This window comes from Balaenoptera ricei, chromosome 13 (assembly GCF_028023285.1).
Source record: "Balaenoptera ricei isolate mBalRic1 chromosome 13, mBalRic1.hap2, whole genome shotgun sequence".
Taxonomy (NCBI): domain Eukaryota; kingdom Metazoa; phylum Chordata; class Mammalia; order Artiodactyla; family Balaenopteridae; genus Balaenoptera; species Balaenoptera ricei.
Genome location: NC_082651.1, coordinates 36,996,042 through 37,068,130, shown reverse-complemented (window position 1 = coordinate 37,068,130; position 72,089 = coordinate 36,996,042). Strand labels below are relative to the sequence as shown.

The 72,089-nt window shown below is 43.4% G+C and overlaps 1 long non-coding RNA gene and 1 pseudogene across 2 annotated transcripts; one reads left to right on the top strand and one right to left on the bottom strand.

Annotated features, from left to right (window-relative positions):
• Nucleotides 1-24,056: 24,056 nt before the first annotated feature.
• Nucleotides 24,057-33,347, bottom strand: LOC132376927 (uncharacterized). 2 transcript variants are annotated; one of them, XR_009506472.1, is made up of 5 exons: nucleotides 32,576-33,347; nucleotides 32,335-32,395; nucleotides 26,194-26,367; nucleotides 25,990-26,036; nucleotides 24,057-25,280 (listed from the first exon to the last, which is right to left on the bottom strand). It is a non-coding gene; the product is annotated as an uncharacterized LOC132376927 (long non-coding RNA). The 2 variants fall into 2 exon arrangements; XR_009506471.1 differs by lacking the exon at nucleotides 26,194-26,367.
• Nucleotides 28,852-29,581, top strand: LOC132376926 (RING finger protein 11-like; annotated as a pseudogene).
• Nucleotides 33,348-72,089: the final 38,742 nt, after the last annotated feature.

Here is a 72,089-nt window from a genome sequence, read left to right as displayed (position 1 = left end):
GGGACAACATTAAACGCACCAACATTCGAATTATAGGGGTCCCAGAAGAAGAAGAGAAAAAGAAAGGGACTGAGAAAATATTTGAAGAGATTATAGTTGAAAACTTCCCTAATATGGGAAAGGAAATAGTTAACCAAGTCCTGGAAGCACAGAGAGTCCCATACAGGATAAACCCAAGGAGAAACACGCCAAGACACATATTAATCAAACTGTCAAAAATTAAATATAAGGAAAACATATTAAAAGCAGCAAGGGAAAAACAACAAATAACACACAAGGGAATCCCCATAAGGTTAACATCTGATCTTTCAGCAGAAACTCTGCAAGCCAGAAGGGAGTGGCAGGATATACTTAAAGTGATGAAGGAGAAAAACCTACAACCAAGATTACTCTACCCAGCAGGGATCTCATTCAGATGTGATGGAGAAATGAAAACCTTTACAGACAAGCAAAAGCTGAGAGAGTTCAGCACCACCAAACCAGCTTTACAACAAATGCTAAAGGAACTTCTCTAGGCAAGAAACACAAGAGAAGGAAAACACCTACAATAACAAACCCAAAACAGTTACGAAAATGGGACTAGGAACATACATATCGATAATTACCTTGAATGTAAATGGATTAAATGCTCCCACCAAAAGACACAGGCTGGCTGAATGGATACAAAAACAAGACCCATATATATGCTGTCTACAAGAGACCCACTTCAGACCTAGAGACACATACAGACTGAAAGTGAGGGGATGGAAAAAGATATTCCATGCAAATGGAAATCAAAAGAAAGCTGGAGTAGCAATTCTCATATCAGACAAAATAGACTTTAAAATAAAGACTATTACAAGAGACAAAGAAGGACACTATATAATGATCAAGGGATCGATCCAAGAGGAAGGTATAACAATTGTAAATATTTATGCACCCAACATAGGAGCACCTCAATACAGAAGGCAAATACTAACAGCCATAAAAGGGGAAATCGACAGCAACACAATCATAGTAGGGGACTTTAACACCCCACTTTCACCAATGGACAGATCATCCAAAATGAAAATAAATAAGGAAACACAAGCTTTAAATGATACATTAAACAAGATGGACTTAATTGATATTTATAGGACATTCCACCCAAAAACAACAGAATACACATTTTTCTCAAGTGCTCATGGAACATTCTCCAGGATAGATCATATCTTGGGTCACAAATCAAGCCTTGGTAAATTTAAGAAAATTGAAATCGTATCAAGTATCTTTTCCGACCACAACGCTATGAGACTAGATATCAATTACAGGAAAAGATCTGTAAATAATACAAACACATGGAGGCTACACAATACACTACTTAATAACGAAGTGATCACTGAAGAAATCAAAGGGGAAATCAAAAAATACCTAGAAACAAATGACAATGGAGATACGACGACCCAAAACCTATGGGACGCAGCAAAAGCAGTGCTAAGAGGGAAGTTTATAGCAATACAAGCCTACCTCAAGAAACAGGAAACATCTCGAATAAACAACCTAACCTTGCACCTAAAGCAATTAGAGAAAGAAGAACAAAAAAACCCCAAAGCCAGCAGAAGGAAAGAAATCATAAAGATTAGGTCAGAAATAAATGAAAAAGAAATGAAGGAAACAATAGCAAAAATCAATGAAACTAAAAGCTGGTTCTTTGAGAAGATAAACAAAATTGATAAACCATTAGCCAGACTCATCAAGAGAAAAAGGGAGAAGACTCAAATCAATAGAATTAGAAATGAAAAAGGAGAAGTAACCACTGACACTGCAGAGATACAAACGATCATGAGAGATTACTACAAGCAACTCTATGCCAATAAAATGGACAACCTGGAAGAAATGGACAGATTCTTAGAAATGCACAAACTGCCGAGACTGAACCAGGAAGAAATAGAAAATATGAACAGACCAATCACAAGCACTGAAATTGAAACTGTGATTAAAAACCTTCCAACAAACAAAAACCCAGGACCAGATGGCTTCACAGGCGAATTCTATCAAACATTTAGAGAAGAGCTAACACCTATCCTTCTCAAACTCTTCCAAAATATTGCAGAGGGAGGAACACTCCCCAACTCATTCTACGAGGCCACCATCACCCTGATACCAAAACCAGACAAAGATGTCACAAAGAAAGAAAACTACAGGCCAATATCACTGATGAACATAGATGCAAAAATCCTCAACAAAATACTAGCAAACAGAATCCAACAGCACATTAAAAGGATCATACACCATGATCAAGTGGGGTTTATCCCAGGAATGCAAGGATTCTTCAACATACGCAAATCAATCAATGTGATACACCATATTAACAAACTGAAGGAGAAAAACCATATGATCATCTCAATAGATGCAGAGAAAGCTTTCGACAAAATTCAACACCCATTTATGATAAAAGCCCTGCAGAAAGTAGGCATAGAGGGAACCTTCCTCAACATAATAAAGGCCATATATGACAAACCCACAGCCAACATTGTCCTCAATGGTGAAAAACTGAAACCATTTCCACTAAGATCAGGAACAAGACAAGGTTGCCCACTCTCACCACTATTATTCAACATAGTTTTGGAAGTGTTAGCCACAGCAATCAGAGAAGACAAAGAAATAAAAGGAATCCAAATCAGAAAAGAAGAAGTAAAGCTGTCACTATTTGCAGATGACATGATACTATACATAGAGAATCCTAAAGATGCTACCAGAAAACTCCTAGAGCTAATCAATGAATTTGGTAAAGTAGCAGGATACAAAATTAATGCACAGAAATCTCTTGCATTTCTATACACTAATGACGAAAAATCTGAAAGTGAAATTAAGAAAACACTCCCGTTTACCATTGCAGCAAAAAGAATAAAATATCTAGGAATAAACCTACCTAAGGAGACAAAAGACCTGTATGCAGAAAATTATAAGACACTGATGAAAGAAATTAAAGATGATACAAATAGATGGAGAGATATACCATGTTCCTGGATTGGAAGAATCAACATTGTGAAAATGACTCTACTACCCAAAGAAATCTACAGATTCAATGCAATCCCTATCAAACTACCACTGGCATTTTTCACAGAACTAGAACCAAAAATTTCACAATTTCTATGGAGACACAAAAGACCCCGAATAGCCAAAGCAATCTTGAGAACGAAAAATGGAGCTGGAGGAATCGGGCTCCCTGACTTCAGACTATATTACAAAGCTACAGTAATCAAGACAGTTTGGTACTGGCACAAAAACAGAAATATAGATCAATGGAACAGGATAGAAAGCCCAGAGATAAACCCACACACATATGGTCACCTTATCTTTGATAAAGGAGGCAAGCATATACAGTGGAGAAAAGACAGCCTCTTCAATAAGTGGTGCTGGGAAAATTGGACAGGTACATGTAAAAGTATGAAATTAGAACACTCCCTGACACCATGCACAAAAATAAACTCAAAATGGATTAAAGACCTAAGTGTAAGGGCAGACACTATCAAACTCTTAGAGGAAAACATAGGCAGAACACTCTATGACATACATCACAGCAAGATTCTTTTTGACCCAGCTCCCAGAGAAATGGAAATAAGAACACAAATAAACAAATGGGACCTAATGAAACTTAAAAGCTTTTGCACAGCAAAGGAAACCATAAACAAGACCAAAAGACAACCCTCAGAATGGGAGAAAATATTTGCAAATGAAGCAACTGACAAAGGATTAATCTCCAAGATTTATAAGCAGCTCATGCAGCTCAATAACAAAAAAACAAACAACCCAATCCAAAAATGGGCAGAAGACCTAAATAGACATTTCTCCAAAGAAGATATACAGATGGCCTACAGACACATGAAAGAATGCTCAACATCATTAATCATTAGAGAAATGCAAATCAAAACTACAATGAGATATCATCTCACACCGGTCAGAATGGCCATCATCAAAAAATCTAGAAACAATAAATGCTGGAGAGGGTGTGGAGGAAAGGGAACACTCTTGCACTGTTGGTGGGAATGTAAATTGATACAGCCACTACGGAGAACAGTATGGAGGTTCCTTAAAAAACTACAAATAGAACTACCATACGACCCAGCAATCCCACTCCTGGGCATATACCCTGAGAAAACCATAGGTCAAAAAGAGTCATGTACCAAAATGTTCATTGCAGCTCTATTTACAATAGCCAGGACATGGAAGCAACCTAAATGTCCATCGACAGATGAATGGATAAAGAAGATGTGGCACATATATACAATGGAATATTACTCAGCCATAAAAAGAAATGAAATGGAGATATTTGTAATGAGGTGGATGGAGTTAGAGTCTGTCATACAGAGTGAAGTAAGTCAGAAAGAGAAAAACAAATACAGTATGCTAACACATATATACGGAATCTAAGGAAAAAAAAAAAAAAGGCCATGAAGAACCTAGTGGCAAGACGGGAATAAAGACACAGACCTACTAGAGAATGGACTTGAGGATATGGGGAGGGGGTGGGGTGAGATGTGACAGGGTAAGAGAGTGTCATGGACATATATACACTACCAAATGTAAAATAGATAACTAGTGGGAAGCAGCCGCATAGCACAGGGAGATCAGCTCGGTGCTTTGTGACCACCTAGAGGGGTGGGATGGGGAGGGTGGGAGGGAGGGAGATGCAAGAGGGAAGAGAAATGGGAACATATTGTATATGTATAACTGATTCACTTTGTTATAAAGCAGAAGCTAACACACCATTGTAAGGCAATTATACTTCAATAAAGATGTTTAAAAAAAAAAAAGTATCCCTGAGTATTTCATTCTTTTTGATAGCAGTGTAACTAGTATTGGTTTCTTAAGTTCATTTTGGGAATTTTCCTTGTGGTACAGGAATATTACTGGTTTTTGTATGTATTTTGGTTCCTGCAACTTTGCTGAACTTGCTTATAAGTTTGAGTAATTTGTGTTTGTGTGTTCCTTAGTGTTTTCTATATAAAATATTGTGTCATTTGCAAAGAGAGATAGTTTTCCTTCTTCTTTCTGATATCATGTCATTTATCTCTTTTTCTTGCCTAGTTGCCCTTGCTAGAACCTCCAGTACTGTGTTGAATAGAAGTGTTAAGAATGAGTATCCTTGTCTTGTTCCTGATTTTAAGGAGAAATCTTTCTGGTCATTAAGCATGATGTTAGCTGTGAGTTTTTTTTATAAATGCCGTTTATCAGGTTGAGGAACTTCTATTCCTGTTTTGTTGAGTGTTTTTATTATGGAAGGGTTTTGGGTTTTGCCATATGCTTTTTCTATGTATAATGAAATGATCCTATGTTTTCTTTATGAAGATGGTGTGTTACGTTGATTGATAATCATATATTGAACCAACTTTGCCTTCCTGGGATAAATTCCTCTTGGTTTTAATGTATAATCCCTCTTCTGTGTTGCTGGATTCAGTTTGCTAGTATTTTGTTGAGGATTTTCCTTCTATATTCATAAGGGGTATTGGTCTGTAGTTTTACTGTATCTTTGCCTTTTTTATCAGGGTAATAATCTCCTTATAGAAAGAATTGGGAAGTAATCCTTCTTCTCATTTTGTTTTGATGATGATGTTGTTTTTTGAGTTTGTGAATGGTTGTTGTTAATTCTACTTTAAATGTTTTTTAGAATTCACCAGTTTGGGCCTGGGCTTTTCTTTGGGGGGTGTTTTCTGATTACTGACTCAGCCTCTGTCCTTATTATAGGTTTGTTCAGATTTTCTATTTTTGCTTGAGTCAGTTTTGCTAGGTTGTTTTTCTAGGAATTTGTCTATTTCATCTGGGTTACCTAATTTGTTGACATGTGATTGTTCATAATATTCCCTTATGATCCTTTTTAATTTCTGTGTGATTGGTAGTAACATCCCCTGGTTCATTCTTAATGTAAATGATTTGAGTTTTCCCCTTTTTGCTTTTGGTGAATTCTAGCTAAAGATTTGTCCATTTTTGTTGACCTTTTCCAAGAACCAACTTTTGATTTCTTTGATTTTTCTCTTTTTTTGATTCTCTGATTCATTTATTTTCATTCTAATCTATATAATTTCCTTCATTTTGCCTGCTTTGGGTTTTATTTGGTCTTCTTTTTCTGGTTTCTTAAGGTTGAAGGTGAGGTTATAGTTTCGAAATCTTTCTTCTTTTAATATGGACATTTACAGATACAAATATCTGTAAGCTCTGCCTTCACTGCATCCCAAAGGTTTTGGGATGTTTTGCTTTCGTTTTCATTCATCTCAAAGTATTTTCTAATTGCCCTTGTGATTTCTTCTTTGAACATTGGTAGTTAAGAGTGTGTCATTTAATTTCTCTATATTTTTGAATTTCCCAAATTTCCTTATTGATTTCTAGTTTCATTCCATTGTGGTCAGAAAACATACTTTGTATAGTTTGTAAATATATTGTGACTTGTTTTATGGCCTAGCACATGGTCTCTCCTGGAGAACATTATTATGTTCCCTCAGAAGAATGTGTATTCTGCTTCTGTTGGTTGGAGTATTATGTATATGTCTTTAGGTCTAGTTGGATTATAGTGTTGTTCAAGCCTTCTATTTCCTTATTGGTCTGTCGAGTTTTTCTATCCATTTTGAAAGTGTACTATTGCAGTCTCCAGCTATTACTATTGAATTGTCTATGTCTCCCTTCATTTCTGTCAGTTTTTTTCCTTTGGTACCTGTCCTTGGTTTTCCAACACATGGCAGACATTCATTCATTTTTGGATGAAGTGTGTTAATTTGTCAACTACCTTTTAGTCTCCCTGTATTGTCCTAGCTTATCTTGGATCCATTTCATTAAGTCCATGTTCTTTTTAAATTTTCTCTAGAGTGAGAGTACAAATTCTTTATTGACTAAAATGGGTAAACCTTCTGGCAAAATAAATTCTTTCTCTTTCCCTTCTTTTTTTCCTTCCTTTCTTCCACTTGTTTCTTTATAAATTTATTTATTTTATTTATTTATTTTTGGCTGCATTGGGCCTTCATTGCTGCGCCCAGGCTTTCTCTAGTTGTGGTGAGCGAGGGCTACTCTTCATTGTGGTGCGGGAGCTTCTCATTGCCGTGGCTCCTCTTGTTGTGGCGCACGGGCTCTAGGCACACAGGCTTCAGTAGCTGTGGCGCGTGAGCTCAGTAGTTGTGGCTCGCAGGCTCTAGAGCACAGGCTCAGTAATTCTGGCACCCTGGCTTTCTTGCTCCGCGGCATATGGGACCTTCCCAGACCAGGGCTCGAACCCGTGTCCCCTGCATTGGTAGGCGGATTCTTAACCACTGCGCCACCAGAGAAGCCCCCTTTCTTCCACTTTAATGCTATAGAATATTTTCATAAATCCTTCTCTTTTGTTTTCAGATGACCTTTGTCTCAAAACAGTTCTGTGGAAGCCATTTATTTGATCACAACCATTTATTTGATCACATTTGATGACCTTATTACCTATTTACAAGATACTGCTTGAGTCCCCTTCCTAGGACATGAACTTGAAGGCTCATTGTGTATGGCTTGTATTTCTTTTGCCCCTCAGAGTTTGGGAAAGGCAGAAAGATAGTAATTGATTCTAGGACTCTGGACAGCTACAGTAGGTGACATTTTTCTCTGCCATTGTTTTGAAACTCATAAATTGATGGCCACCTTATCAAGTGTGGAGGTGAGGAAAGTATCTTGTTCTATAGGACATGCCCTTGGGGTTTTGCTATTACACTACTGTAAAGTCACCTGGCAGCTGCTTTCATAGCATTGTCGTGTGGGCAGTGATATGGCTGAGGCCTTATTTTTTTCTAGCAAATCTTAGTAATAAAACTAAGACATTTAGACTTAAAAGGTTATTTCCCATCCCTTTTTCTGACTTCTTCCTGGCCAGAGTAGGCATACAGTAAACCATTCTGGCAAGGACATAAGGAGCTATTTTTTCACAGGGAACGTGTCTCCAATTGGGACATTTATCTTTCTCCTGGGCCACTTATTACCTCAGTCCCTTTTCTGAGATACCAGTGGGATATTTTGAATTGTTGACTCACCTTTTACCCTTCTGCTGTATGGTCCTTTGTGTAGGAAGAGCTTTGTGGTGGCTCCTTATATTTATTCCCAGTTGTTTCTTTAGACATTATTTCTGGGATTTTGTGGTGTGAGTTGAGTCTGTTCCCTAGATTCTGAATATTTTTTTACTTTTTTAATAAATTTGTTTATTTATGTAGTTAGTTATTTTGGCTGCGTTTGGGGCTTTGTGCACGGGCTTTCTCTGGTTGTGGCGAGTGGGGGTTACTCTTCGTTGTGGTGCGCAGGCTTCTCATTGTGGTGGCTTCTCTTGTTGTGGAGCACGGACTCTAGGCATGTGGGCTTCAGTAGTTGTGGCACATGGGCTCAGTAGCTGTGGCACACGGGCTTAGTTGCTCCACGGCATGTGGGATCTTCCCTGACCAGGGCTCGAACCCATGTCCCCTGCCTTGGCAGGCGGATTCTCAACCGCTGTGCCACCAGAGAAGCCCTATTTTTTTACTTTTTGATGTTTTTTGTTTGTGTCTTTCAGTTATGAAAGAAAAGGTTCATTAAGGTCTCTGTGCTGTCATATTTTCTAAAATCCATTATCTGTTTTCTCAGTTTTGTTTTCGCTCTCTCTTTTATATTCCATTTCTTCCTTTTCTGTAGGCTCCTTCCTCTCAGCTAGAACCATGCTTATGTCTCTCCTTATCATAGACTGGGGAGTGGAGGGCTTGCCTGTGGTTGATGCTTCTACCACTTTACATCTCTCTCTTCTCTTTATTACTAAATACTTTGGTCAAAAAAGATATTTTATTACTTTTGAGTATAAAAGTAAAAAGGTAACTAAATATAAAGAGTTTAGATAATATATAAAATATAAAGACCTTGGAAATCACCCATAATTCTCACCATCCTGAAATAGTCGTGATTAACATTACAGATAAGCTTCCAGGTTTATATTTTATGATTCACATACCTACTGCCTATCTTGGATCTATTTTATTAGGTCTGCAATCTAATGAAGCTAAATATCAAATGAAGAATTCCACGAGAGCATAAAATGAGAGCTTTATTAATGTTTAATTAAATGTTTACCAGTGTTTCTTACACTTTTATAAAACAGGCCGATTTCATACCAGTCTTCAAAATCATGTTCATATATGGAGAGAAACAACAGTCCAAAAAAATGAAATCATACTATGTATATTGTTTTGAAGCTCTGCACTTAGTATATCATAGACATCTTTCTATGCAGTAAATAAAGATTTATGTAGTCATTGTTAATAGCTTTATGGGTTCCATTGTATAAATATAATATTTAGTTAGTTCCTAATGACAGATATTTAAGTTTTTTTGGAATTTTTCTTTATCATAATCTGCACTTCGATGGGTAGTCTTGTTACATCTTTCTGAATTTTTCAATTTCCTTGAGAAACATTTCTAAACATGGAATTTCTGGGTTACCAAGTAGGCACATTAAAAATGTTTAAGCCACACTACTAAATTGTCCTTCTGAAATGTTGATTCAATTATTTGTTCACCAGTAATGTGCAATAATATTTTGGTCAATACCTGCCAACAGCATCCTTGTTAATACTTGCCACATAGGCCAGAAATATGGTATCTATCCTGATCCACGTTTCTTTAATCACATGGAGTTTTTAGTTTCTTTTGTGTGTTGATCGACCGTATTTCTTCTTTTTGGAACTGCCTATCTTATCTTTAACCCAGGTTTCCTTAGATATGCTAATGCTTTTTTCCCCTGAACATGTGTACCCAGGACATGTACATTTGAGGGGTTAAGAGTGAATATAAGGGAATAAGTGCAACTGCCTGCTTGTTCTTCCCTTCTTCCTTTGATTACACCTACTCTTTCTTTGACTCATTCTTTCTGTGCCTCTCTCTGCTGTGTCTATGCAGGCTGTCCCCAGGCTCTATAGTTCATGCTTTTCTCTTATTACAGTGTCTTTGCACCCTGTCTGCTTCTGTGTTCTTTCTCTCTGCCTCTGTGCACCCGCATTCTGTGCACTTGTGCTCTCCTCCACCCCACCCCATGCTGTCTCTTGTCTCACTGTCTCTGCTGTGTAGCTCTCTTGTTCTTCTGCTTACTCCTTTTCTCCTCTCCTTCTCTCATGTTCTTGCTGTGTTTGTCTCTGTGCTCTTTCTCTCTCTCCTTCTTGTTTTTTCTTTCTTTCCCCCTCCCTTTCCCATCTTTTTCTCTCAATGTCTGGGTGTATACTGGGATCAAAGAAAAGGGATAGTTTACTACTGTCAGTACAAAAGAAGCCATATTTAACAGTTTTTGTTTACAGAGAAAAAGCTGAAGATGAATAATTTCTCTGTATTTTTGACCTCTCATTATTTCCAGTTGCCCACGTTTTCAGCAGTGGGGCAAATGAACAACACAAACTAACTACCAAACAAAGAGACCTCCATGAGAGAATAAAATGAGAGCTTTAGTAATATTTAATTAAATGTTTACCAGTGTTTCTTACATTTTTATAAAACAGGCTAATTTCGTATCACTCTTCACAATCACACATATATGGAGAGAAACAACAGTCCAAAGCAGTATCTTGGAACCCAAGGATACATTTCATTATATGCTAAGAGGTAAAAAGCAAGATATAATATTTACATGTATTTATATGACTGGATCAAAATTAGATATTAGCAGATTATTTTAAGATTATGGGATTATACTTTTTTTAAAAAAATTTTTTCATGTTTTTTTTTAAACAAGAAGCACATCTTTTCTACTATGAAACCATAAAAATTTCTTTGTGACATTAATTAAAAAGTGACCTCAGCCAGACTGATCAAACATAAAACGTTAGTTATGAGCTGGAAGAGAGAATTCTCAAGCTTTTCATTGTGTTCTAGTTTCTGCCTAAAGTACCTGTTTGAACCTCCAATCTAGTCATAACAAATCCTTCTAGAAGCAGAGCGAAAGCATAGAATTAGTACGCAGTTTCTATGCCAAGATAAAGTTAAAAAAATTTTTTTAACTTCAGCTGCCAAGAGTTGAGTTAAGTATACTCCTAGGTTCATGGCCTCTCTTTTTAAAATTTCATTCCCATACCCCATCCTCATTCCTGTCCTCCCGTCGGAACTGGCCTTGTTATGTAAATATCTTTTGGCTTACAAGAGTTCTTACAAAATATGTATTCTGTGTTGTCATGTATTTTCAATGTATATAAAAGGTATGTCATTACTTTTGTTATTTTCACTAAGCTTGTATTTTTAAGATTCATCACATTGCTATACATACGTCTAATTCAGGTTTCTGATCACTGCATAGTACTCCATGGAGTGCATCTACCAATCTACCTATGCACTTGCCCTGTAATGGACACCCAGGTCGCCGTCAATTCCCAACAAGGCAAAACACCAGCAGTGCACATCCTTGTCCATATTGCCTTATGGACCTTGTGAGACTACCTTTGTTGCACAGACCCAGAAGTGGAAATCTTGGATCATAAGCTATATGTATACTTAATTTTCTACATTAGTACCAAATTAATTTCCAGTCTATATTCCTACCTGCAATGCACGAAAATTCCTATACTTCCACCTTTCTGCCAATAATTTATAGTTTTTCCGGATTAGAAATACAAGTTTCTATACCATGGAAAGGTAGCGTTTTGGGGTCATTTCTAATTAAATGTTACTTGTCTTGAGAATCTACCCTATCTCCACTCTGTAATTTCCAAGGGAAGAAAGAGTCTTTCAGAGACTTCCAAAATTACTGCTGTGCTTTCAACCAGAGTGCATTCATATGTTCATCCAGACATAATTACAATACACAACGTGACAAAAGTACAAGAATGGGATATTTTCATTGTTTTTATCAGATTTTGACATATAACAGATAAAAGATATGGAAGATTTTAATAGCAATATTAAGAAGTTTGATTTAAAGTATCTATAGAAAACTTTATTCCCAAAACACAGCAGCCACAGTTGTTCCAAATGCCCACGGAATATTTACAAAAATTAACTGTACATTTAGGCAAAATGTTGATAAATCCGCAAAGTAGAACATTTCTAACTAAGCTTATATTCTCTAACCACAGTACAATAAGGTTGGAATTTAACAACTATAACTTTTTCCTTAAATAAACATTTTAAAACAGTCTAAGCTTTTGGGCTACAGGAGAACTAAAAATTGAGATTATAGAATTTTTTTCATTAATGACAGTAAAAGCACATATCCAAAACTTACGGGATGTGACTAAATCTATATTGAGAGGAAAATGTATAGCCTTCAATGATATTTTAGTTCAACAAACTCAACTAGGAAACAATTGAAATAAGCATTCTATAAATCAGTCCCCAGAATTGATCGATATAACCAAGATCTGGTTCTTTCAAAAAAAAAATAGACCAAATCTCTGGTTATTCTGACCATGAGAAAAGGATCAACACTAATAGTATGGAAGGGTATAACCACAGTCAAAGAAGTGTTTTTTTTAAAAAGATTACTGTATGCAACTTTAAGCTGATATATATATATTTTTTTCCTTTTTTTTTTTTTTAATATGAATGGCTGGATTTTATTTATTTATTTATTTTATTTTTTTGGCTGTGTTGGGTCTTCGTTTCTACGCGAGGGCTTTCTCTAGTTGTGGCAAGCGGGGGCCACTCTTCATCGCGGTGCGCGGGGTTTTCACTGTCGCGGCCTCTCTTGTTGCGGGGCACAGGCTCCAGACGCGCAGGCTCAGTAGTTGTGGCTCACGGGCCTAGTTGCTCCGCGGCATGTGGGATCCTCCCAGACCAGGGCTCGAACCCGTGTCCCCTGCATTGGCAGGCAGATTCTCAACCACTGCGCCACCAGGGAAGCCCTAGGCTGATATATTTTAAAACCGAAGTTAGATGGGTGATTTTCTAAGAAAATATAAATTAACAGAGTTGACCAAGAAGTTTTAAATCCTAAGTAGATCATTAATAATAGAAATTTAAAAGACTGTCAGTAATCTGTAGACCTCCCCACCTCTAACTATGTGCCCTCCGGGAATTTTGTACAAATATATGTGCCCACCAAAAGTATGAGAGGATGTGTTTCTTCATTCCTTTGCCAACTATGGGTAGTATCAGTCTTTTTAATATTTGCTAATCTAATGTGTGAAAAAACTCATTGCTTTAAATTGCATTTTTTAAATATTAGGTTTCAGAGATTGCTCTTTACATTTCTTGTTTTGAGAATTAGCTGCTTAGATCCTTTGCCCATTTTTCTCTGAAGAATTTTTCTTATTAATTCTTGAGCATTATTGATATTGTATTAATAGTGTAATAGCATTGTTGTGTACTCAACTTCTTTATTTCTTTTTTCCATGCTAAGAAAGATGTCCCCAACCACAAGATTATAAAAAAGTATTCTCCTTTTTTTTTTAATACTTATTTAGGGTGGAGGGCAATGCATTTAAACACTTAATCCACATGGAATTTATTTTGTGTGTCTAGATATAATTTTATTGCCAAATGTTTAGCTAATTGTCAGCAGAGATTTTTAAATAAGAAAGTGATATTCATCAATTAATTTATGAGAAGAAACTAAGCTGGACTCTCATCACTTGGACTTGGTAATTAATAGCCGTGGTTCTTTTGAAATTTCTACCCAAAGCAACTAAAATACTATGCAAACACCTTATCAAAATGGAGAGATTGGAAGAGGAAACTAATTCTGACTGAAATATGAAGGAGTTTTATTGATTAAAGTTGAAGTTAGATCAAAACATCCAAGTGAAACTATCTAAAAACATAGCTACGTATGACCTCATGAGTATGTCATGAGTGGAATAAAGATTTTAGAGCCATCCATGTAAAAAAGGTGATCATAATCCTCACAAATACTAAAGCTAAGAGGAAAGATTTCAGAGAATGCAGAGAAGCAAAGAGAGTGAGAGGGTCACTTCCAGACCATAATTTTTCAAACCTGATAGAAAATCCTTTGGGACTTAAGTCATCTAGCTCTACCACCCTCTACAAGATTTTAATGATCATTTGCTAACCTTCCAGTTTTTCCTGTATATTAATTGAGGACTTTAGCTCTTGATTTTCTTTCTTTTCTACCCCAAACCCAGCCACTATCTGGGAACCTTACCATCCTGTTAGTTTCTTGACCTCGGTTCTAATGACAAGTACTTCCATTACATTTTAACTCTACAGTCTCATGGCCATACTTGGAATTTTGGCATTATTCAGATTCGTTATGTCTCTGCAATCTTTACTCATTCATGTATGAAAAGGAATTTTCTGAGGACCATTCTGCAGGCGCAATGCATTTTTGATTTGAGGGGGAGGATATATTAGAGTTATCATCTACCATACTTGCAGAAGTAATTGACCAGTTCTGATTTTCTGATGGTGACTACTAGACAGTTATCACCTTAGTTCCTGCTTTTAGAAGTTCTAATCTTGCCTTTCAGAATTAAATCTACGTCAAAATGTTATTTTGGGGGCAGACGAGCTAGTACGTTTTCGTACTGAAACGCCAGTTGCCAGTTTGAACGGTGCATATCTAAAAACTTTTCACAAGAAAAGACTGTCTTTTGGTGCCATCGACTGTATTTCTAATTTTGACTCTGTCTTATCAATGTGTATCTCTGGTCCTAAACTTTAGTGGTTATAAATAAATGAGCATAAACCCATTTTTCTGAAAGAAAAGCATCTTTCAGCAGGCACCTTGCCGGCAGAAGGTCAGCAATAACAATCTTCATACATGAAGAATAGCTGTATAAGGTGATGTAAGAAAATACAGCCTTTTTCCTATATTAGAGATGTTTTCCTAAGTTCAGTTTCCACCTAAAAAGTCATTATTTAATTGAAAAGCTTTTCTTTTTCCCCCCCCTGGGTCTCTATGATGGTTTGTCTGATCAATGAACACGGGAATGAATTTCACCTAGATTTTAATTAAACTAAAAAGTACTACAAAAAGCCTGAAACATCTCTGAGATGGTGGCAGTTACTTTTTCCCCAGTTGTAATAAGGCATTAACAGGTGAGTTTACTCTCACAATAATAGAAATTATAACAGAAGAAGCCAGCCAGTGTGTATCTCCTTTCAAGACTCTCTGCAACAGAAAGCTTAAATCATGGTAGCTGATAATGTGAGTTGACTTGTAGTCACTTCAATCTTTATGCGTAAGCCCAGTTGCAGAGAACAGAGTGGGTTGATTCACATCCAGGCGCTAAGGGATGATGAGATCATTAGAGGAAATGCCTGAGACTCTCCCACGGACTAAGGAAAGTGGATTGTTGTGGTTTACCGACGGCATCTGTAAATGAATTCAGCAACAGTTCTATGTTCTATCCCATGGTGGGTCCTCAGCACAAATTGTCACACACAGTGCAGACCTGTGAATTGTGGTTATTGATTGAATCTGTGGAAGTCAAATTAGCGTGACGGCACGGTTCTGACGGTTTGCACTTAGTGCTAGCCGTAGTGTGTGTAGCACTGCACCAAACGTACAATACCCAGCGCCCACATTTTTGTTGGGACTGTCCACTGTTAAATGGAAATGACGCTGTTGGTCACCTTCCATTGTTCTTGTACCCCTGATTCAGTAACAGAAGATGTAAGAACAGAGAGCCCGAGAAGCTTTTTTCTCCAAATAAGGCTTCATAATCGACATGTATTTTAGTTTGCGTACATGAATAAACACATTGTTATAGCTTTCTTGAGATCCTTAACATACCATAAAAGTCACCTATTTAAAGCGTACAGTTAAGTGTGTTTCAGTGTATTCACCGAGCTGTGCAACCATCACCCCAGTTTAATTTTAAGACATTTTCAACACCTACCATAAACACCCTATGTACATTAGCAGTCACTCATTTCTCCCAATCTCCCACCCCTGCCCCAGCCCCTGCCCCGGCTGTGGTTACTAATCTGCTTTCTGTCTCTATAGATTTCATTATTCTGGACATTTCATGTAAATGGAATCATACAACATGTGATCTTTTGTGACTGGCTTCTTTCACTTAATATTTTCAGAGTTCATCTACACTGTAGCATGTATTCATTCCTTTTTATGGCCAAATCATATTCCACTGTATGAATGCACATATTTCACTTATCTATTCATCAGTTACTGGACATTTGCATTTCTTCCACTGCTTGGCTACTATTAACAAAGCTGCTGTGAACATCCATGTACAAGTTTTTGTGTGGACGTATTTTACATTTCTTTTGGGCATATGCCGATGAATGGATATACTCTGGATAATACAGTTAACTCTATATTTAACCATTTGGGGAACTACCAGACTGTTATGCAAAGTATTGTTACCATTTTGCATTCCTAGCAGCAATGTATGAAGGTTCCCATTTCTCCACATCCTTGAAAACACTTGTTGGCGTCTGTCCTTTTGATTTTCACCATCCTAGAGGGCTAACTAGATACATTTTGTTGAGAAAGAATTTATTTTTAGACTATTTTCTATTTTTAAATGTTTACCGTTTTATAGGCAGGAATGAACTTAATCAGAAAGATTGAAACTAGAAGCAGAAACACACACACCAAGGCTCCTCCCTCATTTAATCAGATGTAAACGTGTGTGCTTTACACCCAGCGGTGCATACCATGTCCTCTGGAAGTGCCAGAGGTTCTCAGACTCGTTCTCGGAAGGGACCGTCAACACTTCCGCTGCCTCTGCTCCACAGGGTGCTCCAGCCTCTGCTTCAACAGCTCCACCACTCACTTGCCGCTCATTGGCAACTTGTTCCATTTGTCTAAGGCTCCAGCTGGCAAAGGTTTTAAAACTTAAAAAGATCCAAAATCTGCCTGTACTAGATTTCCTGGCTCTGCTTCCAGTTCTGCTCTCTGAAGGCACAAAAGAGACCTAATCTTCTACCTCTCAGGTCCCCACTTCCTTCCCTGAAGTATTTTCCCTCAGGTTTTCACTCTTTGAACCGTTTCTCACAGGTCATCCTTTCTACTCCCCTTTCCTAAGTTGACAGCTTCTGGGTCTATTTGTTGACATCCTGTTTTTAAGCATGTCCCTTTGAACTAAGCATGTTGTGCTTCAGATGGTGACAGAGGATTTATCATCTTCCTTTCTGTAAGCTAGAACATTTCTATGGCCTAACATATGTTTTACTCCTATTGAACTCACCAAAGCCATTAAACCTTTATTGCCACACTCTTCCTTGTAAGTTTTTGTTTTGTTTATTCTCATTTCTTAAACTGACAATACATGGTACAAAATTAAAAATATAGAAAGGAGTATTTGATACAGTGTCTTCCCTCTCCCGTTTCCCAGGCACCCATCTTTCCTTTCCAGAGCTACTCAGTGTGACTTGTTCTGGCATATCTTTACAGAGATTTTTAAAACACTTTATAGAAGTTTAATTTACATACCATAAAATACATCCATTTTAAGTATACAATTCAATTATTTTTAGTAAATTTACAGAGCTGTGCAATCATCACCACAATCCAGTTTTAGAACACTTCTGTTACCCAGAAAAGTCCCTTATACCTGTTTGCAATCAATCCACATTCCCAGCCCCAGACAACCTCCAATCTGCCTTTTTCCTTTTCTGCACATTTCATGTAAATAGAATTATATAATATCTAGTCTTTGCATCTAGCTTCTTAGCATGATGTTTTCAAGATTCATCCTTGTTATAGTGTGTACCAGTACTCCTTTTTATTGCTGGTTAGTATTCCATTGTATGGCTCTACCACATTTTGTTTATCCAGTTGCCAGTTGTTGGACATTTGGATTGTTTCATTTTTTTTTTTTTTCCGGATAACGTGAATCATGCTGCTATGAACATTTTTGTAAAAGTTTTTCTGTGGACATAGGTTTTCATTTCTTTTGCATATATACGCAGGACTGGAATTGCTGGGTCATATGGTAAGTTTATGTTTAGCTTTTAAGAAAATGCCAAAGTGCAAGCCCCACAAACAGCAAGAAAGTTGAAGAATGAGGTCAGCATTCAAAAATGGGGTCAAATCTACAGCTGGGAAGTGGTGTACAGACAGGTCGAATTTAGATCCTGAGCCTTTAATAACCACTACCTTCGCTCAGTGCTCTCTGTTTTTAGACTCTATATGAGAACACCTAGGGCTTCCCTGGTGGCGCCGTGGTTAAGAATCCGCCTGCCAAGGCAGGGGACACGGGTTCGAGGCCTGGTCAGGGAAGATCCCAGATGCAGTGGAGCGACTAAGCGCATGTGCCACAGCTACTGAGCCTGCATTCTAGAGCCCGGGAGCCACAACTACTGAAGCCCATGCGCCTAGAGCCCATACTCCGCAACAAGAGAAGCCACCGCAATGAGAAACCCGCACACCGCAACCAAGAGTAGCCCCCGCTAGCCGCAACTAGAGAAAGCCCGTGCACAGCAATGAGAGACCCAGTGCAGCCAAAAAAATTAATACATAAAATAAATAAGTTCAAAAAATAAATAAACAAATTAAAAAAAAAAAAACAGAACACCTAATGCAGGTGGGAAGGTGGGAGGGACACTGTAAAGGTCATCTATGCTACATGTACAAGAACCCCGAGAGCACACCAATAGGTACCACATTTTTCACTGCTGTAGCCGATCATTCCCCCTGTACTACCACACTGTAGCATTCCCTTCCCTGATCTACTGCTACAGTCTCTTTGGAAGGTGTTTCAGAACTCTTGTTATGAGAGTGCCAGTTGAACTGTCCTCACTTCCTTCATTTATACCAGGATTGAAGACCTTGTGGTCCGAGATCCTGTCCAGAGAGCAAGCAGGCTAAGACTCTGTCTTTGTTGATGTATTTCATCAGAAAGGGCTCTACCCCCTCTCCTAGTTCATGGTGTGACGTGTTCTTAGCCTCTCAGGAAAGTGGGGAGAATTGGAAAGACTCTACATGAGAATGCTAGGCTTTGTAAAACACTTTAGTTTTTTAAAAATAAGACTCATTTTGTATCGGACTTATAACAATTTCCTATGAAATACAAAGAAAGCCAAGAATCAGTGACATGAAATGATCACCAGTAAGAACTACAACAGTCACCGCTTATCTCGTAGCACAGGGCATTGTCCATGATCCTTAAGAAGAGTTACTAGAAATGCCTCGCCCATTCTGCCCCTAAACACCAACACAGCAATCATGTACCTTGAACGGTACATGATTGCTGTGTTGGAGTTTAGCGGGAGCATCTCACTTACCAGGGACTGGACTTTTACCTTGATTCCTTTGTAGTGACGGAGACATCCCTGGTGATGAAAAATTCCCTGGGATTGCAACCTCCAAGCCAGACATTTTGTGTGACACAAACTCAAGAACTCCCCAAGTCCTGCAGTAGCAGAAACAGTCACATATTTGAGAGTAACCCAGCATCTGAACTTGGGGACATTTCAGTGACAGTTCCAGTCCAGAGTGCCAGGCGTCTCCTGGCCCTGCCTCCAGCTCCAAGCCAGGGACAAATAGAGAGTAAGAACGTGGATGATATTAAAACCAAGGTTTCAAAGATTCTGGATGCCTAACACATCCCAAAAGAAAACCAAGATACTCCACTACTCCCTTTAGGAATCCCTGATATTCACCAGCCGCTGGCCTGCACCGATCCCCTCAGCCAAGAGGAGCAGCCTGGTTCTGAAAATGCTGATCTGGGAAAGAACAGCCTGAGTCGTGAGGACCTAGGGACACTCGAAAATGGGATCGAATCCAGCAGTGGTTTTGCAGACATTACTACACTGGCGGAGGATATTCACCTTCCCCAGCTCTTTAGTTCTTTGAAAGATCTTGATCAATCCCAAGGTCCCAACGGGATCAAAGCCAAAGATGCCAGAGCCTTTAAGGTGAATCAGGTGCAGGAAAAGCCAAGTGTCATAAAGGTTCCCTCTGATCAACCCAGGAAGAACAAACAGAAAGCCTCTGAGCCTATCAGCGGCGCTCCCAAGGCCAAAATCCAGCCAAAGAATCCAGAGTGCCTGTTAGGGGGAGAAGTGGTTACCTGCCACGCTGCAGTCAGTGACAGGGCTCCTGTGAACACGGCCAAGCACTCTCAAGGCAAACCTCAGAAAGCTGCATCCAGAAAGATCAGCAAAACTAAGAGCCACGGGCAGGAAAAGACCAAAAGGACCAGAGGGAGAAACAAGGCTGAAGAGAACAAGCAGTCAGGGAACAAAGTCAAGGCAGAAGAGAAGCCAGCAATCCCCCACACGAAGCGAAAGGAACACCAAACTGAGCTTCTCCAACAGAGCTTTCAAAAGCCTCGAACCTCCCTAGGCGTGCGCATGCTGGAGTCTGTGAAGGTTCTTCATGCGCTGGGGAAGAAGGATGATAAGAAAACTGGGCTCTCTTCCTGTCGGGTCTTGGGAAAGTCAAGCAACCCCAAAGACCCCCAGCCATCCAGCCATGGCGGCATACCCCACATGAGGGTAAGAGTGCTGAGAAAACTCAAGTCGAAGCCCAGAAACCAGTCAGCAGTGCTGAAACAGAGTGTCTATCCTCATCCCAGTATGAGCGGCCTCCTCCTGGGAAGGTCAAGTTGATACCTCTGCCTTTTTCTGCCTGGGACAAGCCTCAAGCTCGACCCGCTCCTCGGAGGCCACAGTCTCTGGCCTCACATCGGCCTGCTGGGGCTTACCGTGCCCAGCCTGGTTCTACTGACTCAGCGCAACCTGCTGCAGTCAATTCATCCCAGCCAGCTCCTGCCTCTCTGCCAGGCCCCGCCAAACCAGCTCAGCCAACTGTGACCAACCCAACCCAACCGGCTTGGACCAACCATACCCAGCCTCGTGTCCCCTCAGTCTGCTGCTCTTAGGCCTGCACCCTACAAAACTTCATCTGGCGCTTCTCTCCAGCGGGAGCCTGTTCCCCCTGCTGTGACTAAGCGCCAGGCCCCATCCAAGCTCCAAACCCAACTTCTATGCCAAGACTTCAGCAAGCAACGAGTTCCATGGAGGGAACCCAATGTGCCTGAGCCAGTCATGTCAAAGCCCATCGAACAAGAGCAGAGGCCAGAGCGAGAGGCCATGAAGAGGCGGGCTCAACAACGTGAGAATGCTGCCAGATACACCTCTTCGGGGAAGCTGCAATTTTTCACCGAGAGGGAAAACGAAATGGAAATTGCCGACTACTACGGATACGTCAAGTGAGAGCTGCTAGGATTCTTGGTGCCACCTTGGCTACCAGCTGTTCTTCCATACACAGGTAAGACAGGTATAGAACTGAATAAGTAAATGGAATACAATTAATAGACGAGTAACAAACCTTTCGAATTTTCAGATGCTGCTAACTGGGGCGTGAGAAAGGAAGGACTGAAAGTTGGATGGGAGAATGAAGGAAAGGGGGAAAAACTGAGCAAAGAGGAAGGAACTTGGCCCAGGGCTAGGAAGGCCAAAAGAGACGTATGGATTTAGGAAAGGAAGCAGGAGTGAGGATGAAATGGCAGAAGTAAAAAGCAGGGTCAGAGGTCTGGGTTGAAAGAACACAATTGGAGTAGAGTTGAAGGTGACAGAAGAGGAGTCTAGGTTTACTAGGAGAAATAGAAAAAGTCTCTCGGGGACGCTGGCCTTAAGTCTCACAACCACCAGATAGGTATTTCAGAAAACAAGAGGTTCAGGACACATCTCTGAAAGGTCTGAGTCGCCTTATTCAGGTGTGACTGTAGTGGGGGAATAGGGAAATCTACCAGAGAAGTGGCTAGGGCTCAGAGTTATCCTAGGGGCAGCTGACGACAGGGGCAGAGCCAAGGAAACTGCTGCATCAGGAGGCCCACGAATAGGGCCTGGTATGTAAATCACGATGTACTCAACACCTAAGCACGAGGGGAGCGAATGCGCTCTTCAGTTAACCTTGGCAAAGACAGGCAAGGCCGGTATTCCTGTGCCACTTCACTTACAGAGGTGCAGCAAAGGGCTGAGGTCACATCCCATGTGGAGGTACAAGGACTCAATTTGAGGCCCAAATGCCTCTGAAGTCCTCTGTATTTGCAGATGCCCGTAGGCGGCCAACCTGGCTTTCAGAGCACAGCATCCTGAGGTTACTGGTGGACGAGATCAAACTTCTGCACGCGCCTAAATATTAACTTGAGGGGCTTCCTCCATTGAGCAGGGCACGTGCCGCCTTTTGTAAACATCACCATCTACTGAAACGCATGAGAAAAAATCCGACGGAAGCGTCCACTCTCACGGGTGAGAGTGGTGGGGGCACGCGCACTGGGCAGCAGCTCCAACAGCCACAGGACGCAGGCGCCCAGGGGTTCAGAGGCTCCCTGGGAGGCCTCGTGGGGCAGCTCGAGGGAGTGACGATGGGAGAGAGCGGCAGGGCTGGGCGTGAAAAGGAATGCAGTGGGGAGAAGGGAGAGATGGAGACAGTGGATAGTGACTATGGGAAAATGGGCAATTTTCATTTTCAAAATTATTTTTTTGAGATGTCATTCACATGCCATAAAATTCACCTTCTGAAACTGCAAATTCAGTGTCATTTAGTACATCCACAAGCCTATGCAACCATCACCGGCATCTAACCCATCACGTTTTCATCACCCCAAAAAGAAGCCCCCTTAAGCATGAGCAGGCACTCTTCATCCCCTCTTCCTTCAGCCCTGGCAACCATTAATTTGCTTTCTGTTGCTATGGTTTTGCCTTTTCTGGACATTTCATGAAATAATACAAATGAATGTGACCGCTGTCTCTGGCTTCTTTCACTTAGCATAATGTTTTCAAGTTCGTCCATGTTGTAGCATGTGTTAGTACTTCATTCCTTTTTATGGCTGTATAATATTTCACATATCCACCACATTTAAAAAATCCATTCATCCACTGATGGGCATTTGGGTTTTTTTCACTAATAATGTCCATTTTTTGAGAGTTTATTCTGTGCCAGGCAGCACCAGGCTGAGTTACTGACCTTACTTCACAGATTAAGAGGCTTGGAGAGTGTGAAGAGTTTGCCCTAGATTAAGAGCTAGCAATTGGGGGAACTGGGGTTTGAACTCAGGCAAACTTCAGAGGTAATAGATTCACATGACAGAACACTAGAAAAGGTACACAAGGGTATTCAATGAAAAGTGACCCTTTTCCCCACATTCCCCAGCCACACATTTCCCTCCTCAGAGACATCTGCTTTGGCCGTGCTGTGGATCCTTCCAGAGAAATATTTATACCCCAACATTTATGTATCACAACTTATTGACTAATCTGTCCCACTGATTTGAAATGTCACTTTTATGGTATAACAGATTCTTATACGTATATATATATATATATATATTTTTTTTTTAATGTATTTATTTATTTATTTTTGGCTGCTTTGGGTCTTTGTTGCTGTGCGCAGGCTTTCTCTAGTTGCGGCAAGCGGGCTTCTCATTGCGGTGGCTCCTCGTGTTGCCGAGCACGGGCTCTAGGCGCGTGGGCTTCAGTAGTTGTGGCACACAGGCTCAGTAGTTGTGTCTCACGGGCTTAGCTTCTCCATGGCATGTGGGATCTTCCTGGGCCAGGGATCGAACCCATATCCCCTGCATTGGCAGGAGGATTTTTAACCACTGCACCACCAGGAAAGCCCCTTATACGTATTTATATTTCTCTTTTCAGAGCTGTCCTGACTCTTTCTTGCCTATCTGTTATGTTTGCCATTTCTCTAAAATTCTTTTTATCTTCTTTTTGATTTAAAAAATTTTTTTCCTCTTCTTGTTTGTTTCTCTTAAGGCATTATCCATTATGTTCATTCACTCGTATTATTTTATTTAATTTATTTAATTAATTAACTTATTTATTTTTGGAGGTGTCGGGTATTAGTTGCAGCACGTGGGCTCTTTGTTGCAGTGCGTGGGCTCTTCCTTGCGGCTCGTGGGCTCTCCAGTTGTGGCGCGTGGGCTCCAGAGTACGTGGGCTCAGTAGTTGCGGCGTGCGGGCTTAGTTGCCCTGCAGCATGTGGGATCTCAGTTCCCCAACCAGGGACCGAACCTGCATCCCCTGCACTGCAAGGTGGATTCTTAACCACTGGACAACCAGGGAAGTCCCCACTCTTGTATTATTTTAAATTTAGTCCTCATTTCTGAAACTTTTTTCTTTTATTTTGAATTCTGTCTTGAGTTCTATCATCTTACCTAATTCTGGTTTATGCTGTTCTTTCATCTTTTTTTTATTATGGTAAAATATACATAAAACAAAATTTATTATTTCAACCATTTTCAAGTATACAATTCAGTGACATTAAATACATTCACAATGCTGTGCAACCATCACCACTGTGCAAATTCAAAATAATTATGTCAAAAGATTGAGCAGGACATCAGAAAGATGGAGGCAGCAGCATAGCTTCTGAATCTCTCCAAACCCTTTCATGGAAGAAGATCAACTAAAACCAAACACCCATAGGTGGCATTTATCAGCATTTACCATTTCCAGAACTTTTCCACCATCCCAAACAGAGACTCTATAGCCACTAAACAATAACTTCCCATTCCCTCCTCGATCCATGTTCTTTCATCTTTCGCATTGTTTTTCCTAACATCTTTTAGCCCACTTTGAAATAATAGGTTACAGTTTTGATCTGTTTTGTGGACCTGTCTTTTCCAACTTGATTTTATTGTCTGAAGACATGCTATTCTGCTCCTTATTCTCTTTTTTCTTACACTACCTCTGTACGGGATTTGATCCCAATCCTTTTCTGTTACTGATTTTTGGATGAAAAAAGTTTTACAGCACTTTGAAAAGGTGGTGCGAGGCCATGTGGAAACATGCTCTTCATGGCTGTTTCATCAATGCTTCACTTATACTGCTTTGGAATAACTGTTTTCCAGGAGGCATAAACCAGTGGGCTTTACCATTGGACAGAGTGCAGAGAAAGGACCCCACGAAAGCTGATCACCTTAGCAGAAATGACTTAGTTATGATTTCACCCAAGATTGGTCACAAACCAGCCTGGGAAACTCAAGGCACCAGAGACAAGGCATAATGCCATCTTTCCTTCTCTCTGCCTCAGCTCTCAAGGATTGGTCACCTCCATGTTATTAGTAACTATTATTTGGTTTCTGTTCATAATTACTATCAGGAGACACAGCACTTAGGGGCCTAATTACACTGCCCAGCTACGCACCATTCTTCTTCATCTTGGCTTCCTGTCCACCAGCAGGAACCTGATTTAGTTTTGTTCTCCCTTCACCACAGCCCAGTAATTTTTGTGCATGACTCTCAGTCTCACCAGAATCTGTATCTCTCACTCTGCCCCAACATTCCACCCCATCACTCGCTCCCTGAAGTGTACTCTAGAAATTTCGGTCAACTGGATATTTTACCACTGTTCACCATCTCTTATGAAACCAGAAGACGAGCAGCTTTCTTATGGAATGACGGAGAACTTGTAAAGATAAAACACCAGTCTGCAGGAGAAAGGGAAGAAGAGAATGATGGAAATCGTTTCTGCAAAACTAGTTTTACATTACGTTTTGTTTGTTCCTGGTAAAGAAACTGAAATCTTCTAAACATTAAAAAAAAAATCTAAACCACTAAAGTCAATAATACAGGAATATAACTTTTGAAAAAAAGTTCTTTGGCTGCGCAGCATGTGGGATCTTAGCTCCCCAACCAGGGGTTGAACCCACGCCTGCTGCATTGGAAGCGCAGAGTCTTCACCACTGGACCACCAGGGAAGTCCCAGGAATATCACTTTTAAAGGAGAAGTTATAAACCCCTTGGTTCTATGAACTGGAGATTTTTAGTAAGAAGTCATGTATTTTAAATGACTTGGAGCTTTAAAGGAAGGAAGGAAGGAAGGGAGGAAGGAAAGAAGGAAGGAAGAAAAAGGGACTTCCTTGGTGGGGCAGTGGATATAATATCAAAAGTAAATTAATTAATTAAATAAATTTAAAAAAGAAAAAAAAATGCTGAAATCCACTGACTAATTATTCAGGCTATTATATCTTGCTATTTCCAGATACATCCCTTTATAAACTTTTGGTAAAAGGTTATCGTATGTCAGAACAAATGAATTACAGACTTTTCTATTTTTCCAAAATTTGAGAAATTCCCTTACATTTCTCCCTTCAAATTTTATAACAAGGGAAAAGTAGTGACAACCCTTATACTTACATTCAATTGCATCATCTGGCCACATGCCTTCTACATCAATCAAATATCTACAAAACAACAAAATTCGAGTCATTTGTAAATAAAAAGGAAAGAAAATCAAGTTTTTGCAAAAAAAGGTCCAATTGTGCTTTACAAATACAGATAGAAAAATCCTAAGAAAATATCAGCATATCTAATCAATAATTATTAAAGCATGATATATACCATGACTACAAAAAGGCTTTATTCCGGAGTTTCCCTGGTGGCGCAGTGTTGAGAATCTGCCTGCCAATGCACGGGACACGGATTCGAGCTCTGGTCTGGGAAGATCGCACATGCCCCGGAGCGACTGGGTCCGTGAGCCACAACTACTGAGCCTGCGCGTCTGGAGCCCGTGCTCTGCAACAAGAGAGGCCGCGATAGTGAGAGGCCCGCCCACCGCGATGAACAGTGGCCCCCGCTTGCCGCAACTAGGGAAAGCGCTCGCATAGAAACAAAGACCCAACACAGCCAAAAAAACAAACAAACAAACAAAAAAAAAACAGGCTTTATTCCAAGGACCAAGGATGCAAGGATAACGCAACTTTAGAAAATCTATTAATATAGTTATTTACATTAATACAACAATTTAATCAATAAATGAAAGAGAATAAAATACAGGACCAAACTGGCAGATGTTAAAAAGTTATCTGATAACATACAACGGTCAGTTTCGGTCAAAATGCTTTGTACACTAAAAACAGGAGACTTAATATGACAAGAGTATTCATCAAGAACCAACAAATAACAAAAGACAAATTAGGACAAATATTAACATCATATCTAAAAAACCCTATCTAACCAACCATAGGAGCCAGAAACTTAGGAATCACCATCACTGACAGCTATTTCTCCCTCACCCTCATCCTCAACCCACCACCAGTGCTGACAATGATACTGCCTACATACCTCTAGAATCTGTCCACATCTTTCCACCAAAATGACCACCATACCCTGGTCCAAGCCACCATTATGCCCAATTTCTACACAAGTCTCCTAACTTGCTTCCTCGCTTCCACTCTTTCTCCCTGCAGTGTATTCTCCACTCGGTAGCAAAACGATAGGTTGAAAATGCAATTGGGTATGTTCCACACACTCACCTTCAACAAAAATAGTTCAATGGTTTTCTATTACTCTTCAAGTCTGAAACCTTAAACATAAGCCTGCACGATCGAGCTCCTACCCACACTTGCAGCTCCATTATGATGACATGCTCCCCCAACGGCCCCACCTTCCTGGCCAGTTCCTCCAACACAGCATATGCTTTCCTCTTAGAGGGTCTTTTGCTATTCCTTATGCTCAGAAATCTCTCCCCAACGTCCCTATCTGGTTAATACCTACTCATCCTTCAGATATCAGCTGAAACATCCCTAAACCTTCTCTAATCTCCATGATGAGATCAAATCCTCCCTAAAATATGCTCTCATGGTACCATGTCCCTCTCCTTGGCACCTGTCAGAGTTGTAATTCTACATGCAGAGTGTGATTCTTGAATAGCTATTCCCTCTCTGGACTGCTAGAATTCACAAAGGGCAGGCAGGTCAAGTCTCCTCACTCACAAAATTTCTCAAGTCTTTTTGCTAGCACCCAGCACAGTGCTTAAACATAACAGATGCTCAATACGTGTTTCCTGCATGAACAACCATACATTGGTACAGTGTAGCAACACCCACAAAAAGCATAAGGGCATAAACTCCTTGATGCAGAAGTCCCATTCTGAGTGAAGTTAACTGAGACAAAGCATATATATTCAAAGATGTTCACACAGGAATGTTCATTACTTTGATGTTTTATAATATCAAAAACTTCTGACTTGTACATGTTCATCAGTAAGCAAAGGAACAATGCAGCCTTAAAAAAAAAAATAAACCGATCAACAAAGGATTAATCTCCAAAATATATCAATAGGTCATGCAGCTCACTATTAAAAACACAAACAACCCAATCAAAAAATGGGCAGAAGACCTAAATAGACATTTCTCCAAAGAAGACATACAGATGGCCAAGAAGCACACGAAAAGCTGCTCAACATCACTAATTATTAAAGAAATGCAAATCAAAACTACAATGAGGTATCACCTCACACCGCTTAGAATGGGCATCATCAGAAAATCTACAAACAGCAAATGCTGGAGAGGATGTGAGGAAAGGGAACCCTCTTGCACTGCTGGTGGGAATGTAAACTGATACAGCCACTATGGAGAACAGTATGCAGGTTCCTTAAAAACTAAAAATAGAATTACCATATGACCCAGTAACCCCACTACTGGGCATATACCCAGAGAAAACCATAATTCAAAAAGACATATGCACCCCAATGTTCACTGCAGCACTATTCACAATAGCTAGGTCACGGAAGCAACCTAAACGCCCATCGACAGGTGCACGGACAAAGAAGATGTGGTACGCATATACAATGGAATATTACTCAGCGATAAAAAAGAACGAACTTGGGTCATTTGTAGAGACGTGGATGGACCTCGAGACTGTCATACAGAGTGAAGTCAGTCAGAAAGAGAAAAACAAATATTATATATTAATGCATATATGTGGAATCTAGAAAAGTGGTACAGAAGAACCGGTTTGCAAGGCAGAAATAGAGACACAGATGTAGAGAACAAACGTATGGACATCAAGGGGGGAAAGCGGGGCAGGGCGGGGGTCGGTGGTGGTGAGATGAATTGGGAGATTGGGATTGACATATATACACTAATATGTATAAAATAGATAACTAATAAGAACCTGCTGTATAAAAAATAAATAAATTTTTTAAATTCAAAAATAAATAAATAAATAAACTAATTAAAAAAAAAAAAAAAAAAAAAGAATGAGGTTGGGAGACTGTCAAAACAGCACACAGATCACACACTCAAGCCCCGGAAGATGGGGAACTGCCTTAAGTCCCCCACTTCGGATGACATCTCCCTGCCTCACAAGTCTCAATCCGACTGGGCTAGCTTTGGCAAGGGGACGGAGCTGGATCAGGAGCTGCTGCTGCCATATCTGGATCAAGTTCCAGTTTTGGTCTCTCATCCAACACCTAGTCAGACTCGCCTAGCACCTCAGCTGAGAGGAGCAAATTAGGATAGCTCAAAGAATAGGCCTCATACAGCATCAGCCTGAAGGAGTTTATGACCCTGGAAGAAATGGATCAGAAAAAAGGATCCGGGGGACTTCCCTGGTGGTGCAGCGGCTAAAGACTCCACACTCCCAACGCAGGGGGCCCGGGTTCGTTCCCCGGTCAGGGAACTAGATCCCACATGCATGCCGCAACTAAGAGTTTGCATGCCACAACTAAGGAGCCCACCGACTGCAATTAAGACCCGGCGCAACCAAATAAATGAATAAATAAAATAAAACAAATATTTAAAAAAAAGATCGGGGAGTGTGTGATCTGTATGATGCACTTTGTTTATGAGAACCCAATTTGATTTCTGCTGTGTATGCAGATCACCTGGGCTGTACAGATGACTGGCTGATGAGATCCTTCACGTGCCCCTCCTGCATGGAGACAGTTGATGCAGCACTGCTTTTGTCCTACGAGACTAACTGAGCCAGTGTCTCTCACCTGACTTCAAGTGAACCATCATTTTTGGTGGTTTTGATCTTTTGTGGTTGAGCCCAAAGAGCCAGGGATTAGGAATTAAGATCATGCATGAAAGTTTCCTAAAAATTCCTGAACGGCTGCAGATGTTGGGGAAAAGCACGTGATATTTTAGAAATTTAGGGGGAAAAAGGAGGATGGTATTTTTATGTAAAGCCTTCACCCAGTGTTGAAAAATATAATTGTTATTTAGATCTTGTTATTCCTCCAGTACATAGGAATTGTGTAAAGTGTTACAGCAGCTGTATATGTTTCAACTGTGTGCCAAAGATTAGGATAAAGATAGTGGTTGTTTTTCCTAAGTGAGATAACTTTCTTCTTCCCCCTACCCAAATTCTTTTCTGAAGTTGCTGGCATTTGGGTCAAGGTTTTATGAAAAGCCACATTTTAGAACACTGGCACAAAAAAAGGAGTTTTAAGCTGGTTTGCATAGTTCTTTTTTTGTTTTAGAATAAACATAGAGCACTTATATTTTTTACTTTATAGGAACTCCACAAGTTAAGGTCCCATTGTTCTTTTGCTGTGATTCTTGTTACTACTGATGTTGCTGTTTTCTGTCTTTGCTGGTTCTTTCTAATCTACCATTTGTCATTATTGGCATATGATCATCTCAGGGTCACAAGATGGCTGCTGTAAAACCAAATATCATATTCTCACAAAACAAGGAGGAAGCAGAAAAAGAGCCCAAATGGTCATTTTCCTAATGCCTATTTATCTTTTCTCAGAGAAAAATATCATTCTCATAAGCACAATAACAGCCTTCCCTTAATTACTCATTTGCCAAAACAGACTGATATGACCATTCATAAGACAATTCATGGCAAAGAGGGATATGATAATGATTGTCTTAGCCTAACAAGGATTTATCCACTCAAGCTGAATGCTTCACTCCTCAAAAAAGTCATAAAGTTCTATGAGCAAGGAAGAACTACTAAGTGACTGTTAAGTAAACCATCAGAATTGTTTGTCCAAGACCATACGATTCTTTCTTTCCACTGGAAATGGAATTCATTGCCTTAGGTCTTTTTCAATAGTGTACTATTACTGTTGGGGCTGGCTCTGTGCTTGAAAACCAGCTGAAAACCAGTTATAACCTGTTACAAGTGCTATATCTGTTTGCAGTTAAGAAATGCAGAATTCAAAGTGATCTCCTAGCTTGTAAGCCAACTGAGATTCACTGTCCCTCTTCTATAAAAAAAAATGAGCTAATGTGTCCAGAAACTAACTCTAGTAAAGTGGGGTTTAACATTACCCTTTCTTATGAGTTTCGTCAAATTATTTTGGTTGTTAACATGGTGATAATTAAAAGTCAAGGTAAATTTTAAATATTAAGAATTCTGATGTATTGAGCTTGAATTATGCCACCATGCTTATGTAAAAATGAAAGTGGCACCATGGTTACACTGAGAAAAGTTTCTCAGTTGTAACCATTTTGATTTCTTCTTTCCTGTGACCTCCTTCCCTGTTGTCTTGAAGCACAGCAAAAGGATACTGCATGTCTTCTTACTGTAGTGCTGAGGTTACTGAAGTTATATAAAACACATCTCAGTCTCTTGTTTCTTGGAAGGAAAGTCCTGCTAGTTGACTGACAATTCTAAGCAGGGAGAATTAAGAGAAATGTGTTTCATGTTTTGCACACAAATGAAGAATTTGTATAATCACGACTTCACAGCTGTGATCTCAAAAAAGAAGGAATTTCTCTCTTTCTATTTTTCTTGCAATTAACGTAAGAACACTCTAAATCTCTAAGCTTCTGAAGCGTTAGTAGAGATGGTCTAGTAAAGATGTAGTTGTAATGTTTTACCCATTTAGCATGTGTTTATTTTTCCTTATGTACTCCAAGGTGACATATTTGTTCAGCTCAGTGATCTTACAGCTAAAACAATCATTCATTAGTAAAAGGAGAAGCAATCTCAACCTAACAAATCAGAAGTGTTTCTTATTATTTTATACTGAGTTGAATATTTGACTCTTAACACTTTTTGCTACATACAAAACACAAGTCTCTTGAAGGGTTCCTCATAAGTGCATTATACAAGGATTTAGTATGTCCTAAGCACTTAAAGATTTGACATTCAACTGTAGTAGTATCCATGTTGGTTACTTTTCTTACGAGCCCCATGATGAGTTGGAGAAACACTGAAAGAATTAAGAGTATCAGGTTCTATTAAATTGTTACATGTATCTTGCTTAAGTTTGTGCTCATTTATTTATATCCAACTACATAAAGCAAATTTGGAGGAAAAAAAAGAATAATAAATAAATAAGAATGAGGTCTCCAAATATTGTCAGACGAAGATGTCCTCCATATATTAAATTATAAACCAGAATGTCTAAAACACTATACCATTAAATCACAGGTACAGTCAGTTCTGTATATCCAACGGTTCCATAACCTGCAGATATGGAAGCCCGACTGTACTACACCATTTTACATACGGGACTTGAGCATCCGAGGATTTTCGGATCCATGGGGAGTCCTAAAACCAATCCCCCTGCAGATACCAAGGGACCATTGTATATGCTTATATCTGCATTTTTTACGTCTGAAAAAATATGTGCTAAATTGTTACTGGTGGTAACATCTGAGTAGGGGGCAAAATTGCCTTCCACTTCATACACTTCTCTGACTGCATTTTTTGCATTCAGCTTACATTAGCTTACATTACTATTGTAAACAGAACAATTTAAACATGCTCTGCCTCTTGGGGTTGGCAACTCACCTGCACATGAGGTAGCCAGTCCTGTTGAAACCATGGGTACAGTGGACACCAAGAAGTCTGTCTAGAAAACAGGGAATATGGAATTACGTAAGCGAAGTAGATACACTAAAAACGAGTTATACAATTTTCTGAAGAGTAGCCTTTATTAGTTACCACAACACTACCACTATCCTGAAAAGGAAAAACTCTGAAGAAAAGAGTGTTTTTGCAGGAACGTACTATAAAGAATTAACTACTATACCGTCAAAATTCATTGTCTCTGGGAAATTTTGCATAGCCTCCAATCAGATGCAATAGTGTGGACTGGAGAATGCCCATCAGGAACTGATCTGACTATAGAAAAAGGGAGTGGAAAAAAAAAACAGGCTATCAGAAGAACAGAATTTGTTTTTGAGTGAAACAAATGGAATGCCTTCACTTTTAATGCTCAATATTAAAAAGAACAAACGGTTTCTGAAGGGCTCTTGGGGTCCCCAAAGCACTTCCATTCCTTCTCTCCTTCACTGCTCCTCACACGCCACGGGTCTATGTGCCTGGGGAGTTCTCGGGTTAAGTAGCACCGTTCTTATTTCACAATGAAAAAGTAAGGCTTGAGAACGTTAAGCCCAAGCTGCAGAGCAGGCAAACAGAAAAAAGACTAGAATCGAGTCTCAGATTTTTCCAACGATGCCACAGTATTTTGTGGTCCAGGACTTAAAAAAAATTATATGAGAGAGTAAATAAAAAACAACAACATGTAGCTGATCTCTGCAAAAGCTATGTCTGTGACTAGGTGGTGTCTGGCATTCGTCATCTCCTGCCTGGAATACTACCGCCCTACAATTCTAACAATCTCTTCTATTTCAACTGATCCTCCACATGGAAGATGTTCTCTCTCTAAAATATAAACTTGGCTGGATTGCTCTGTTGCTTAAAAATCTGTTGTAGCAATGCAACTTCCCTAACACGAAGCGTCTGCAACTTCTCCAGAGTCTCTGCCCCTGCCGTCAGTTCGGCATCGGCTACTGGTACCCCTTTCCAGACACTCATGGGTAGTGCCTACCTTTACCAACATTCTAGCACGACTATGTTATCTGGAGTTACGGACCACAGCCAGATCTCCACTTCAGCTGCTTCCTATCCAGGTGTTCTTGAGTGGGACATCACAGCAAGCACTGAAAAGAATTCTTCTTCACTCGGAGACTTTACTCTGGCACTCACTGACCGCCACACAGCTGCCTCCTCCATGTTTCTGGCAGCCCAGTATGATAAAACTTCAGACGCCAAGAACATGGTCCCTCTACATCCATCGCTTTCTGCCAGCCTTGCTCAGGGAACACCATCTCAGATTCCAAATCAGGGGCAGAGCCGCCTGCCACTTCCCTGCCAGGAAGGAAGCCAGGTATATTACTATAACCAAGGCACACTGGGGTCTTTACTGTATGGAGAACTTGGCTCCTGCCCGCAATCCTACGGCTCGGCGTCATACACAGGAAGTCGGGCCTCTGGGCAACCAGAAATGGGAATGGGACTGAAGGAGATTCAGCCCACAAATATCCGACCACCAGCTTCCACCTCTGCAGTCTGCCACCCTGTGCCTGCTCAACGCATCACAGAAACAAGTTTTCAAGGTGAGTATAACAAACGCCAGAGAAAGTTGAAGAATGAGGTCGGCATTCAAAAATGGGGTCAAATCGACAGCTGGGAAGGGGTGTAGAGGCAGGTAGAATTTAGATCCTGAGCCTTTAATAACCACTACCTTCGCTCAGTGCCCTCTGTTTTTAGACTCTACATGAGAACACCTAGGGCTTCCCTGGTGGCGCCGTGGTTAAGAATCCGCCTGCCAATGCAATGCGGGGGACACGGGTTCGAGCCCTGGTCTGCGGAGATCCCACATGCCGTGCAGCAACTAAGCGCATGTGCCACAACGACGGAGCCTGCATTCTAGAGCCCGTGAGCCTCAGCTACCGAAGCCCACGTGCCTACAGCCCATGCTCCGCAACAAGAGAAGCCACCGCGATGAGAAGCCCGCACACCGCAAGCAAGAGTAGCCCCCGCTAGCCGCCAACTAGAGAAAGCCCGTGCACAGCAATGAGAGACCCAGTGCAGCCAAAAAAATAAATACGCAGAATAAATAAGTTCAAACAGTAAATAAATACATAAACATAAATTACAAAAAGAAGAACACCTAATGCAGGTGGGAAGGTGGGAGGGCCACTGTAGAGGTCATCTATGCTACATGTACAAGAACCCCGAGAGCACACCAATCGGTACCACACTTTTCACTGCTGTAGCCGATCGTTCCCCCTGTACTGCCACACTGTAGCACTCCCTTCCCTCATCTACTGCTATAGTCTCTTTGGAAGGTGTTTCAGAACTCTTGTTATGAGAGTGCCAGTTGAACTGTCCTCACTTCCTTCATTTATACCAGGATTGAAGACCTTGTGGTCCGAGATCCTGTCCAGAGAGCAAGCAGGCTAAGACTCTGTCTTTGCTGATGTATTTCATCAGAAAGGGCTCTACCCCCTCTCCTAGTTCATGGTGTGACGTGTTCTTGGCCTCTCGGGAGAGTGGGGAGAATGGAAAGGACCCTATATGAGAATATGCTAGGCTCTGTAAAACATTTCAGGTTTTTAAAAATAAGACTCATTTTGTATTGGACTTATAACAGTCCTATGAAATACAAAGCGAGCCGAGAATCAGTGACAGGAAAGGCTCACCAGTAAGAATTACAACAGTCACCGCTTACCTCGTAGCATAGGGCACTGTCCATGATCCTTAAGAAGAGTTAGTAGAAATGCCTTGCCCATCTTGCCCCTGAACCCCTTGAAAGGTACATGACTGCTGTGTTGGTGTTTAGGGGGAGCATCTCACTTACCAGGGACTGACTTCTCCCTTGATCCCTTTGTAGGGATGGAGACCTCCCCCCTGGTGATGAAAAATTCCCTGGGATTGCAACCTCCAAGCCAGACGTTTTGTGTGACACAACGTCAAGAACTCCCCAAGTCCTGCAGTAGCAGAAACAGCCACATACTTGAGAGTAACCTACCATCTGAACTTGGGGACATTTCAGTGACAGCTCCAGTCCAGAGTGCCAGGCGTCTCCTGGCCCTGCCTCCAGCTCCAAGCCAGGGACAAATAGAGAGTAAGCACGTGGATGATATCAAAACCAAGCTTTCAAAGCCTCTGGATGCCTACCAGATCCCAACAGAGAACCAAGATCCTCCACTACTCCCTTTAGGAATCCCTGATATTCACCAGCCGCTGGCCTGCACCGATCCCCTCAGCCAAGAGGAGCAGCCTGGTTCTGAAAATGCTGATCTGGGAGAGAACAGCCGGAGTCGTCAGGACCTAGGGACACTTGAAAATGGGACTGAACCTAGCAGTGGTCTTGCAGACATTACTACACTGGCGGAGGATATTCACCTTCCCCAGCTCTTTAATCCTTTGAAAGAGCTTGATCAATCCCAAGGTCCCCACGTGATCAAAGCTAAAGACACCAGAGCCATTAAGGTGAATCAGGTGCAGGAAAAGCCAAGTGTCATAAAGGTTCCCTCTGATCAACCCAGGAAGAACAAACAGAAAGCCTCTGAGCCTATCAGTGGCGCTCCCAAGGCCAAAATCCAGCCAAAGAATCCAGAGTGCCTGTTAGGGGGAGAAGTGGTTACCTGCCACGCTGCAGTCAGTGACAGGGCTCCTGTGAACACGGCCAAGCACTCTCAAGGCAAACCTCAGAAAGCTGCATCCAGAAAGATCAGCAAAACTAAGAGCCACGGGCAGGAAAAGACCAAAAGGACCAGAGGGAGAAACAAGGCTGAAGAGAACAAGCAGTCAGGGAACAAAGTCAAGGCAGAAGAGAAGCCAGCAATCCCCCACACGAAGCGAAAGGAACACCAAACTGAGCTTCTCCAACAGAGCTTTCAAAAGCCTCGAACCTCCCTTGGCGTGCGCATGCTGGAGTCTGTGAAGGTTCTTCATGCGCTGGGGAAGAAGAATGAGACGAAAACTGGGCTCTCTTCCTGTCGGCTCTTGGGAAAGTCAAGCAACCCCAAAGACCCCCAGCCACCCCCAGCTATCCAGCCATGGCGGCATACCCCACGTGAGGGGAAGGGTCCTGAGAAAACGCAAGTCCAAGCCCAGAAACCAGACAGCAGTGCTGAAACAGAGTGTCCATCTCCAGCCCAGTATGAGCGGCCTCCTCCTGGGAAGGTCAAGTTGATACCTCTGCCTTTTTCTGCCTGGGACAAGCCTCAAGCTCGACCCGCTCCTCGGAGGCCCCAGTCTCTGGCCTCACATCGGCCTGCTGGGGCTTACCGTGCCCAGCCTGGTTCTACTGACTCAGCTCAACCTGCTGCAGTCAATTCATCCCAGCCAGCTCCTGCCTCTTTGCCAGGCCCCGCCAAACCAGCTCAGCCAACTGTGACCAACCCAACCCAACCGGCTTGGACCAACCACACCCAGCCTCGTGTCCCTCAGTCTGCTGCTCCTAGGCCTGCACCCTCCAAAACTTCATCTGGCCCTCCTCTCCAGCGGGAGCCTGTTCCCCCTGCTGTGAATAAGCGCCAGGCCCCACCCAAGCTCCAAACCCAATTTCTACTCCAAGACTTCAGCAAGCAACGAGTTCCATGGAGGGAACCCAACGTGCCTGAGCCAGTCATGTCAAAGCCCATCGAACAAGAGCAGAGGCCAGAGCGAGAGGCCATGAAGAGGCGGGCTCAACAACAACGGGAGAATGCTGCCAGATACACCTCTTCGGGCAAGCTGCAATTTTTCACCGAGAGGGAAAACGAAATGGAAATTGCCGACTACTACGGATACGTCAAGTGAGAGCTGCTAGGATTCTTGGTGCCACCTTGGCTACCAGCTGTTCTTCCATACACAGGTAAGACAGGTATAGAACTGAATAAGTAAATGGAATACAATTAATAGACGAGTAACAAACCTTTCGAATTTTCAGATGCTGCTAACTGGGGCGTGAGAAAGGAAGGACTGAAAGTTGGATGGGAGAATGAAGGAAAGGGGGAAAAACTGAGCAAAGAGGAAGGAACTTGGCCCAGGGCTAGGAAGGCCAAAAGAGACGTATGGATTTAGGAAAGGAAGCAGGAGTGAGGATGAAATGGCAGAAGTAAAAAGCAGGGTCAGAGGTCTGGGTTGAAAGAACACAATTGGAGTAGAGTTGAAGGTGACAGAAGAGGAGTCTAGGTTTACTAGGAGAAATAGAAAAAGTCTCTCGGGGACGCTGGCCTTAAGTCTCACAACCACCAGATAGGTATTTCAGAAAACAAGAGGTTCAGGACACATCTCTGAAAGGTCTGAGTCGCCTTATTCAGGTGTGACTGTAGTGGGGGAATAGGGAAATCTACCAGAGAAGTGGCTAGGGCTCAGAGTTATCCTAGGGGCAGCTGACGACAGGGGCAGAGCCAAGGGAACTGCTGGATCAGGAGGCCCACGGACAAATCAGGGGCATAGCCGCCTGTCACTTCCCTGCCAGGAAGGAAGCCAGGTATATTACTATAACCAAGGCACACTGGGGTCTTTACTGTATGGAGAACTTGGCTCCTGCCCGCAATCCTACGGCTCGGCGTCACACACAGGAAGTAGGGCCTCTGGGCAACCAGAAATGGGAATGGGACTGAAGGAGATTCAGCCCACAAATATCCGACCACCAGCTTCCACCTCTGCAATCTGCCACCCTGTGTCTGCTCAACGCATCACAGAAACAAGTTTTCAAGGTGAGTATACAGACGGCAGAGAAAAGTTGAACAATGAGGTCAGCATTGAAAAATGGGGTCAAATCGACAGCTGGGAAGGGGTGTAGAGACAGGTAGAATTTAGATCCTGAGCCTTTAATAACCACTACCTTCTCTCAGTGCTCTCTGTTTTTAGACTCTATATGAGAACACCTAGGGCTTCCCTGGTGGCGCCTGCCAATGCAGGGGACACGGGTTCGAGCCCTGGTCTGCGAAGATCCCACATGCCGTGCAGCAACTAAGCGCATGTGCCACAACGACGGAGCCTGCATTCTAGAGCCCGTGAGCCTCAACTACCGAAGCCCACGTGCCTACAGCCCATGCTCCGCAACAAGAGAAGCCACCGCGATGAGATGCCCGCACACCGCAAGCAAGAGTAGCCCCCGCTAGCCGCCAACTAGAGAAAGCCCGTGCACAGCAATGAGAGACCCAGTGCAGCCAAAAAAATAAATACGTAGAATAAATAAGTTCAAACAGTAAATAAATACATAAACATAAATTACAAAAAAAAAAGAACACCTAATGCAGGTGGGAAGGTGGGAGGGCCACTGTAGAGGTCATCTATGCTACATGTACAAGAACCCCGAGAGCACACCAATCGGTACCACACTTTTCACTGCTGTAGCCGATCATTCCCCCGGTACTGCCACACTGTAGCACTCCCTTCCCTCATCTACTGCTATAGTCTCTTTGGAAGGTGTTTCAGAACTCTTGTTATGAGAGTGCCAGTTGAACTGTCCTCACTTCCTTCATTTACACCAGGAGTGAAGACCTTGTGGTCCGAGATCCTGTCCAGAGAGCAAGCAGGCTAAGACTCTGTCTTTGTTGATGTATTTCATCAGAAAGGGCTCTACCCCCTCTCCTAGTTCATGGTGTGAAGTGTTCTTGGCCTCTCGGGAAAGTGGGGAGAATGGAAAGGACCCTATATGAGAATGCTAGGCTCTGTAAAACATTTCAGGTTTTTAAAAATAAGACTCATTTTGTATTGGACTGACAACAGTCCTATGAAATACAAAGAAAGCCGAGAATCAGTGACAGGAAAGGATCACCAGTAAGAACTACAACAGTCACCGCTTACCTCGTAGCACAGGGCGCTGTCCGTGATCCTTAAGAAGAGTTAGTAGAAATGCCTTGCCCATCTTGCCCCTGAACCCCTTGAAAGGTACACGACTGCTGTGTTGGTGTTTAGGGGGAGCATCTCACTTACCAGGGACTGACTTCTCCCTTGATTCCTCTGTAGTGATGGAGACTTCCCCGCTGATGAAAAATTCCCTGGGATTGCAACCTCCAAGCCAGACAGCTTTCCTATGGAATGACAGAGAACTTGTCAAGGTGAAACACCAGTCTGCGGGAGAAAGGGAAGAAGAGAATGATGGAAATCGTTTCTGGGAAACTATTTTTACATTATGTGTTGTTTGTTCCCGGTAAATAAACTGAAATCTTCTTAACAGTAAAACAAAATCGAAACCACTAAAGCCAATAATACAGGAGTATAACGTTCGAAAAAAATTTCTTTGGCTGCGCAGCATGTGGGATCTTAGCTCCCCAACCAGGGATTGAACCCACGCCTGCTGCATTGCAAGCGCAGAGTCTTCACCACGGGACCACCGGGGAAGTCCCAGGACTATCACTTTTAAAGGAGAAGGTACAAACCCCTCGGTTCTATGAACTGGAGATTTTTAGTAAGAAGTCAATATATTTGTTGTTAGGCACATTTTATGTTAGGCTGTCTCCCTGCACAGGATGCAGGCGCCTTGAGAATGGAAGTCATATCCCTCTATAGTACGTCCCTCTTCTTTCTGCTTTGCAGTTTGCTGCTCCACTTGTTCAACCCCACCTAGTAATAACCTATACTTCCCTTGTTCCTGTTTTCCCATCTGGAAAACAGACAAAAGGCCACCAAACAACGCAAAGGTCTCAACAAATAAGGGATATCCAAAACCAGAGATGGCCAGAACTTCTGTACCCCTGATGAAATAGTCCTCATACAAAACCTGATAATCAAATTCCTTAATGCTAGGAATCACAGTGAAAAATAGTATCTGAACTGACTTCTGTCAGATGAGTGAGAACTAAGGTTAATTCAGTGTATCTGAAGCATAGAAAGTGAGGGCAAAAGTGGCACAAGATGGGACTAGAGAAGCAGAGAGGATTCTAGACCACGCAGAGTCTTAAAGGCCAACAGTGTGTTTTCTATTCTCAAAACAATGTTTGTGAGCGATGTTTATGAGCACCGTTCCAACTTGCTTTGAAGGTTTCTTGTGTGAAGAGTGGATTGGAAGGAAACAAGATATATATGGACACTAGTTAGGACCTAATCGCAACAGACAGGCAAGTTCAGTATTAGGAAGTTGAGGAAGAGCTGGCTGACAGATTCCAAAGAAATTCAGGAGATGAACTGAAGCGGGCTTAATGGGGTAGGAGATGGAGGAAAGGAAGGTCTTAGGGAATTCAAGGGTTTACTGCACACATGAGCAAAGTCTCAAAATTAATCATTTGAACGTACAGAGGCGGATCTCCCAAATGACACCGGTTAGGAAGCAACGGTACGCCCTTTAGAATTCCTAGAGACAACACAAATCAACTGTTTCGATGGAAAATTCGGCGGGACTCTTGACTTCCATGGGAATACAGAGAAAAGAGACACTGATCTGGCTTGCAGGTATATTTAGGAAGTTGTTAGCCGGACATCACCTACTAGTATCATGTAAGTAGGCCGTCCGAAGTAGGAAGCTTAGGGGAAAAACCTGGAGGAAAACTTAAAAGCTGAAGCCACACCTCTACACTACACCACCTTTCACAATTTCTTCTCAGATAAGCATCATCCCCATCAGTGAAGAAACTCGTACCTCATCATAGGAAAAACAGGCCTAAAGATTCAATGTGTGTCTTGGGGGGTCCCATCTATGCGATATCTTCCTGGGACCAGAAAAGGCCCCAGGAAGATCAATCTCTGCACCCCTGAAAGCTTACCACCAAGGAAAATGACTAGGTCCATAGATTTCCTCCCTCAAACCAGCTTACCTCACACATAGATCATTAGCAACTCCGCCCTTACTCACATTATCACAGTCACAAGAGTGGTTAGGGAGAAAAGCACTGACCAGGGGAACTAAAACAGAGGCAATCCAGGCCAAGCTGGGCTGGTGGCAGATATCTGCTCCTTACGCTCGGGTGCATAATGCGACTCACCACAGTGCCTTTTTCACAGACCCTTTTGAACGTTTCTCCACAGAATCCAACAGCTCAAGTTAGCTCATGACGCTTCAAGGTCAACAGTCGTCAAGAGAAAAACATGCAATATGTCTTACAATGTTGGATTCCTTACAAACAGGACAAGGAGATAACCATGTAGACAAAACCAGAGCATTTGAAAACATCTGTATTCTACAAACACACCAGTGAATGCTATAAATAAGGTACTATGACATAAAACAAAATGAAAACTAGATGTGAGACTGTTCTCTTCAGTGTACAGACTTCATGGCAGTTGCTGCACACTATCTAGCTACTTAGATCTTTAACTCTCTGTTCTGTTAATACCAAATGAGGCCCAAGTGTGTCAACCTGTTTCCCACAGAAACCAAAAAGTCTACATGCATCTCTTTTCTCCTGTGCCCTTTTCACCTTACCTGCTCCCAATTCTCCACCAACGTCCTCCTCTTTCTCTAATTATTCTCCTCTTCATTTTGCTTGGCCTTGCCCCCAAGCATGCAAGACAGAGAGTCCTAGAGGTCCAAGATTCTAGAGTGGCTGTTTGCAAGGCGGAGGAGATTACAGTAACTGCCACACTGTATATACTTCTGTGCAAAGAAAAAGGGACAGTGTTCAGAATGTCTCTCACATATAACAAGAGCTGGAGATGGCAGGATACCTGTGTGGCCCAAGGAACTAGAGCTAGCAAATTACGGGCCAAACAATTGCAACCAAAGGCTGGAAGAGGAAAGGTCTGCAACCAGCTCTGTCTCCTAGCTCTCTGGTATTTGCTGCCAACGGGCAGAGTCTATTTCGTGAGGCATCAAGCACTGAAAAGAAGACTCCTGCTGCTGGAAGTTGACAGGAAGTAACGTCCAATGCAAGATCAAGGCTTGTCCTCGAAGCAATGCCCATAATGGAAGAAAAAAAAACAAAGAGAAAGCGGAAGAGAAATGTTAAGTCGCAAGTCCAACCTGGCCCCCAGCCTAGCCCAGCCCAAGGAAGGTAGGAGTCAAGGAGAAGAAACTAAAAGAGAAGAGCCTTGGACCACAACATTCTCCACAAGGTACACTCAAGAAACTTCACCCTACTCTTGAACCAAGTTACAAAGAGAGCTTCTTAATCCCTACTTTGGCTCCTTAAAAGCTGCTATCAGTTCACTCATTAGACACATATGATTTCAGAACAACTGTAATAGTTCAAACTAGATGGCTCTTTCCTTCCTAAGGATTATTAATTAAATAAGATCTATATAGCTCTAAGTATATGATACATAAAATAGAATACTCTGTAGAATGTAAGTAACTCTTAGTTCAGTGTATTAATGAACGTCTGTAAGAAATGTTGCAATGATTTCCCTAATGGAAGAGCCTGGGGGAGGTAAATCTGTCTTCTAGGATTTCCTCCCCAGAGCTCAGAAACTCAGGTGTTGTTTTAGCTCTCCTACACTCTCTTCACCCAAGCCCGCCTTCCTGTTGGGGATCGGACCTCCCTATTGGCTCTCTCATACCTTTCAACTGCCTGCTTTGTGACATCACTCTCCTACCAAACCTACTACCACTTGGTAGAGTCTTGGGGTTTCCGTGGAGCTGTTTGGACCAGTAACCAGTGACCTCTGTACTGGACACGTGCGCCGTTCAGCTGCAGCCACTCAGACATCCTCTAGTGTTGTCTCCTCATCCCTTGTACCTGCAGTGGATGCTTCCTCTTCTCTGACCATGTCAGGTAAGAAAAGAAACTTTGGAAAGTTTTGCGTTCGATTTCTTTTGCCCCTAAATTGAGTAGGAGATTCAAAATAGCATGGAATAATGAGGGAAAGTATTGAACTACAAGTCTGGAGACCTAATTTCACTTTTGACTTTGACGTTTACTATCTGTGTGACTTTGGACAAATCACTGGCTGTCTCACAAAGCCTGTTGCTTTCCTTAACTGTTACGTTAGGATACCACATTGGGTTGATCACTCTGATCCCCTTCTTTTCCAGTATTGAGCCTTAAAGGGTACCCATGTAGAAAACGAAATCAGACACTTCTCAAGAGTGTTTCAACAGAAACGTAGAAAAGCCAGGGGACATAGAAAACTAGCAATATATACCAAGATGTTTCATCTCTAATGGTCTCCCTCCACTAGGATTTCGACTAGTTGAAAAGAGAGAATAGGGAGAGAGGATGGAGAGTACTGGGCTCTACAGGGAGGCACAGAGTCGAGCGTAAGGAAGTTTAGGATGGTTTTCATTAGCACAGGCCAACAGGCACCAAGAGATGGGAGAAAATGTAAGAATGAAGAGGGAAAGCATAGAGGAGCTCTCAAGAAAAACGGAGTTTGCAATGGAATGCTGATGGGAACCAAAGATTTTCAATTAAAGCAGAAACAGCACAGAGGGAAACCTGCTCAGAGCAGGGCAAAACCAAGTTGATGGTAGCAAACCCTTACATTAACAGACTAAGAAGGAAAGTAAGGCCAGAACAGGGGATCGCCAGGAAAGGCAGCTTATCAGAAAAGTCATACTCCGTTTTCTTTCTTTTATTGCCTCTCTGAATACAGTTGGCCACTTGACAGTTTTGAATATAAACGTTTTAGAAATACGTTTTAGAAATGATGCCTCCTATAAACAAGCAACCACAGTGGTTATCTAGGGGGCTGCTTTTCAGTGTTTTATTCTTTCTAATTTTTAAACTAGGTAGACATTTCGCCAATTCAACATTTTAAGTGATATCTTCTAAATTGAATCAGAAGGACTATTTTCCTTTGTGTGATATGTAGGTTCTAAGGCAAGGCTGCTTTTCATTTTTACAGTTATTTCCTTCCTAACACAGAGAGCACACTGATCAACAGCCATCGTTCGCTTGTAGATCTTAGCTACCGAAGAAGAAGAAGAAGAAGAAAAAGTCAAGCCCCACATCTCTAATTCCCCCCCACTTAGGGAATTCCCTGGCGGTCCAGTGCTTAGGACTCGGTGCTTTCACGGCCAGGGCCACGCGGCGCGGCCAAAGAAACAAAACAAACAAACATCCACGTTTATCGAAAACCATATTGTGGAGTCCTGTGGATTTTCTTACATTTGAAAATCTTTTTTAATGGGATTCTAGGCATGATGGTTTTTTGAGGTTTTGGGATGCCATCTTCTTGGATGCTGAAGATGATTCTAATCTAAGTTCTAGGATAAATCCAAAAACCTTCCTGATACATTTTAAGCTTCCTTTCTGCTTATTATATAAGCTATATTCATTGAAATATATATTTCTCCTAGGCTTAATACCTCTTACTTGCTGGGTAAAAATATGAAGGAGCACAATAATGAAACTCTTTTACACTTATTATTTTGCCGTCTGCTTCGTACCGGTTTTCATTGAAATACTTGTCTATGTGTGTTGTGGCTACCTATACATGCACATTTATTGCATTCTGTTGCTTGTTATGCATTTTTTACTGACATACCTTCTCTGTCTGTATGCATTGGCTAGGAATTCATTCACCTCTATCACCTCCATCGTGTTTTCTGGTTAATAGTATTCACTAAAATAGAGTGGGCAAAATTCACTTTCATAATGTTGCATGGATGGTACAGAATGCCATTTGTTAGTAAGTTCATTAGGCTTCGATACTTGCCACATACCCCAGTTTTCATTAATATCTATGGATTTCTTTTTCGTTAACGTAATATGCTTGTCATGATTTTTCTTTGTCTTTCTAGAACTTATTGTATCTTCCTCCATATAAACCATACGCAATAGATCAGCTTATTCATCTATTAATTATTACTGCTATTATTATTGGTGGTGGTGTTATAACCACTTTATAGATGAGTAATCTGAAGGAATCAGATAACTTTTCCCTTTCCAAAAGCACTTAAGAAATCCACTTTCGGGTAATCATTTTGAGGTAGGATGAGAAACCAGGCTTGAAGAGGGCAAAAATGACTCTTTCAATTCACCAGTTGGACTGAGCTGTACGTCACCTCTAGGTAATAGCGTGGGAACTGCACAAGCAAAGGGAGACACTGAAGACGACAATGGTAATAGCCGTACTGTTTTCTAATGGACAAAAAAAATGCCTATATTATAAGTTCTGTTTCTCCTGCTTTCTGGCAGTATCATGCTCAGAGTGGAGTCCTGGCAAGGAAGTCAGGATACTTAGGTTCTGAAACCTGGTAATGATACTAACATAATGAGAGAACTTGAACAAGTCAACCCGACCTCTCTGAGCCTCAGTTTCCTTACTCACGAAATGAGACTGAGAACATCGAAGTTCTCTAAGGGCCTCCTAGTTCTAAAATGCTTCCAGTCTAGGAAATAGCATAGAAGTCAATACGAGTGCAGGCTGAAGGGAAAGACAGGGCAGGGAGAAGGTTGCTTCCAGCCTAGAGAACAATCTCTGAACCACACCACTTGGCTCTTCTGCCCGTCTGTGCCCAAGATTGGGAGCACAGGCAGTTAATAGAGAAGAGTGGAAAACTGCTCAGTCCTTACAGCCATCATCAACTGTCTGATTTTGGGTTTCTCAGGAAGTAGTGATAGTAGAGGTGTCCTGATAGCAAGAACCTTCAGATGATGCCGTTCCTCAAACGTAGTGAGAATTTCTCAACCTCCCTGAGTTTGTCATGACCCTCTTGTTCTTACAGAAAATTTCCAACATCCATCTCTACGTGGAACTCTAAATTCTCTGCAGCATTCTCCTCCTGTGGTGAGCAATGCAACTTCCCTAACACGAAGTGTCTGCAACTTCTCCAGAGTCTCTGCCCCTGCCGTCAGTTCGGCATCGGCTACTGGTACCCCTTTCCAGACACTCATGGGTAGTGCCTACCTTTACCAACATTCTAGCACGACTATGTTATCTGGAGTTACGGACCACAGCCAGATCTCCACTTCAGCTGCTTCCTATCCAGGTGTTCTTGAGTGGGACATCACAGCAAGCACTGAAAAGAATTCTTCTTCACTCGGAGACTTTACTCTGGCACTCACTGACCGCCACACAGCTGCCTCCTCCATGTTTCTGGCAGCCCAGTATGATAAAACTTCAGACGCCAAGAACATGGTCCCTCTACATCCATCGCTTTCTGCCAGCCTTGCTCAGGGAACACCATCTCAGATTCCAAATCAGGGGCAGAGCCGCCTGTCACTTCCCTGCCAGGAAGGAAGCCAGGTATATTACTATAACCAAGGCACACTGGGGTCTTTACTGTATGGAGAACTTGGCTCCTGCCCGCAATCCTACGGCTCGGCGTCATACACAGGAAGTCGGGCCTCTGGGCAACCAGAAATGGGAATGGGACTGAAGGAGATTCAGCCCACAAATATCCGACCACCAGCTTCCACCTCTGCAGTCTGCCACCCTGTGCCTGCTCAACGCATCACAGAAACAAGTTTTCAAGGTGAGTATAACAAACGCCAGAGAAAGTTGAAGAATGAGGTCGGCATTCAAAAATGGGGTCAAATCGACAGCTGGGAAGGGGTGTAGAGGCAGGTAGAATTTAGATCCTGAGCCTTTAATAACCACTACCTTCGCTCAGTGCCCTCTGTTTTTAGACTCTACATGAGAACACCTAGGGCTTCCCTGGTGGCGCCGTGGTTAAGAATCCGCCTGCCAATGCAATGCGGGGGACACGGGTTCGAGCCCTGGTCTGCGGAGATCCCACATGCCGTGCAGCAACTAAGCGCATGTGCCACAACGACGGAGCCTGCATTCTAGAGCCCGTGAGCCTCAGCTACCGAAGCCCACGTGCCTACAGCCCATGCTCCGCAACAAGAGAAGCCACCGCGATGAGAAGCCCGCACACCGCAAGCAAGAGTAGCCCCCGCTAGCCGCCAACTAGAGAAAGCCCGTGCACAGCAATGAGAGACCCAGTGCAGCCAAAAAAATAAATACGCAGAATAAATAAGTTCAAACAGTAAATAAATACATAAACATAAATTACAAAAAGAAGAACACCTAATGCAGGTGGGAAGGTGGGAGGGCCACTGTAGAGGTCATCTATGCTACATGTACAAGAACCCCGAGAGCACACCAATCGGTACCACACTTTTCACTGCTGTAGCCGATCGTTCCCCCTGTACTGCCACACTGTAGCACTCCCTTCCCTCATCTACTGCTATAGTCTCTTTGGAAGGTGTTTCAGAACTCTTGTTATGAGAGTGCCAGTTGAACTGTCCTCACTTCCTTCATTTATACCAGGATTGAAGACCTTGTGGTCCGAGATCCTGTCCAGAGAGCAAGCAGGCTAAGACTCTGTCTTTGCTGATGTATTTCATCAGAAAGGGCTCTACCCCCTCTCCTAGTTCATGGTGTGACGTGTTCTTGGCCTCTCGGGAGAGTGGGGAGAATGGAAAGGACCCTATATGAGAATATGCTAGGCTCTGTAAAACATTTCAGGTTTTTAAAAATAAGACTCATTTTGTATTGGACTTATAACAGTCCTATGAAATACAAAGCGAGCCGAGAATCAGTGACAGGAAAGGCTCACCAGTAAGAATTACAACAGTCACCGCTTACCTCGTAGCATAGGGCACTGTCCATGATCCTTAAGAAGAGTTAGTAGAAATGCCTTGCCCATCTTGCCCCTGAACCCCTTGAAAGGTACATGACTGCTGTGTTGGTGTTTAGGGGGAGCATCTCACTTACCAGGGACTGACTTCTCCCTTGATCCCTTTGTAGGGATGGAGACCTCCCCCCTGGTGATGAAAAATTCCCTGGGATTGCAACCTCCAAGCCAGACGTTTTGTGTGACACAACGTCAAGAACTCCCCAAGTCCTGCAGTAGCAGAAACAGCCACATACTTGAGAGTAACCCACCATCTGAACTTGGGGACATTTCAGTGACAGCTCCAGTCCAGAGTGCCAGGCGTCTCCTGGCCCTGCCTCCAGCTCCAAGCCAGGGACAAATAGAGAGTAAGCACGTGGATGATATCAAAACCAAGCTTTCAAAGCCTCTGGATGCCTACCAGATCCCAACAGAGAACCAAGATCCTCCACTACTCCCTTTAGGAATCCCTGATATTCACCAGCCGCTGGCCTGCACCGATCCCCTCAGCCAAGAGGAGCAGCCTGGTTCTGAAAATGCTGATCTGGGAGAGAACAGCCGGAGTCGTCAGGACCTAGGGACACTTGAAAATGGGACTGAACCTAGCAGTGGTCTTGCAGACATTACTACACTGGCGGAGGATATTCACCTTCCCCAGCTCTTTAATCCTTTGAAAGAGCTTGATCAATCCCAAGGTCCCCACGTGATCAAAGCTAAAGACACCAGAGCCATTAAGGTGAATCAGGTGCAGGAAAAGCCAAGTGTCATAAAGGTTCCCTCTGATCAACCCAGGAAGAACAAACAGAAAGCCTCTGAGCCTATCAGTGGCGCTCCCAAGGCCAAAATCCAGCCAAAGAATCCAGAGTGCCTGTTAGGGGGAGAAGTGGTTACCTGCCACGCTGCAGTCAGTGACAGGGCTCCTGTGAACACGGCCAAGCACTCTCAAGGCAAACCTCAGAAAGCTGCATCCAGAAAGATCAGCAAAACTAAGAGCCACGGGCAGGAAAAGACCAAAAGGACCAGAGGGAGAAACAAGGCTGAAGAGAACAAGCAGTCAGGGAACAAAGTCAAGGCAGAAGAGAAGCCAGCAATCCCCCACACGAAGCGAAAGGAACACCAAACTGAGCTTCTCCAACAGAGCTTTCAAAAGCCTCGAACCTCCCTTGGCGTGCGCATGCTGGAGTCTGTGAAGGTTCTTCATGCGCTGGGGAAGAAGAATGAGACGAAAACTGGGCTCTCTTCCTGTCGGCTCTTGGGAAAGTCAAGCAACCCCAAAGACCCCCAGCCACCCCCAGCTATCCAGCCATGGCGGCATACCCCACGTGAGGGGAAGGGTCCTGAGAAAACGCAAGTCCAAGCCCAGAAACCAGACAGCAGTGCTGAAACAGAGTGTCCATCTCCAGCCCAGTATGAGCGGCCTCCTCCTGGGAAGGTCAAGTTGATACCTCTGCCTTTTTCTGCCTGGGACAAGCCTCAAGCTCGACCCGCTCCTCGGAGGCCCCAGTCTCTGGCCTCACATCGGCCTGCTGGGGCTTACCATGCCCAGCCTGGTTCTACTGACTCAGCTCAACCTGCTGCAGTCAATTCATCCCAGCCAGCTCCTGCCTCTTTGCCAGGCCCCGCCAAACCAGCTCAGCCAACTGTGACCAACCCAACCCAACCGGCTTGGACCAACCACACCCAGCCTCGTGTCCCTCAGTCTGCTGCTCCTAGGCCTGCACCCTCCAAAACTTCATCTGGCCCTCCTCTCCAGCGGGAGCCTGTTCCCCCTGCTGTGAATAAGCGCCAGGCCCCACCCAAGCTCCAAACCCAATTTCTACTCCAAGACTTCAGCAAGCAACGAGTTCCATGGAGGGAACCCAACGTGCCTGAGCCAGTCATGTCAAAGCCCATCGAACAAGAGCAGAGGCCAGAGCGAGAGGCCATGAAGAGGCGGGCTCAACAACAACGGGAGAATGCTGCCAGATACACCTCTTCGGGCAAGCTGCAATTTTTCACCGAGAGGGAAAACGAAATGGAAATTGCCGACTACTACGGATACGTCAAGTGAGAGCTGCTAGGATTCTTGGTGCCACCTTGGCTACCAGCTGTTCTTCCATACACAGGTAAGACAGGTATAGAACTGAATAAGTAAATGGAATACAATTAATAGACGAGTAACAAACCTTTCGAATTTTCAGATGCTGCTAACTGGGGCGTGAGAAAGGAAGGACTGAAAGTTGGATGGGAGAATGAAGGAAAGGGGGAAAAACTGAGCAAAGAGGAAGGAACTTGGCCCAGGGCTAGGAAGGCCAAAAGAGACGTATGGATTTAGGAAAGGAAGCAGGAGTGAGGATGAAATGGCAGAAGTAAAAAGCAGGGTCAGAGGTCTGGGTTGAAAGAACACAATTGGAGTAGAGTTGAAGGTGACAGAAGAGGAGTCTAGGTTTACTAGGAGAAATAGAAAAAGTCTCTCGGGGACGCTGGCCTTAAGTCTCACAACCACCAGATAGGTATTTCAGAAAACAAGAGGTTCAGGACACATCTCTGAAAGGTCTGAGTCGCCTTATTCAGGTGTGACTGTAGTGGGGGAATAGGGAAATCTACCAGAGAAGTGGCTAGGGCTCAGAGTTATCCTAGGGGCAGCTGACGACAGGGGCAGAGCCAAGGGAACTGCTGGATCAGGAGGCCCACGGACAAATCAGGGGCATAGCCGCCTGTCACTTCCCTGCCAGGAAGGAAGCCAGGTATATTACTATAACCAAGGCACACTGGGGTCTTTACTGTATGGAGAACTTGGCTCCTGCCCGCAATCCTACGGCTCGGCGTCACACACAGGAAGTAGGGCCTCTGGGCAACCAGAAATGGGAATGGGACTGAAGGAGATTCAGCCCACAAATATCCGACCACCAGCTTCCACCTCTGCAATCTGCCACCCTGTGTCTGCTCAACGCATCACAGAAACAAGTTTTCAAGGTGAGTATACAGACGGCAGAGAAAAGTTGAACAATGAGGTCAGCATTGAAAAATGGGGTCAAATCGACAGCTGGGAAGGGGTGTAGAGACAGGTAGAATTTAGATCCTGAGCCTTTAATAACCACTACCTTCTCTCAGTGCTCTCTGTTTTTAGACTCTATATGAGAACACCTAGGGCTTCCCTGGTGGCGCCTGCCAATGCAGGGGACACGGGTTCGAGCCCTGGTCTGCGAAGATCCCACATGCCGTGCAGCAACTAAGCGCATGTGCCACAACGACGGAGCCTGCATTCTAGAGCCCGTGAGCCTCAACTACCGAAGCCCACGTGCCTACAGCCCATGCTCCGCAACAAGAGAAGCCACCGCGATGAGATGCCCGCACACCGCAAGCAAGAGTAGCCCCCGCTAGCCGCCAACTAGAGAAAGCCCGTGCACAGCAATGAGAGACCCAGTGCAGCCAAAAAAATAAATACGTAGAATAAATAAGTTCAAACAGTAAATAAATACATAAACATAAATTACAAAAAAAAAAGAACACCTAATGCAGGTGGGAAGGTGGGAGGGCCACTGTAGAGGTCATCTATGCTACATGTACAAGAACCCCGAGAGCACACCAATCGGTACCACACTTTTCACTGCTGTAGCCGATCATTCCCCCGGTACTGCCACACTGTAGCACTCCCTTCCCTCATCTACTGCTATAGTCTCTTTGGAAGGTGTTTCAGAACTCTTGTTATGAGAGTGCCAGTTGAACTGTCCTCACTTCCTTCATTTACACCAGGAGTGAAGACCTTGTGGTCCGAGATCCTGTCCAGAGAGCAAGCAGGCTAAGACTCTGTCTTTGTTGATGTATTTCATCAGAAAGGGCTCTACCCCCTCTCCTAGTTCATGGTGTGAAGTGTTCTTGGCCTCTCGGGAAAGTGGGGAGAATGGAAAGGACCCTATATGAGAATGCTAGGCTCTGTAAAACATTTCAGGTTTTTAAAAATAAGACTCATTTTGTATTGGACTGACAACAGTCCTATGAAATACAAAGAAAGCCGAGAATCAGTGACAGGAAAGGATCACCAGTAAGAACTACAACAGTCACCGCTTACCTCGTAGCACAGGGCGCTGTCCGTGATCCTTAAGAAGAGTTAGTAGAAATGCCTTGCCCATCTTGCCCCTGAACCCCTTGAAAGGTACACGACTGCTGTGTTGGTGTTTAGGGGGAGCATCTCACTTACCAGGGACTGACTTCTCCCTTGATTCCTCTGTAGTGATGGAGACTTCCCCGCTGATGAAAAATTCCCTGGGATTGCAACCTCCAAGCCAGACAGCTTTCCTATGGAATGACAGAGAACTTGTCAAGGTGAAACACCAGTCTGCGGGAGAAAGGGAAGAAGAGAATGATGGAAATCGTTTCTGGGAAACTATTTTTACATTATGTGTTGTTTGTTCCCGGTAAATAAACTGAAATCTTCTTAACAGTAAAACAAAATCGAAACCACTAAAGCCAATAATACAGGAGTATAACGTTCGAAAAAAATTTCTTTGGCTGCGCAGCATGTGGGATCTTAGCTCCCCAACCAGGGATTGAACCCACGCCTGCTGCATTGCAAGCGCAGAGTCTTCACCACGGGACCACCGGGGAAGTCCCAGGACTATCACTTTTAAAGGAGAAGGTACAAACCCCTCGGTTCTATGAACTGGAGATTTTTAGTAAGAAGTCAATATATTTGTTGTTAGGCACATTTTATGTTAGGCTGTCTCCCTGCACAGGATGCAGGCGCCTTGAGAATGGAAGTCATATCCCTCTATAGTACGTCCCTCTTCTTTCTGCTTTGCAGTTTGCTGCTCCACTTGTTCAACCCCACCTAGTAATAACCTATACTTCCCTTGTTCCTGTTTTCCCATCTGGAAAACAGACAAAAGGCCACCAAACAACGCAAAGGTCTCAACAAATAAGGGATATCCAAAACCAGAGATGGCCAGAACTTCTGTACCCCTGATGAAATAGTCCTCATACAAAACCTGATAATCAAATTCCTTAATGCTAGGAATCACAGTGAAAAATAGTATCTGAACTGACTTCTGTCAGATGAGTGAGAACTAAGGTTAATTCAGTGTATCTGAAGCATAGAAAGTGAGGGCAAAAGTGGCACAAGATGGGACTAGAGAAGCAGAGAGGATTCTAGACCACGCAGAGTCTTAAAGGCCAACAGTGTGTTTTCTATTCTCAAAACAATGTTTGTGAGCGATGTTTATGAGCACCGTTCCAACTTGCTTTGAAGGTTTCTTGTGTGAAGAGTGGATTGGAAGGAAACAAGATATATATGGACACTAGTTAGGACCTAATCGCAACAGACAGGCAAGTTCAGTATTAGGAAGTTGAGGAAGAGCTGGCTGACAGATTCCAAAGAAATTCAGGAGATGAACTGAAGCGGGCTTAATGGGGTAGGAGATGGAGGAAAGGAAGGTCTTAGGGAATTCAAGGGTTTACTGCACACATGAGCAAAGTCTCAAAATTAATCATTTGAACGTACAGAGGCGGATCTCCCAAATGACACCGGTTAGGAAGCAACGGTACGCCCTTTAGAATTCCTAGAGACAACACAAATCAACTGTTTCGATGGAAAATTCGGCGGGACTCTTGACTTCCATGGGAATACAGAGAAAAGAGACACTGATCTGGCTTGCAGGTATATTTAGGAAGTTGTTAGCCGGACATCACCTACTAGTATCATGTAAGTAGGCCGTCCGAAGTAGGAAGCTTAGGGGAAAAACCTGGAGGAAAACTTAAAAGCTGAAGCCACACCTCTACACTACACCACCTTTCACAATTTCTTCTCAGATAAGCATCATCCCCATCAGTGAAGAAACTCGTACCTCATCATAGGAAAAACAGGCCTAAAGATTCAATGTGTGTCTTGGGGGGTCCCATCTATGCGATATCTTCCTGGGACCAGAAAAGGCCCCAGGAAGATCAATCTCTGCACCCCTGAAAGCTTACCACCAAGGAAAATGACTAGGTCCATAGATTTCCTCCCTCAAACCAGCTTACCTCACACATAGATCATTAGCAACTCCGCCCTTACTCACATTATCACAGTCACAAGAGTGGTTAGGGAGAAAAGCACTGACCAGGGGAACTAAAACAGAGGCAATCCAGGCCAAGCTGGGCTGGTGGCAGATATCTGCTCCTTACGCTCGGGTGCATAATGCGACTCACCACAGTGCCTTTTTCACAGACCCTTTTGAACGTTTCTCCACAGAATCCAACAGCTCAAGTTAGCTCATGACGCTTCAAGGTCAACAGTCGTCAAGAGAAAAACATGCAATATGTCTTACAATGTTGGATTCCTTACAAACAGGACAAGGAGATAACCATGTAGACAAAACCAGAGCATTTGAAAACATCTGTATTCTACAAACACACCAGTGAATGCTATAAATAAGGTACTATGACATAAAACAAAATGAAAACTAGATGTGAGACTGTTCTCTTCAGTGTACAGACTTCATGGCAGTTGCTGCACACTATCTAGCTACTTAGATCTTTAACTCTCTGTTCTGTTAATACCAAATGAGGCCCAAGTGTGTCAACCTGTTTCCCACAGAAACCAAAAAGTCTACATGCATCTCTTTTCTCCTGTGCCCTTTTCACCTTACCTGCTCCCAATTCTCCACCAACGTCCTCCTCTTTCTCTAATTATTCTCCTCTTCATTTTGCTTGGCCTTGCCCCCAAGCATGCAAGACAGAGAGTCCTAGAGGTCCAAGATTCTAGAGTGGCTGTTTGCAAGGCGGAGGAGATTACAGTAACTGCCACACTGTATATACTTCTGTGCAAAGAAAAAGGGACAGTGTTCAGAATGTCTCTCACATATAACAAGAGCTGGAGATGGCAGGATACCTGTGTGGCCCAAGGAACTAGAGCTAGCAAATTACGGGCCAAACAATTGCAACCAAAGGCTGGAAGAGGAAAGGTCTGCAACCAGCTCTGTCTCCTAGCTCTCTGGTATTTGCTGCCAACGGGCAGAGTCTATTTCGTGAGGCATCAAGCACTGAAAAGAAGACTCCTGCTGCTGGAAGTTGACAGGAAGTAACGTCCAATGCAAGATCAAGGCTTGTCCTCGAAGCAATGCCCATAATGGAAGAAAAAAAAACAAAGAGAAAGCGGAAGAGAAATGTTAAGTCGCAAGTCCAACCTGGCCCCCAGCCTAGCCCAGCCCAAGGAAGGTAGGAGTCAAGGAGAAGAAACTAAAAGAGAAGAGCCTTGGACCACAACATTCTCCACAAGGTACACTCAAGAAACTTCACCCTACTCTTGAACCAAGTTACAAAGAGAGCTTCTTAATCCCTACTTTGGCTCCTTAAAAGCTGCTATCAGTTCACTCATTAGACACATATGATTTCAGAACAACTGTAATAGTTCAAACTAGATGGCTCTTTCCTTCCTAAGGATTATTAATTAAATAAGATCTATATAGCTCTAAGTATATGATACATAAAATAGAATACTCTGTAGAATGTAAGTAACTCTTAGTTCAGTGTATTAATGAACGTCTGTAAGAAATGTTGCAATGATTTCCCTAATGGAAGAGCCTGGGGGAGGTAAATCTGTCTTCTAGGATTTCCTCCCCAGAGCTCAGAAACTCAGGTGTTGTTTTAGCTCTCCTACACTCTCTTCACCCAAGCCCGCCTTCCTGTTGGGGATCGGACCTCCCTATTGGCTCTCTCATACCTTTCAACTGCCTGCTTTGTGACATCACTCTCCTACCAAACCTACTACCACTTGGTAGAGTCTTGGGGTTTCCGTGGAGCTGTTTGGACCAGTAACCAGTGACCTCTGTACTGGACACGTGCGCCGTTCAGCTGCAGCCACTCAGACATCCTCTAGTGTTGTCTCCTCATCCCTTGTACCTGCAGTGGATGCTTCCTCTTCTCTGACCATGTCAGGTAAGAAAAGAAACTTTGGAAAGTTTTGCGTTCGATTTCTTTTGCCCCTAAATTGAGTAGGAGATTCAAAATAGCATGGAATAATGAGGGAAAGTATTGAACTACAAGTCTGGAGACCTAATTTCACTTTTGACTTTGACGTTTACTATCTGTGTGACTTTGGACAAATCACTGGCTGTCTCACAAAGCCTGTTGCTTTCCTTAACTGTTACGTTAGGATACCACATTGGGTTGATCACTCTGATCCCCTTCTTTTCCAGTATTGAGCCTTAAAGGGTACCCATGTAGAAAACGAAATCAGACACTTCTCAAGAGTGTTTCAACAGAAACGTAGAAAAGCCAGGGGACATAGAAAACTAGCAATATATACCAAGATGTTTCATCTCTAATGGTCTCCCTCCACTAGGATTTCGACTAGTTGAAAAGAGAGAATAGGGAGAGAGGATGGAGAGTACTGGGCTCTACAGGGAGGCACAGAGTCGAGCGTAAGGAAGTTTAGGATGGTTTTCATTAGCACAGGCCAACAGGCACCAAGAGATGGGAGAAAATGTAAGAATGAAGAGGGAAAGCATAGAGGAGCTCTCAAGAAAAACGGAGTTTGCAATGGAATGCTGATGGGAACCAAAGATTTTCAATTAAAGCAGAAACAGCACAGAGGGAAACCTGCTCAGAGCAGGGCAAAACCAAGTTGATGGTAGCAAACCCTTACATTAACAGACTAAGAAGGAAAGTAAGGCCAGAACAGGGGATCGCCAGGAAAGGCAGCTTATCAGAAAAGTCATACTCCGTTTTCTTTCTTTTATTGCCTCTCTGAATACAGTTGGCCACTTGACAGTTTTGAATATAAACGTTTTAGAAATACGTTTTAGAAATGATGCCTCCTATAAACAAGCAACCACAGTGGTTATCTAGGGGGCTGCTTTTCAGTGTTTTATTCTTTCTAATTTTTAAACTAGGTAGACATTTCGCCAATTCAACATTTTAAGTGATATCTTCTAAATTGAATCAGAAGGACTATTTTCCTTTGTGTGATATGTAGGTTCTAAGGCAAGGCTGCTTTTCATTTTTACAGTTATTTCCTTCCTAACACAGAGAGCACACTGATCAACAGCCATCGTTCGCTTGTAGATCTTAGCTACCGAAGAAGAAGAAGAAGAAGAAAAAGTCAAGCCCCACATCTCTAATTCCCCCCCACTTAGGGAATTCCCTGGCGGTCCAGTGCTTAGGACTCGGTGCTTTCACGGCCAGGGCCACGCGGCGCGGCCAAAGAAACAAAACAAACAAACATCCACGTTTATCGAAAACCATATTGTGGAGTCCTGTGGATTTTCTTACATTTGAAAATCTTTTTTAATGGGATTCTAGGCATGATGGTTTTTTGAGGTTTTGGGATGCCATCTTCTTGGATGCTGAAGATGATTCTAATCTAAGTTCTAGGATAAATCCAAAAACCTTCCTGATACATTTTAAGCTTCCTTTCTGCTTATTATATAAGCTATATTCATTGAAATATATATTTCTCCTAGGCTTAATACCTCTTACTTGCTGGGTAAAAATATGAAGGAGCACAATAATGAAACTCTTTTACACTTATTATTTTGCCGTCTGCTTCGTACCGGTTTTCATTGAAATACTTGTCTATGTGTGTTGTGGCTACCTATACATGCACATTTATTGCATTCTGTTGCTTGTTATGCATTTTTTACTGACATACCTTCTCTGTCTGTATGCATTGGCTAGGAATTCATTCACCTCTATCACCTCCATCGTGTTTTCTGGTTAATAGTATTCACTAAAATAGAGTGGGCAAAATTCACTTTCATAATGTTGCATGGATGGTACAGAATGCCATTTGTTAGTAAGTTCATTAGGCTTCGATACTTGCCACATACCCCAGTTTTCATTAATATCTATGGATTTCTTTTTCGTTAACGTAATATGCTTGTCATGATTTTTCTTTGTCTTTCTAGAACTTATTGTATCTTCCTCCATATAAACCATACGCAATAGATCAGCTTATTCATCTATTAATTATTACTGCTATTATTATTGGTGGTGGTGTTATAACCACTTTATAGATGAGTAATCTGAAGGAATCAGATAACTTTTCCCTTTCCAAAAGCACTTAAGAAATCCACTTTCGGGTAATCATTTTGAGGTAGGATGAGAAACCAGGCTTGAAGAGGGCAAAAATGACTCTTTCAATTCACCAGTTGGACTGAGCTGTACGTCACCTCTAGGTAATAGCGTGGGAACTGCACAAGCAAAGGGAGACACTGAAGACGACAATGGTAATAGCCGTACTGTTTTCTAATGGACAAAAAAAATGCCTATATTATAAGTTCTGTTTCTCCTGCTTTCTGGCAGTATCATGCTCAGAGTGGAGTCCTGGCAAGGAAGTCAGGATACTTAGGTTCTGAAACCTGGTAATGATACTAACATAATGAGAGAACTTGAACAAGTCAACCCGACCTCTCTGAGCCTCAGTTTCCTTACTCACGAAATGAGACTGAGAACATCGAAGTTCTCTAAGGGCCTCCTAGTTCTAAAATGCTTCCAGTCTAGGAAATAGCATAGAAGTCAATACGAGTGCAGGCTGAAGGGAAAGACAGGGCAGGGAGAAGGTTGCTTCCAGCCTAGAGAACAATCTCTGAACCACACCACTTGGCTCTTCTGCCCGTCTGTGCCCAAGATTGGGAGCACAGGCAGTTAATAGAGAAGAGTGGAAAACTGCTCAGTCCTTACAGCCATCATCAACTGTCTGATTTTGGGTTTCTCAGGAAGTAGTGATAGTAGAGGTGTCCTGATAGCAAGAACCTTCAGATGATGCCGTTCCTCAAACGTAGTGAGAATTTCTCAACCTCCCTGAGTTTGTCATGACCCTCTTGTTCTTACAGAAAATTTCCAACATCCATCTCTACGTGGAACTCTAAATTCTCTGCAGCATTCTCCTCCTGTGGTGAGCAATGCAACTTCCCTAACACGAAGTGTCTGCAACTTCTCCAGAGTCTCTGCCCCTGCCGTCAGTTCGGCATCGGCTACTGGTACCCCTTTCCAGACACTCATGGGTAGTGCCTACCTTTACCAACATTCTAGCACGACTATGTTATCTGGAGTTACGGACCACAGCCAGATCTCCACTTCAGCTGCTTCCTATCCAGGTGTTCTTGAGTGGGACATCACAGCAAGCACTGAAAAGAATTCTTCTTCACTCGGAGACTTTACTCTGGCACTCACTGACCGCCACACAGCTGCCTCCTCCATGTTTCTGGCAGCCCAGTATGATAAAACTTCAGACGCCAAGAACATGGTCCCTCTACATCCATCGCTTTCTGCCAGCCTTGCTCAGGGAACACCATCTCAGATTCCAAATCAGGGGCAGAGCCGCCTGTCACTTCCCTGCCAGGAAGGAAGCCAGGTATATTACTATAACCAAGGCACACTGGGGTCTTTACTGTATGGAGAACTTGGCTCCTGCCCGCAATCCTACGGCTCGGCGTCATACACAGGAAGTCGGGCCTCTGGGCAACCAGAAATGGGAATGGGACTGAAGGAGATTCAGCCCACAAATATCCGACCACCAGCTTCCACCTCTGCAGTCTGCCACCCTGTGCCTGCTCAACGCATCACAGAAACAAGTTTTCAAGGTGAGTATAACAAACGCCAGAGAAAGTTGAAGAATGAGGTCGGCATTCAAAAATGGGGTCAAATCGACAGCTGGGAAGGGGTGTAGAGGCAGGTAGAATTTAGATCCTGAGCCTTTAATAACCACTACCTTCGCTCAGTGCCCTCTGTTTTTAGACTCTACATGAGAACACCTAGGGCTTCCCTGGTGGCGCCGTGGTTAAGAATCCGCCTGCCAATGCAATGCGGGGGACACGGGTTCGAGCCCTGGTCTGCGGAGATCCCACATGCCGTGCAGCAACTAAGCGCATGTGCCACAACGACGGAGCCTGCATTCTAGAGCCCGTGAGCCTCAGCTACCGAAGCCCACGTGCCTACAGCCCATGCTCCGCAACAAGAGAAGCCACCGCGATGAGAAGCCCGCACACCGCAAGCAAGAGTAGCCCCCGCTAGCCGCCAACTAGAGAAAGCCCGTGCACAGCAATGAGAGACCCAGTGCAGCCAAAAAAATAAATACGCAGAATAAATAAGTTCAAACAGTAAATAAATACATAAACATAAATTACAAAAAGAAGAACACCTAATGCAGGTGGGAAGGTGGGAGGGCCACTGTAGAGGTCATCTATGCTACATGTACAAGAACCCCGAGAGCACACCAATCGGTACCACACTTTTCACTGCTGTAGCCGATCGTTCCCCCTGTACTGCCACACTGTAGCACTCCCTTCCCTCATCTACTGCTATAGTCTCTTTGGAAGGTGTTTCAGAACTCTTGTTATGAGAGTGCCAGTTGAACTGTCCTCACTTCCTTCATTTATACCAGGATTGAAGACCTTGTGGTCCGAGATCCTGTCCAGAGAGCAAGCAGGCTAAGACTCTGTCTTTGCTGATGTATTTCATCAGAAAGGGCTCTACCCCCTCTCCTAGTTCATGGTGTGACGTGTTCTTGGCCTCTCGGGAGAGTGGGGAGAATGGAAAGGACCCTATATGAGAATATGCTAGGCTCTGTAAAACATTTCAGGTTTTTAAAAATAAGACTCATTTTGTATTGGACTTATAACAGTCCTATGAAATACAAAGCGAGCCGAGAATCAGTGACAGGAAAGGCTCACCAGTAAGAATTACAACAGTCACCGCTTACCTCGTAGCATAGGGCACTGTCCATGATCCTTAAGAAGAGTTAGTAGAAATGCCTTGCCCATCTTGCCCCTGGACCCCTTGAAAGGTACATGACTGCTGTGTTGGTGTTTAGGGGGAGCATCTCACTTACCAGGGACTGACTTCTCCCTTGATCCCTTTGTAGGGATGGAGACCTCCCCCCTGGTGATGAAAAATTCCCTGGGATTGCAACCTCCAAGCCAGACGTTTTGTGTGACACAACGTCAAGAACTCCCCAAGTCCTGCAGTAGCAGAAACAGCCACATACTTGAGAGTAACCCACCATCTGAACTTGGGGACATTTCAGTGACAGCTCCAGTCCAGAGTGCCAGGCGTCTCCTGGCCCTGCCTCCAGCTCCAAGCCAGGGACAAATAGAGAGTAAGCACGTGGATGATATCAAAACCAAGCTTTCAAAGCCTCTGGATGCCTACCAGATCCCAACAGAGAACCAAGATCCTCCACTACTCCCTTTAGGAATCCCTGATATTCACCAGCCGCTGGCCTGCACCGATCCCCTCAGCCAAGAGGAGCAGCCTGGTTCTGAAAATGCTGATCTGGGAGAGAACAGCCGGAGTCGTCAGGACCTAGGGACACTTGAAAATGGGACTGAACCTAGCAGTGGTCTTGCAGACATTACTACACTGGCGGAGGATATTCACCTTCCCCAGCTCTTTAATCCTTTGAAAGAGCTTGATCAATCCCAAGGTCCCCACGTGATCAAAGCTAAAGACACCAGAGCCATTAAGGTGAATCAGGTGCAGGAAAAGCCAAGTGTCATAAAGGTTCCCTCTGATCAACCCAGGAAGAACAAACAGAAAGCCTCTGAGCCTATCAGTGGCGCTCCCAAGGCCAAAATCCAGCCAAAGAATCCAGAGTGCCTGTTAGGGGGAGAAGTGGTTACCTGCCACGCTGCAGTCAGTGACAGGGCTCCTGTGAACACGGCCAAGCACTCTCAAGGCAAACCTCAGAAAGCTGCATCCAGAAAGATCAGCAAAACTAAGAGCCACGGGCAGGAAAAGACCAAAAGGACCAGAGGGAGAAACAAGGCTGAAGAGAACAAGCAGTCAGGGAACAAAGTCAAGGCAGAAGAGAAGCCAGCAATCCCCCACACGAAGCGAAAGGAACACCAAACTGAGCTTCTCCAACAGAGCTTTCAAAAGCCTCGAACCTCCCTTGGCGTGCGCATGCTGGAGTCTGTGAAGGTTCTTCATGCGCTGGGGAAGAAGAATGAGACGAAAACTGGGCTCTCTTCCTGTCGGCTCTTGGGAAAGTCAAGCAACCCCAAAGACCCCCAGCCACCCCCAGCTATCCAGCCATGGCGGCATACCCCACGTGAGGGGAAGGGTCCTGAGAAAACGCAAGTCCAAGCCCAGAAACCAGACAGCAGTGCTGAAACAGAGTGTCCATCTCCAGCCCAGTATGAGCGGCCTCCTCCTGGGAAGGTCAAGTTGATACCTCTGCCTTTTTCTGCCTGGGACAAGCCTCAAGCTCGACCCGCTCCTCGGAGGCCCCAGTCTCTGGCCTCACATCGGCCTGCTGGGGCTTACCGTGCCCAGCCTGGTTCTACTGACTCAGCTCAACCTGCTGCAGTCAATTCATCCCAGCCAGCTCCTGCCTCTTTGCCAGGCCCCGCCAAACCAGCTCAGCCAACTGTGACCAACCCAACCCAACCGGCTTGGACCAACCACACCCAGCCTCGTGTCCCTCAGTCTGCTGCTCCTAGGCCTGCACCCTCCAAAACTTCATCTGGCCCTCCTCTCCAGCGGGAGCCTGTTCCCCCTGCTGTGAATAAGCGCCAGGCCCCACCCAAGCTCCAAACCCAATTTCTACTCCAAGACTTCAGCAAGCAACGAGTTCCATGGAGGGAACCCAACGTGCCTGAGCCAGTCATGTCAAAGCCCATCGAACAAGAGCAGAGGCCAGAGCGAGAGGCCATGAAGAGGCGGGCTCAACAACAACGGGAGAATGCTGCCAGATACACCTCTTCGGGCAAGCTGCAATTTTTCACCGAGAGGGAAAACGAAATGGAAATTGCCGACTACTACGGATACGTCAAGTGAGAGCTGCTAGGATTCTTGGTGCCACCTTGGCTACCAGCTGTTCTTCCATACACAGGTAAGACAGGTATAGAACTGAATAAGTAAATGGAATACAATTAATAGACGAGTAACAAACCTTTCGAATTTTCAGATGCTGCTAACTGGGGCGTGAGAAAGGAAGGACTGAAAGTTGGATGGGAGAATGAAGGAAAGGGGGAAAAACTGAGCAAAGAGGAAGGAACTTGGCCCAGGGCTAGGAAGGCCAAAAGAGACGTATGGATTTAGGAAAGGAAGCAGGAGTGAGGATGAAATGGCAGAAGTAAAAAGCAGGGTCAGAGGTCTGGGTTGAAAGAACACAATTGGAGTAGAGTTGAAGGTGACAGAAGAGGAGTCTAGGTTTACTAGGAGAAATAGAAAAAGTCTCTCGGGGACGCTGGCCTTAAGTCTCACAACCACCAGATAGGTATTTCAGAAAACAAGAGGTTCAGGACACATCTCTGAAAGGTCTGAGTCGCCTTATTCAGGTGTGACTGTAGTGGGGGAATAGGGAAATCTACCAGAGAAGTGGCTAGGGCTCAGAGTTATCCTAGGGGCAGCTGACGACAGGGGCAGAGCCAAGGGAACTGCTGGATCAGGAGGCCCACGGACAAATCAGGGGCATAGCCGCCTGTCACTTCCCTGCCAGGAAGGAAGCCAGGTATATTACTATAACCAAGGCACACTGGGGTCTTTACTGTATGGAGAACTTGGCTCCTGCCCGCAATCCTACGGCTCGGCGTCACACACAGGAAGTAGGGCCTCTGGGCAACCAGAAATGGGAATGGGACTGAAGGAGATTCAGCCCACAAATATCCGACCACCAGCTTCCACCTCTGCAATCTGCCACCCTGTGTCTGCTCAACGCATCACAGAAACAAGTTTTCAAGGTGAGTATACAGACGGCAGAGAAAAGTTGAACAATGAGGTCAGCATTGAAAAATGGGGTCAAATCGACAGCTGGGAAGGGGTGTAGAGACAGGTAGAATTTAGATCCTGAGCCTTTAATAACCACTACCTTCTCTCAGTGCTCTCTGTTTTTAGACTCTATATGAGAACACCTAGGGCTTCCCTGGTGGCGCCTGCCAATGCAGGGGACACGGGTTCGAGCCCTGGTCTGCGAAGATCCCACATGCCGTGCAGCAACTAAGCGCATGTGCCACAACGACGGAGCCTGCATTCTAGAGCCCGTGAGCCTCAACTACCGAAGCCCACGTGCCTACAGCCCATGCTCCGCAACAAGAGAAGCCACCGCGATGAGATGCCCGCACACCGCAAGCAAGAGTAGCCCCCGCTAGCCGCCAACTAGAGAAAGCCCGTGCACAGCAATGAGAGACCCAGTGCAGCCAAAAAAATAAATACGTAGAATAAATAAGTTCAAACAGTAAATAAATACATAAACATAAATTACAAAAAAAAAAGAACACCTAATGCAGGTGGGAAGGTGGGAGGGCCACTGTAGAGGTCATCTATGCTACATGTACAAGAACCCCGAGAGCACACCAATCGGTACCACACTTTTCACTGCTGTAGCCGATCATTCCCCCGGTACTGCCACACTGTAGCACTCCCTTCCCTCATCTACTGCTATAGTCTCTTTGGAAGGTGTTTCAGAACTCTTGTTATGAGAGTGCCAGTTGAACTGTCCTCACTTCCTTCATTTACACCAGGAGTGAAGACCTTGTGGTCCGAGATCCTGTCCAGAGAGCAAGCAGGCTAAGACTCTGTCTTTGTTGATGTATTTCATCAGAAAGGGCTCTACCCCCTCTCCTAGTTCATGGTGTGAAGTGTTCTTGGCCTCTCGGGAAAGTGGGGAGAATGGAAAGGACCCTATATGAGAATGCTAGGCTCTGTAAAACATTTCAGGTTTTTAAAAATAAGACTCATTTTGTATTGGACTGACAACAGTCCTATGAAATACAAAGAAAGCCGAGAATCAGTGACAGGAAAGGATCACCAGTAAGAACTACAACAGTCACCGCTTACCTCGTAGCACAGGGCGCTGTCCGTGATCCTTAAGAAGAGTTAGTAGAAATGCCTTGCCCATCTTGCCCCTGAACCCCTTGAAAGGTACACGACTGCTGTGTTGGTGTTTAGGGGGAGCATCTCACTTACCAGGGACTGACTTCTCCCTTGATTCCTCTGTAGTGATGGAGACTTCCCCGCTGATGAAAAATTCCCTGGGATTGCAACCTCCAAGCCAGACAGCTTTCCTATGGAATGACAGAGAACTTGTCAAGGTGAAACACCAGTCTGCGGGAGAAAGGGAAGAAGAGAATGATGGAAATCGTTTCTGGGAAACTATTTTTACATTATGTGTTGTTTGTTCCCGGTAAATAAACTGAAATCTTCTTAACAGTAAAACAAAATCGAAACCACTAAAGCCAATAATACAGGAGTATAACGTTCGAAAAAAATTTCTTTGGCTGCGCAGCATGTGGGATCTTAGCTCCCCAACCAGGGATTGAACCCACGCCTGCTGCATTGCAAGCGCAGAGTCTTCACCACGGGACCACCGGGGAAGTCCCAGGACTATCACTTTTAAAGGAGAAGGTACAAACCCCTCGGTTCTATGAACTGGAGATTTTTAGTAAGAAGTCAATATATTTGTTGTTAGGCACATTTTATGTTAGGCTGTCTCCCTGCACAGGATGCAGGCGCCTTGAGAATGGAAGTCATATCCCTCTATAGTACGTCCCTCTTCTTTCTGCTTTGCAGTTTGCTGCTCCACTTGTTCAACCCCACCTAGTAATAACCTATACTTCCCTTGTTCCTGTTTTCCCATCTGGAAAACAGACAAAAGGCCACCAAACAACGCAAAGGTCTCAACAAATAAGGGATATCCAAAACCAGAGATGGCCAGAACTTCTGTACCCCTGATGAAATAGTCCTCATACAAAACCTGATAATCAAATTCCTTAATGCTAGGAATCACAGTGAAAAATAGTATCTGAACTGACTTCTGTCAGATGAGTGAGAACTAAGGTTAATTCAGTGTATCTGAAGCATAGAAAGTGAGGGCAAAAGTGGCACAAGATGGGACTAGAGAAGCAGAGAGGATTCTAGACCACGCAGAGTCTTAAAGGCCAACAGTGTGTTTTCTATTCTCAAAACAATGTTTGTGAGCGATGTTTATGAGCACCGTTCCAACTTGCTTTGAAGGTTTCTTGTGTGAAGAGTGGATTGGAAGGAAACAAGATATATATGGACACTAGTTAGGACCTAATCGCAACAGACAGGCAAGTTCAGTATTAGGAAGTTGAGGAAGAGCTGGCTGACAGATTCCAAAGAAATTCAGGAGATGAACTGAAGCGGGCTTAATGGGGTAGGAGATGGAGGAAAGGAAGGTCTTAGGGAATTCAAGGGTTTACTGCACACATGAGCAAAGTCTCAAAATTAATCATTTGAACGTACAGAGGCGGATCTCCCAAATGACACCGGTTAGGAAGCAACGGTACGCCCTTTAGAATTCCTAGAGACAACACAAATCAACTGTTTCGATGGAAAATTCGGCGGGACTCTTGACTTCCATGGGAATACAGAGAAAAGAGACACTGATCTGGCTTGCAGGTATATTTAGGAAGTTGTTAGCCGGACATCACCTACTAGTATCATGTAAGTAGGCCGTCCGAAGTAGGAAGCTTAGGGGAAAAACCTGGAGGAAAACTTAAAAGCTGAAGCCACACCTCTACACTACACCACCTTTCACAATTTCTTCTCAGATAAGCATCATCCCCATCAGTGAAGAAACTCGTACCTCATCATAGGAAAAACAGGCCTAAAGATTCAATGTGTGTCTTGGGGGGTCCCATCTATGCGATATCTTCCTGGGACCAGAAAAGGCCCCAGGAAGATCAATCTCTGCACCCCTGAAAGCTTACCACCAAGGAAAATGACTAGGTCCATAGATTTCCTCCCTCAAACCAGCTTACCTCACACATAGATCATTAGCAACTCCGCCCTTACTCACATTATCACAGTCACAAGAGTGGTTAGGGAGAAAAGCACTGACCAGGGGAACTAAAACAGAGGCAATCCAGGCCAAGCTGGGCTGGTGGCAGATATCTGCTCCTTACGCTCGGGTGCATAATGCGACTCACCACAGTGCCTTTTTCACAGACCCTTTTGAACGTTTCTCCACAGAATCCAACAGCTCAAGTTAGCTCATGACGCTTCAAGGTCAACAGTCGTCAAGAGAAAAACATGCAATATGTCTTACAATGTTGGATTCCTTACAAACAGGACAAGGAGATAACCATGTAGACAAAACCAGAGCATTTGAAAACATCTGTATTCTACAAACACACCAGTGAATGCTATAAATAAGGTACTATGACATAAAACAAAATGAAAACTAGATGTGAGACTGTTCTCTTCAGTGTACAGACTTCATGGCAGTTGCTGCACACTATCTAGCTACTTAGATCTTTAACTCTCTGTTCTGTTAATACCAAATGAGGCCCAAGTGTGTCAACCTGTTTCCCACAGAAACCAAAAAGTCTACATGCATCTCTTTTCTCCTGTGCCCTTTTCACCTTACCTGCTCCCAATTCTCCACCAACGTCCTCCTCTTTCTCTAATTATTCTCCTCTTCATTTTGCTTGGCCTTGCCCCCAAGCATGCAAGACAGAGAGTCCTAGAGGTCCAAGATTCTAGAGTGGCTGTTTGCAAGGCGGAGGAGATTACAGTAACTGCCACACTGTATATACTTCTGTGCAAAGAAAAAGGGACAGTGTTCAGAATGTCTCTCACATATAACAAGAGCTGGAGATGGCAGGATACCTGTGTGGCCCAAGGAACTAGAGCTAGCAAATTACGGGCCAAACAATTGCAACCAAAGGCTGGAAGAGGAAAGGTCTGCAACCAGCTCTGTCTCCTAGCTCTCTGGTATTTGCTGCCAACGGGCAGAGTCTATTTCGTGAGGCATCAAGCACTGAAAAGAAGACTCCTGCTGCTGGAAGTTGACAGGAAGTAACGTCCAATGCAAGATCAAGGCTTGTCCTCGAAGCAATGCCCATAATGGAAGAAAAAAAAACAAAGAGAAAGCGGAAGAGAAATGTTAAGTCGCAAGTCCAACCTGGCCCCCAGCCTAGCCCAGCCCAAGGAAGGTAGGAGTCAAGGAGAAGAAACTAAAAGAGAAGAGCCTTGGACCACAACATTCTCCACAAGGTACACTCAAGAAACTTCACCCTACTCTTGAACCAAGTTACAAAGAGAGCTTCTTAATCCCTACTTTGGCTCCTTAAAAGCTGCTATCAGTTCACTCATTAGACACATATGATTTCAGAACAACTGTAATAGTTCAAACTAGATGGCTCTTTCCTTCCTAAGGATTATTAATTAAATAAGATCTATATAGCTCTAAGTATATGATACATAAAATAGAATACTCTGTAGAATGTAAGTAACTCTTAGTTCAGTGTATTAATGAACGTCTGTAAGAAATGTTGCAATGATTTCCCTAATGGAAGAGCCTGGGGGAGGTAAATCTGTCTTCTAGGATTTCCTCCCCAGAGCTCAGAAACTCAGGTGTTGTTTTAGCTCTCCTACACTCTCTTCACCCAAGCCCGCCTTCCTGTTGGGGATCGGACCTCCCTATTGGCTCTCTCATACCTTTCAACTGCCTGCTTTGTGACATCACTCTCCTACCAAACCTACTACCACTTGGTAGAGTCTTGGGGTTTCCGTGGAGCTGTTTGGACCAGTAACCAGTGACCTCTGTACTGGACACGTGCGCCGTTCAGCTGCAGCCACTCAGACATCCTCTAGTGTTGTCTCCTCATCCCTTGTACCTGCAGTGGATGCTTCCTCTTCTCTGACCATGTCAGGTAAGAAAAGAAACTTTGGAAAGTTTTGCGTTCGATTTCTTTTGCCCCTAAATTGAGTAGGAGATTCAAAATAGCATGGAATAATGAGGGAAAGTATTGAACTACAAGTCTGGAGACCTAATTTCACTTTTGACTTTGACGTTTACTATCTGTGTGACTTTGGACAAATCACTGGCTGTCTCACAAAGCCTGTTGCTTTCCTTAACTGTTACGTTAGGATACCACATTGGGTTGATCACTCTGATCCCCTTCTTTTCCAGTATTGAGCCTTAAAGGGTACCCATGTAGAAAACGAAATCAGACACTTCTCAAGAGTGTTTCAACAGAAACGTAGAAAAGCCAGGGGACATAGAAAACTAGCAATATATACCAAGATGTTTCATCTCTAATGGTCTCCCTCCACTAGGATTTCGACTAGTTGAAAAGAGAGAATAGGGAGAGAGGATGGAGAGTACTGGGCTCTACAGGGAGGCACAGAGTCGAGCGTAAGGAAGTTTAGGATGGTTTTCATTAGCACAGGCCAACAGGCACCAAGAGATGGGAGAAAATGTAAGAATGAAGAGGGAAAGCATAGAGGAGCTCTCAAGAAAAACGGAGTTTGCAATGGAATGCTGATGGGAACCAAAGATTTTCAATTAAAGCAGAAACAGCACAGAGGGAAACCTGCTCAGAGCAGGGCAAAACCAAGTTGATGGTAGCAAACCCTTACATTAACAGACTAAGAAGGAAAGTAAGGCCAGAACAGGGGATCGCCAGGAAAGGCAGCTTATCAGAAAAGTCATACTCCGTTTTCTTTCTTTTATTGCCTCTCTGAATACAGTTGGCCACTTGACAGTTTTGAATATAAACGTTTTAGAAATACGTTTTAGAAATGATGCCTCCTATAAACAAGCAACCACAGTGGTTATCTAGGGGGCTGCTTTTCAGTGTTTTATTCTTTCTAATTTTTAAACTAGGTAGACATTTCGCCAATTCAACATTTTAAGTGATATCTTCTAAATTGAATCAGAAGGACTATTTTCCTTTGTGTGATATGTAGGTTCTAAGGCAAGGCTGCTTTTCATTTTTACAGTTATTTCCTTCCTAACACAGAGAGCACACTGATCAACAGCCATCGTTCGCTTGTAGATCTTAGCTACCGAAGAAGAAGAAGAAGAAGAAAAAGTCAAGCCCCACATCTCTAATTCCCCCCCACTTAGGGAATTCCCTGGCGGTCCAGTGCTTAGGACTCGGTGCTTTCACGGCCAGGGCCACGCGGCGCGGCCAAAGAAACAAAACAAACAAACATCCACGTTTATCGAAAACCATATTGTGGAGTCCTGTGGATTTTCTTACATTTGAAAATCTTTTTTAATGGGATTCTAGGCATGATGGTTTTTTGAGGTTTTGGGATGCCATCTTCTTGGATGCTGAAGATGATTCTAATCTAAGTTCTAGGATAAATCCAAAAACCTTCCTGATACATTTTAAGCTTCCTTTCTGCTTATTATATAAGCTATATTCATTGAAATATATATTTCTCCTAGGCTTAATACCTCTTACTTGCTGGGTAAAAATATGAAGGAGCACAATAATGAAACTCTTTTACACTTATTATTTTGCCGTCTGCTTCGCACCGGTTTTCATTGAAATACTTGTCTATGTGTGTTGTGGCTACCTATACATGCACATTTATTGCATTCTGTTGCTTGTTATGCATTTTTTACTGACATACCTTCTCTGTCTGTATGCATTGGCTAGGAATTCATTCACCTCTATCACCTCCATCGTGTTTTCTGGTTAATAGTATTCACTAAAATAGAGTGGGCAAAATTCACTTTCATAATGTTGCATGGATGGTACAGAATGCCATTTGTTAGTAAGTTCATTAGGCTTCGATACTTGCCACATACCCCAGTTTTCATTAATATCTATGGATTTCTTTTTCGTTAACGTAATATGCTTGTCATGATTTTTCTTTGTCTTTCTAGAACTTATTGTATCTTCCTCCATATAAACCATACGCAATAGATCAGCTTATTCATCTATTAATTATTACTGCTATTATTATTGGTGGTGGTGTTATAACCACTTTATAGATGAGTAATCTGAAGGAATCAGATAACTTTTCCCTTTCCAAAAGCACTTAAGAAATCCACTTTCGGGTAATCATTTTGAGGTAGGATGAGAAACCAGGCTTGAAGAGGGCAAAAATGACTCTTTCAATTCACCAGTTGGACTGAGCTGTACGTCACCTCTAGGTAATAGCGTGGGAACTGCACAAGCAAAGGGAGACACTGAAGACGACAATGGTAATAGCCGTACTGTTTTCTAATGGACAAAAAAAATGCCTATATTATAAGTTCTGTTTCTCCTGCTTTCTGGCAGTATCATGCTCAGAGTGGAGTCCTGGCAAGGAAGTCAGGATACTTAGGTTCTGAAACCTGGTAATGATACTAACATAATGAGAGAACTTGAACAAGTCAACCCGACCTCTCTGAGCCTCAGTTTCCTTACTCACGAAATGAGACTGAGAACATCGAAGTTCTCTAAGGGCCTCCTAGTTCTAAAATGCTTCCAGTCTAGGAAATAGCATAGAAGTCAATACGAGTGCAGGCTGAAGGGAAAGACAGGGCAGGGAGAAGGTTGCTTCCAGCCTAGAGAACAATCTCTGAACCACACCACTTGGCTCTTCTGCCCGTCTGTGCCCAAGATTGGGAGCACAGGCAGTTAATAGAGAAGAGTGGAAAACTGCTCAGTCCTTACAGCCATCATCAACTGTCTGATTTTGGGTTTCTCAGGAAGTAGTGATAGTAGAGGTGTCCTGATAGCAAGAACCTTCAGATGATGCCGTTCCTCAAACGTAGTGAGAATTTCTCAACCTCCCTGAGTTTGTCATGACCCTCTTGTTCTTACAGAAAATTTCCAACATCCATCTCTACGTGGAACTCTAAATTCTCTGCAGCATTCTCCTCCTGTGGTGAGCAATGCAACTTCCCTAACACGAAGTGTCTGCAACTTCTCCAGAGTCTCTGCCCCTGCCGTCAGTTCGGCATCGGCTACTGGTACCCCTTTCCAGACACTCATGGGTAGTGCCTACCTTTACCAACATTCTAGCACGACTATGTTATCTGGAGTTACGGACCACAGCCAGATCTCCACTTCAGCTGCTTCCTATCCAGGTGTTCTTGAGTGGGACATCACAGCAAGCACTGAAAAGAATTCTTCTTCACTCGGAGACTTTACTCTGGCACTCACTGACCGCCACACAGCTGCCTCCTCCATGTTTCTGGCAGCCCAGTATGATAAAACTTCAGACGCCAAGAACATGGTCCCTCTACATCCATCGCTTTCTGCCAGCCTTGCTCAGGGAACACCATCTCAGATTCCAAATCAGGGGCAGAGCCGCCTGTCACTTCCCTGCCAGGAAGGAAGCCAGGTATATTACTATAACCAAGGCACACTGGGGTCTTTACTGTATGGAGAACTTGGCTCCTGCCCGCAATCCTACGGCTCGGCGTCATACACAGGAAGTCGGGCCTCTGGGCAACCAGAAATGGGAATGGGACTGAAGGAGATTCAGCCCACAAATATCCGACCACCAGCTTCCACCTCTGCAGTCTGCCACCCTGTGCCTGCTCAACGCATCACAGAAACAAGTTTTCAAGGTGAGTATAACAAACGCCAGAGAAAGTTGAAGAATGAGGTCGGCATTCAAAAATGGGGTCAAATCGACAGCTGGGAAGGGGTGTAGA